This window comes from Beta vulgaris, chromosome 5, assembly GCF_026745355.1.
Source record: "Beta vulgaris subsp. vulgaris cultivar EL10 chromosome 5, EL10.2, whole genome shotgun sequence".
NCBI lineage: Eukaryota > Viridiplantae > Streptophyta > Magnoliopsida > Caryophyllales > Amaranthaceae > Beta > Beta vulgaris.
In genome coordinates this window covers 64,412,418-64,473,365 of record NC_079206.1, presented here as the reverse complement: position 1 = coordinate 64,473,365, position 60,948 = coordinate 64,412,418, and the positions used below count along the sequence as shown (strand labels likewise).

The following is a 60,948-nucleotide window of genomic DNA, read 5'->3' as shown; positions in this document are numbered from 1 at the left end:
GCTCCTCTAGAAAGACGAGAAACCAAAGCAAGACAATCTGTTTCAAAAATGACACGTGAGTGGAGGTGGGCATTGGCCAACCTGATAGCATAACACAGAGCCTTCCCTTCTGCAATTTCAGGCGACCACCAAGCTCGGATTCTCTTCGTCGCCGCCCACAGAACCCCGCCACCAGAATCTCGTGCCACCACCCCTAAACCAATCCATCCATCTCCTACAGCAGCCTCGGCATTAACTTTAACCACACCCTCCGGAGGGGCCTCCCATACTACTCCCCCAGCACCCGAATGTCTATTGTTACTGCTTGGAGTAGTCACACTACTACTGTAATTCCAATAGTCACTGCATAACTTATTCGCCCGCTCCACCAGGACTTGGTTAGGGATGCTTTTGTTCTCAAACACGCATTGGTTACGCCGAAACCAAAGAGACCAAGCAAGCACCGCCCAGCCTGCCACCCTCTCAGCATTCACATCACCCCACCCCTCCAAAAGCTGCAGAACCGAGTTGACCCCCTCGCTTGGAATCATCTCCATAAAACCCCCCAACTCCAAAGCTTCCTTAGCCATCTCACATTCAAACAGCAAATGACACACTGATTCCGAACTCAGCTTACACAGCGGGCAAATATCGTCTTCAAGCAGGTGGCGGTATTTAAGGAGAGCACGAACTGGAAGGGTACCCGAGCAAACTCTCCACAGGAAGTGACGAACTTTCAGGGATACATTGAGACTCCATATTCGAACCCAAGCTTGCTGGAACTCATCAAAATTGCATGACTTCCCCACCATGTATGCGGTTTTAACCGAGTAAAAACCGTTCTTCGAGAAAGCCCACGTTAAAGAGTCACTAGGTAACCTCTCGCTGAGGGGTAACGAGAGAATGGCCCGCGCCTCAGCCTCCGAAAAGGCCACTGAAATTTGATCCAAACGCCAGCAGGCTCGGTCTGGATCAATGAGCTCACTAACGTTTTCCAGACCTTCCACCCGAGGCCCATTCAAAAACCGGTGACCCTCAATGCAGACCCACGGATCCTCCCATATTTTTATGCTCTTTCCATCCCCAACTCTCCATAGCAAGCCCTCTTTCAATAGAGATTTTGAACCCCAAATACTCTTCCAAGAGAAGCTATTGACAAAACCCAAAGAAGAATCCAGAAAAGAAGATCGTGGGTAGTATTTGGCCTTCACAACGCGCCCCATTAATGAACCCGGAACTTGAACCAACCTCCACGCTTGTCTCCCTAGGAGAGCTTCATTAAAGACACCTAGGTCCCGAAATCCCAGACCTCCTATACACTTCGGGTTACAGAGAGCTTCCCAGCTCTTCCAGTGAATTTTCCGCTCCGAACCCCTCTGCCCCCACCAAAATCTAGCCATAGCAGAGTGGATAGATTGAATAACAGACACCGGTATCTTGTAGACACTCATCAGGTACGTGGGAATAGCTTGTATAACCGCCTTCAAGAGAACTTCTTTACCAGCTCGAGAAAGAAGCTTCTCTTTCCACCCTTGAAGTTTTTTCCATATCCTACCTTTTATCTCATTAAAGACTTCCTTCTTTGACCGCCCCACTAAAGTGGGAACACCTAAATATTTCGAATGCCTCTCAACTTGCTTCATAGCCAGAAGTTCTGTCAACTCTTGTCTCCGTTCAGTACCAACGCCTTTACTAAAGGTAATCTCCGACTTTTCCGTATCAATTTTTTGTCCAGATGCAGCTTCGTATTTGTTGAGAATGTCAACTATAGCAATGCATTCCTGTCGGTTAGCTTTAGCAAACAGCAAACTGTCATCAGCAAACAAAAGATGAGAAACCTCCGGGCCACTACGGCTGGCTTTAACTCCATGTACCTGTTTCTCAATCACGGCTCTAGATAACATAGCAGAAAGAGCATCAGCAACCAATATAAAGAGATAGGGAGAGATGGGATCACCCTGTCTGAGACCCCTAGAAGGGGTGACCAGTCCGCACACAGAGCCGTTAACCACAAAAGAATACCTCACTGAAGAAATACAATCAATGATCACCTTCACCCAACTCGCATCAAACCCCAGTTTCAACAGCAGATTCCTAAGAAAATTCCACTCCACCCTGTCGTAAGCCTTGCTCATATCCAACTTCATCGCAATCGAACCCCTTCTACTCCGAGATCGAGATTTCATAGAATGGAAAATCTCGAGAGCAATAAGAGCGTTGTCAGTGATGAGACGACCAGGGACGAACGCACTCTGGTTTTCCGAAACAATATCTGGTAAAATTACTTTGAGCCTATTCGCTAAGACTTTCGAGGCAAGCTTATAGATAACATTACACAGACTGATTGGCCGAAACTCAGACACCAGCGTGGGAGTTTTCACCTTAGGAATCAGGGCCACATTAGTGGCGTTAAAATCATCAGGAGGGCGGGTACCATGAATAATACCGGAAACCGCATGGGTCACATCATCACCAACATAGTGCCAGAATTTCTGATAAAAAATGGCATGCATGCCATCAGGCCCCGGAGCCTTACTAGGGTGCATTTGTGACAGCGCCTCTAGTATTTCTTCCTTAGAACATGTACGCAGAAGCATCTCATTCATTTCCGTAGTAACCACAGAGCTCACAGAGGATAAAACATAATCAATATCAGACGAACTCGGAGAGCTCGAAGTGAAAAGGGAAGAATAATACTCACATATGATTTTTTCCACTCTGTCAATATCTTCACACCACTCCCCGTTTGTATCAACAAGTCCCTTTATATAGTTCCGCTTCTTCCGTTGTGAAGCTTTATGGTGAAAGTATTGGGTGTTTTTATCACCATCTCTGAGTTCAGCTACTCTAGAACGAAGGTGCCAGTACGCCTCTTGTCTATCAAGTAACCCATCAAGCTCGTCTTGTAGCTGTTTCGCTGTCACACTATCAAGTAAAGTATGCCCAATCTGGGCAGCAGCTAAACGTTGCTCCACTTTTTTAATATTCTTCCCCAAATTCCCATGCTTCTCCCGACCCAACTCGCCAAACTCGCTGCAACAGCCTTCACCCGATCACTCAGCCCCTTTTCTCCAGCCATGCTCCACGCCTCGCCAACCTTCTTGTCACAATCCGGGTCCAAAAGCCAGGCGGTTTCAAATCGGATAGGACGTTTCCGCTGCTGGCGAGTAATGGGATAACCCCCCATCCGCAACAAGATGGGCGTATGGTCTGATTTGAACCGCGCCAAGTGAACCACATTCGCCCGCTCAAAGCTGCGACACCAATAAGGATTGGCAACAAATCTGTCCAGCCTTTCTCTCTTTCGAGTTCGAGGGTCACTCCCCCGCTCCCAAGTGTACCATGATCCCGTAAAGCCCAAATCCCTCAGCAAAAGATCATCCATAACTGCACGAAAACCCAGCATGGCCTCCCTCTCAACATCCACAACTCCCTCCAGTTCACTCGAGGACAACACTTCATTAAAATCACCCCCAAAAATACAAGGGCCATTATCATTATTCACAGAGCGCATCAACTCCCACGTCTTCGATTTTTGAGAAGCTTCGGCCCACCCGTAAACCCCCACAAACTTCCACACTAACCCCGAAGCGAAAGTCACATTGCCACATATATGATGTTTACAGAAGGAAACTAAATCAAAGCACACCTTTTCCCCCTTCCAGAAAACACATAAACCACCAGAATTCCCCTCACTATCCACACCAATAGCACAGTTAAAACCCAACTTAGTTTTTAAATTTTCCGCAACAAAAGCACTAATCATCGTTTCCGAAACAAAAAGCAAATCCAGGCTATATACATGGCTCCAATGACGGAGCATTCGAACTGCCCGGGGGTTGCCCAAACCCCGACAGTTCCAGCACAATATATTCATAATGCCGGGCGGGGTTGGATCTCGCCAACCACCGCCTCGACAGTAACCAAATCACTGCCATTCTCCAAGATCTCGATCATTTTCAGCTTCTTCTGAACTCCCTCACCTTCGTCCACCACGTCATCAGTGAGCATGTATTCAGGGAGCTTTCGTTTCTCATTAAACTCCGAACTAAGTTTAGGAGTTTGGGACTTATCATTTTTTACCCCAACTTTACTCACAATTTTCTTCTTCACCCTCCCTCTGCTATGATGTTTAATACCACCATCATGAATACCCAGCGAAAAAGTGAGATTTGGACTATCACTAACCTGAGAAAATTGTTCCACAGGAACCACGTGTGCATGGGCCTCCGTAGATGGGGATAGCGTTGACTTGTGGACCGCATGTTCCATATTGACATGAATACTTTGGGGTGCCATAACCACTTTCCTCCCAGCCAACTCCCCTCGAGCCGACGCTTCCCTCTCTGCCTGACCCCTGCCTTGACTATCCCCAAAATCCAATTTCTTCGGAGCAGCTAGAAACTTTTTTGCTTCCTCTTCCAGCTTCAAGCGGCCCTTACGTGGAGATGCCTTCAACCAAGATCCCCACTGCTTCTCTTCCTCACGATCATCCTCCGAAACCTCAGAACAGTCTCTTTCCATGTGCCCTATGTGACCACATGCGTAGCAAAATATTGGAAGTCTCTCGTACTTTATATCTACAGCCACTACCTTTCCCTCTGAATTTTTAATTTTCTGAATCCTCCGCAGAGGTTTTGTCACGTCCAAGAGGACGCGCAATCTTGCCGACTTATCCCACAGAACTCCCGTCGACTCCACCTCCAGCACCTTACCAAGACTGCTCCCAATCGCACCGACATGCCGCTGCGTACGACTATCTAGGGGAAGGTTATAAAGTCGGATCCAAAACGGGCAATGAGATAGGCCTATTTCTGAAGGTTGAACCCCTCCCTCCACTTTTTGCAGCATCACAAGGTGTTGATCGAACGTCCAGGGGCACCCATCCAACACCCGCATCTTGTCCCTACTAGACGCGAATTGAACCACAAACAGCCCGTTCTCAATAGGTCGGAACAAAGCATGCTTCGAAATAGCCCAGATTTGGTTCATGGTATTCTTAAACGCCTCGAAATTAAAAGGACGAACAGTCATGACTTTCCCAACCAACGACAAATCGAGGGGAGAATCATCGTTCGTAATAGACAAGTGGTCAAAGTTCACAACTTCATCTTCCGCCGCCGTAATTTTCAAATTCGAGTACCTTAAAGCGATATCATCTGCCATAATTGATTGGGGTTGATCCTACTAGAGGATCCGCTCGCCAATCGAGACCACAGACTCCCTAATCGAGACAACTCTTGCCCCCCAAGACTGGAACACTCAACCCTAGAGAGAAAACCCTAGCGAGAGACTATTGGCTCGATCAAGATTATCCCATGTAGGTTAGGTCGGCACGAATGAGGTATTAATGACATTTTGTTAAATGACATGAAGTCAAAGTTACTGGCCAATAGCAAAATTGAAAACTGGATCATTTTTATTGTTAATTTCTCAAGTAATCTAATATTCTATTAATATAGATATGTACTCTTAAGTAATCTAATATTCTATTAATATAGTATATTTTGGTGGACATTGATCTAATATAAGTTTCCTGGCTTTTCACCTCAAAGACATACAATGTAAAATTGAATCTACTTATTTTATTTTGTCATATTTATGAGAAGTAAGATTGTAATTTTATTATATTTCGAAAAAAGATAATAGAGAATATGGAAGAGAGGGATAATATTAAAGTAGTGAAAACCTAAATGTCGCCCTAATTTTTTCAATCATTACATTGACTAGGACAAATTGAAATTACTCACCCCTCGATCAGTACTCGCTCCTCATTAGAGATGGCAATGGATCTTGGACCCGTCCCAGATCCGTGGATCCAGATGCGTTTTGAAGGATTTGGATCTTAGCATTTTTGGACCCTGCGGATCTAGGCCGGATCCAGATCCCACACAAAAGAAACGGATCTGGATCTTATGGAGAGGATCCAGATCCGACCCGTAGATTCATTTATAGTTTGAATATTTTAATTCTTAATTAGTAACTTAAGGCTACTGTTTATTTCATTCTCATACAAGATTGAATATTTTTAATGTTGGGATGTTGCTATATTGTAGTTTGGTGAATGTTATAATAATTATATCATTTAGCGATAAAATATTGGCAATTGTTTGTACAACTTTTTGGGGAAACAGTCAGATTCAGGTCCAAATCCATAGAACCGTGGATCTAGTGGATTCGGACCTGGGTATTGCCTTTTGAGATCCGGAGGATCTGGTCCGAATCTGGGTCTAGGCTCAAAAAACGGATCCGGATCTGGCACCACTAAGAACCGGTCCAGATCCGGCCCGTTGCCATCCCTACTCCTCATACTCCACAACCACTCTTCTAACTCTCTTTTTTAGGGACTCTTCTAACTCTGTTAATTTACTCTTTCTCTTTGCAAAGTTATTTAGCCTCATTCAATTGCCGAAATTTGTTCACCAAAAAGTCGAGGACAGGATATGGACCACGGTGACCAATTTTTTTATCCATATGAATCACAGGAGCATAAAAATAAGGAAAGGGGATTCAAATATGTGATATATCGTTCACATTACCTCAAGTTTAACCAGTAGGCCAAGACATCAGTTGTTCCATAGTGACCAATTAAGGTCGTATTCTAATTTTATATTACAGGATATGTACTATAGACATCCAAGAAAAGCCACAACGAAGGCGTCTGGCTAGTAAAAATGTCCAAATCATGGCCAAATTTCTCTAGTGGATGTCCTAACCATGGTATGGACACACCCCTTAGTCTTGGCCGTGGCTGGGATGTCTACATGGTCGAGATACTTCCTTCTTTTCAAAAAGATTGCACACTTCTTTTCTTTTTACCATTTTCAATGTGAATTTTCTTAGTGTTGAATTAGTTGGGTTAGGAGGTGTGTGATTATAAGGAAGAGGACTACTTGTACTTTTATTAAGTAAGGTGCATACATGTGAAAATAAAGAGGGAGGGGACTAGCTTAAAGTTAATTATTGTTAGTTGTTAATAGACGGGTTTCATTTTTATAAGTAAGGATAGTTTGGTAAATTGAGACCTTTAAAGTTACCAGATAAGGAAAAAAAGTGTAGTAAATAATGTAAAACATTTATATATAAGAAGTGTAACGAGTAATTTAAAACGAAGGAGATATGTTTCCTAGGCTTTTTTGTACTAGTGAATAATATATAATTTTGACATGTAAAATTACACTAATTATTGTATGCTCATAAGTCCGATGAGGCAATAACTTAGATGACATTGATCAAATCAAACCATGGAGAGTTAATACAAAAACATTGAGAACAAATGAAGTACTACTACAAGTCTACAACACATACTCACCCATTCTTAGAGAACACATAGCGCACACTAAGAAATTAAACCAGAAACATGGGCACATGGCATATAACACACTATATTGCCATCGCCCTTTATTACATTTCAATGCAAAAAAACCAATAACAACTTAATTTTAACCATGCACGCATGATGGATGCAACTTTGAAGATATTGAAAGCCAAACAATCTAGCATTGATTCTTGACAACAGAAAGTGAGTAAGGAGGTTCGTCTCTTGCAAGCCATTGGTTAATGTTGAACCTTCTTACTGGCGAGGTGGTGCTCTGCATTTGGAGCGTAACGACGGCGACTTCCAAGTACTCGACATACCAGGCAGGGCTAGAACCACCATTGTTGTGGCTCAGTTCTATTCTGCATATTGGGGAAGGGAGACAGTCTCCTGGGATATTAAACCTATCCAATTGACCCCTTTCAAAGTAGTCTTTTGATCCAACACCATATGCTGACAGATTTGTAGCATCTACTGAATGCCCTTGATTGTCATGAAGACGAAGCAAAACCTTAGCATCTGTTCCTGCCTTATTTATGGTCCCAGTTTTCAAACTCACCACATACATACAGTCATACTGCATAGGCAATTAGGCATAAATAGAAAGAATGTCAGTCTCGTTAAGCATTCTCCTGATGAATCGTAACTATCATAAGATCTATTAAAAAGTGGTCAGAGTTATGTATTAATGTTGAGATTAATCTAGTTATCCTAGTTGATATAATATCATATAAGTCTAGTACATGAGATATTGTATTGAAGTTCATAAGATAGAATTAGAAGATGTAGATTATCTACAACTAGGAGTCTAATTGGATATATTTTATAATACAAGGTTAAAAAATCTTATTAAACACTAACTCCTAAAATATATCCAACTAGACTCCTAGATAGATAATATAATCTATATCTCGTAATTTTAACTTATGTTGGAGTTTAGATTTGGTTATTGTTGTTAGTTAGGTTGTTAAGATTCTAATAGTATTGTAGTTAGTTTGTTAGATGTAATTCTAAAATTAGTTTGGTTATCTATTGTAATTAGTATAAAGGGAAATTTCCTCAGGTACCCTTGAGGCTTGGCGTAATTCCCAAATTACCCCCACATTGGAGATTTCCTCAGATACCCCTGAGGTTTGTGTTTGGGCTCAAGATACCCTTACTACGGACATAACCTTAACTCTGTTAGGTTTTTCCTCTCTCTCTCCCCAATTTTCTCTCTCCTCCCATCCCCCCACCCAATGCCAACACCCCTCCCTCAACCAAGGCCAACAGCCGGCGACCACCACCCACTCCAGTGCCGGTGACCTTACCCTCTCCCTTTCCCCCACCCTCGACACCCCCACCCTAGCCCTCCCTTTCCCCTACCCTCAACACCCCACCGTAGCCCTCCCTTTCCCCATTCTCGATTCCCCCACCCCACCCTGACACCACCCCCTTTCCTCCTATCGAAAATGACCCCCTTCCCTGCCTCCCATCGTGAGTCGACCCCCTCCCCTTCCCCACCCAGATATGCCGCCACCAAACCATTAAACCCGCCCTTGAAACCACCACAGTTTGTTGTTCTAGCATGGCGCCAATGCCGAGGGTGAGGGAACCAGGAATAAGGAAGGGAGGGGGTAGGGTTGCCGGTGCCGGAGGGGGGGGGGGTTGGCAGTGGGTGAGGGAATGGGAGGAGAGAGAAAATTGGGGAGAGAGAAAGGGAAAACGTAAAGACGTTAGAGTTCCATCCATAGTAAGGGTATCTTGAGCCCAAACACAAACCTCAAGGGTATCTGAGGAATTCCCAAATGTGGGGGAAATTCGGAAATTACCCCAAACCTCAGGAGTACCTGAGGAAATTTCCCTAGTATAAATAGGTAGGTTGTAATATTCTAATACTTCACTTTTTTACTTCTTACATCAAAATTATATACACATTTCATTTATCTTTCTCTCTACACTCCTCGAGCTCTCTCTAAGCCATCAATGGCTGAGTCCACTCTTTTCTTCCCCCCTAAAACACAAATTCTAACATGCACTAGACCTCTATTAGCACTATAATATCATATATATATATATATTTTATTGACTAGGAATTAGGATAATTCCCCCCTAAAACACAAATTCTAACTACTGAAAAGATGGCAGAAGCATTATTTTGGGTGAGGGAGCTTATACAGCACAAAAAAAAAAATACAAATCCCCCTAAATTTCTAAAAGATTGATGTTTGTGAGTATGCATGTAGACTTGTAGAGTGACAAAAGTAAAAATAAGCAAATTCTAAGCCATGAGCTCGTGAGCAATCAACTTTAATATGGGAAGCCTAATATGTCTAAACTAGAATAATATATTGATTAAGTTCTTCTAGTTTGATTCATGCATAAATTCATACGAAAGAAAAAGAGAAAAGCAATATGAAAAGAAAATTATTTATGTTGTAAAATATTGATGTTCTTACAGAGTGAACAACCAAGGCTAAGGAGAGGAAGACCACGACAAAACTGAAGCAATAAGCTGCACCCTTTGCCATCTCGATTGCTAAGAGATTGATGTTATTTGAGTTTTGTGTTCCTACAAGCTAAGCTAGCAGCACACCGTCTTATTTATAGTAAAGTTGGTCAGTAGCGGCTAATAGGTAGATTGCGCTGTACTCTATTTAAAATTACTTCATCCGTCTCACAATATAGTTCCCGTTTCTTTTTGTACGGTGTTTAACAAACCAGCACGTACATGTCTTTAACTATCAATACTTTTGGTTATATATTAAAAAATTTAAAAAAATAAAAATTACATATTGAGACAAATCTAACAACATCGTACATGAGTATGTTTTTTTAAATCTATCATGAGAATATTTGGTCAAATTAAGGTTTTAGAGTTTAACTATGAAAAATGAAACAAAAACTATATGCCTAAGCTTTGTTGAACAATTTTATACAAAAGATGTGCCGTTGTTGTATAGATGTAGACGTTGTATATCAAAATAATAAGTGTTGTCTATAAAAATTCACCATCTTATAATACAATTGCTTGCAAGCATTAACAACTTTTATGATTCAACAACTTAGAAAATCTGGGTACTCAGTTCCAGATCCAAAACCGGCTAGACATGGTGGGTCCTGAACTGAAATTGGTCCTGCTGGGATCGAGTCTGGGTCAAAATTTGAGGACCTGGTCGTAAGTGGTTCCAATACTGGATCGTAAAATTTTGGACCCGTTATTCAATGGGGACCCAGTAAATCTAGATGCTTGATGAACCAGGGCTCGAACTAAGTACCTAGTGGAATTTTTTATATATGATGAATAATTTAGTCTTAAAACTTATTAGCTTGTTAATAGAAGTTTGGCCGAAATTATATTAAGGGATACTAATACATATATGCTATGGTTCTTATTTTAGTCTTTATTAAGATTAACAATAAAATAATTTAGCTTTTGAATGCCATTGTGTACTGGATACCCAATACTAAAATCAGTTCCTACCAAATCGAAGACCAATTCTAGAAAGTCACCTCTAGTCAAAATCGAAATTACATCACACTTCTAGAGAACCGAGTACACGGTGTTGGAACTGGTCTCAACTGGTTCCAAAATCAATTCTAGAAAATGACTACCTGGTCCAACCAATTTCGATTTCGGTTCCAAATTTTAGGAACCGATTCTGATTGGGTTCGGGTCCATTTCTCGAAACTTTGATCGAATACCCGGTTGTGGTCACCCCTAGATGAGAGGGATAATATTAAAGTAGCGAGCACCTAAATACCACCTTACTTGCTTCAATAATTACCCTAACTAGGACCATTTGAAATTTTCTCTTTCTTTTTGCAAAATTATCCATAAACTTGTGCTGGACCGAGCCTGTTCACGAGCACAGTCTGCGGGCTTGGGCAATGGCAGGATGAGTCGGGCCCGAGCCTGTGAGTGGCGGGTCATGCCAGACCGGGCCTGAAATTTTTAGATTTTGTCCACGAGTCCGCGGGCCGGGCTCGTGCCTCATACGTACCTAGTCCGTGTTTAGTGTTGTTTTTGCTAAATTATTGGCAGTTTTAGACTAAAAAACAAAGAGAAGGAACCTTCGGCCCCTGGGTCGGCCCGCGTGCCATATAGGTGGGCTCGTGTCCGGTCAGGCTTGAAATAAATTCTTTTGATCGTAGCATGCTTACGCCCATGGGTTGGGCTGGGCCTTGAGTGGGCTCGGATCAGGTTGGGCCCAAACCATGCCGGCCCGCATGATGGTATGTCCCATGTCCACCTCTAGTTATCCTTTCTCATTTACTTGTCGAAATTTGTTCACCAAAAAGTCAGGAGATGGGATCGTGTTCTATTTTATTTTACAAGAGATGTACTATAGACATCCAAGTCGTGGCCAAATTTCTGTAGTAGATGTCCTAACCATGGTATGGACACCCCTTAAATGTCTTGGCCGCGACTGGGATGTCTACATGGTGGAGATAACTCCTCTGTTTCAAAAAGCTTATTTTTTTCGATTTCTAATGTAAATTTTCTTAGTGTCGAATTAGTTGGGTTAGGGGTATGTGATTATGGGGGAGGGGACCACTTGCACTTTTATGGAGTAATGTTCATATATAGTAATAAAAAAAAGGGGGTTGGGACCACCTTAAAGTTAATTATTGTTAGTTGTTAACAGGTAGGTTTAATTTTTGTAAGTAATGGTAGTTTAGTAAATTAACACCTTTAAAGTTACTAGATAAGGAAAAAAAGTGTAGCAAATAATGTAAAACATCCATATATAAGAAGTGTAGCGAGTAATTTGGAACAGATAGACTATGTTTCTTGGACGTTCGACAATTATAATAAAAAAAAATCACCAATAGGATGGAGATTGGAGATCATGAGCTTTGTACCAAGAAGGTATCTTTTCCGGACGACATTTTTTTTTACGATGGTAGGTGAGTGGTTCTACTGTGTGCCGCTAGAGTATGTGCGTGTCAATTTATATTATGCATGTTTTCTTATCTATATGAGTCACAAAGGCAGTACAAAGTATAAAAAAGGGGAGGGGATTCGAACTTGTGACTTATCGTTCACAACACATCAATCTTAACTACTAGGCCAAGACAACCTTGATAATTTATTATGCATGTTATTCACCTTAAAGATATACTACTAAGGGTCTGTTCTCTTCGGCATAAAACAGTTGAACTGAACTGAATTGAATTGAACTGAACTGAATGGAACTGAACTGAACTGATCTGAACTGAACTGAAGTGAACTGAACTGAAAAGAATAGTGATATGTGAGAGTAAAAGTATTGTCAAGAGCTGAACTGAACTGAACTGAACTGGTCTGAACTGAACTGAACTGAATTGAAATGAACTGAACTGAACTGAATTGAACTGAACTGAACTGAATTGAACTGAACTGAACTGAAAATAAGCTGGGGAGAACAGGCCCTAAGTTTCAAGTTTGATAAGTTCAGTTAACTAAGTTTGAATAAGTTCGGATTAGTTTAGTTAAGTTCAGATTAGTTTTAACATTTTATAAAATGAACTTCTATATTAATTGGGAAAAATACTAGATAGTTTATTTTATTTTTTTTGAGGAGATACTAGATAGTTTAAGTACATCTAAATAAGTTCTGTTTGAGTTCATGAGAATGCGTGTGAAGAGAATGCACCATATATTAATTGGGGGTGTTTGGTTCATATAGTGGTATGAGTTTGAAATCAAGAATGAGATCAAGTTGGTATAGGTTTGGAGTTTGATACCTAATACCATGTGTTTGTTTTATTTGGGAATAAAGTTTTTTCTTTTATTTAATACCTATAGGTATTGATATGAGCCAAACTCACCTCCCCTTGAGTTTCTAAACCCCATATCTTATGCGTTTGAGGTATGGTTTTTAATTCTATCAAATAATTAAACAAACACTAAGTATGAGTTTTGCTCATTCTAAACCCATACTTGATACTAGAATTATGTGAACCAAACGTTCCTTTAGGCTATGTTTAGTTCACCTGAAATTTTCTGATCTGAACTTATCTGATCTGAACTTATTTTTTCTGATCTGATCTGAACTTATTTTTTCTGATCTGATCTGAACTTATTTTTTCTGATAACAAGATCTTATCTTTTAGTTTTTTTTCAATATATAAGAAAAAATATAGTCATGTGGGGTCTTGTTTGATTCGTCTCAATGAGTACTTTATTAATATTCAATTATTATAATTTTTACTAATATATAATGAAAGATATAATGATTTTTAAATATAAGCCTGATTTGAAGTGAACTTATTTTTTCTGATCTGATCTGATATAAGCAAAAATAAGGTAAACTAAACATAGCCGTAGAGGAATAACAAACAGGAATCCACGAAGGGATGGAGAAGCCTTGAAACGTGCATCCGCACTAATTCCCATATAGATTGTATCCGTGCCGTGACTGCCGTCCTTTTTTTCAGGAGTAAAGTAGAGTATGATACACTAGTCATCTAGTCTCAATGCAAACAATTAATGATATACGTAAATTTTGGCCATAATCACAATCTATTCCCTCCGTTCCATAATATAGTGCTTGTTTCTTTTTTCACGGTCTCCAAAACGTAACTTTGACCTTTAATATCTTCAATTCTTTATTAATAAAAAATATAAAAAGTTGATATTATGAAACTACACATTGAGACGAATCTAACAAGATCCTACATGAATATGTTTTTTTATATATACAAATGAGAATATTCGGTCAAAGATTTTAAAGTTTGACCACCAAAAATGAAATAGGCACTATATTATGGGACGGAGGGAGTATTCCATATTACATGATGATGTAATAGTCAATTCTTGCTGCCTGACAGTTTGGGGGAAGATATATAAATCAAAGAAAATATTTGAGTGATTTTAAGGATTGGCAAAAATGTCAATCTTAAAATTTGTAAGGAGCGAGGAGGCCATTATTAACTATAGGAGCTCTACTTGTGACCTATGTCATACATACAAGTTAAACTTTATTAATATATATATTTCGTTGTTGAAAATATCATTGCAATTTTTTACATAAAATAATTGTAACACAAAATTAATAAGACAAAAGCTAACGGATGTCCCGGGGCGCTAGATAAGAAATATATTGTTCTACTTAGAGTATTTACTCATATTTATAATAATGTATAATTCCAATGTAATGTATTTAAATGATATGAAATTAAATGTTATGAAATTATTAACAAACAGTAAAAATATATCAAAGATAAAAGCTATGAAATATTAAAAAATTATAGATTATGGGCAAAAATTTTGGATTAACATATAAATCTTTGTTCCATCTAAACTCATAAAATCTACTACCTCCGTTTCTTTTTAATTGTTACACTTACACTTTTCACGCATGCCGATGCACTACTTTGAGCCTTTATATCTCTAATTTTGTATTTGTAAAAAAATATAAAAACTACATATTAATAAAATACATACTAATACGAATCTAACAATATCCCACATGACTATGTTTTTATTCACGTATAAATCACAAACGAGGGTCAAAGTGCAATTTGTGAATAGTGTAAAATGTCAAAGTGTAACAATTAAAAAGAAACAGAGATAGTAATAAGTTACGGAAAAAATAAGATTGAGTCCCTTGGAGGCTGTGAATGATCGCTTACTCTGCTGAGTCTGAGAATCTCACGTTGTGCAGGCGAGCATTGTTGTGGTGGTGCAATAAAACTAGGCTGATACGCAATTACCTGAAAATCGCTTCTCCTACACCACAAATTTGTGGGTCTTATACTTTCTTTTACAGGATCATAAAGCAACAATTGAATACGATTCACATCCAACAAAATTTCTCCAGTATGCACAAACCCAAGAAGGTGCAATACCTCTAATTCTTTTGTTATATAATGATGAGAAATCGTGTACAAATTAGTCCATGATTCCACCTTTCCATACTCCTTCATAACCCAAACTTCAAAACTCAATTGTTCTATGTTATGTAGAACAATACCTAGTTGAGTTTGTCTGTTTAAACCCCCTATACCAACCAATTTCTTTCGTTTCGCTTCGAATTCCGGCAATGTCATATATACCATCTTCTCCACTTCGACGTCGAAGTAAATAACTTTTGATTTGTGGGAGATTGAAAAAATAGATGTCTCGATCAACAACCAATGAGGGTTGCCACATACGATTGTTCCTGCTTGATCACTAAAGAACCCGTGCAACCCAGGGAGCTGATATTGTGGACTAGTAAAACGTCCAGTTTTACAACTTATAACAGAAACTACCAATTTAGTAAAACCATAAAAGCTAGTAAAGTTTTTTGGTTCAAAAGCTAGAAATATTATGTATTCATCGCGAGATGCATTGTAACATAATGCAGATAAAATAGCTCTATGATACTTGGTTTGTCTAAATTGAGGAAGGGAATTTTCCCAACATGAATTAAATTGGGTGGATTTTTTGGTTAAAGGATTCCACACGGTGAAGTTATGAGAAGAGTGTTCGTCATGTGTTAGGAGTATCAAACCATTGCAAGAACCCAAAACGTAATTTAATCGTCTTTCGTAAGGAGCTTTCAACTTACAAAATCTTTTCGCATATCCGATGTTGTAAATACTATCGTTCGGGGGCGGTTGGTTCACGAAGGGGAAAGGGAAACCATAATCTGGAACGTGAGTAGGTTGAGATTTGTAAAAAAGGAGTTGATCGTCGAATGTTCCACGTTTATTATGTTCATGTATAAATTTAGGATCGGAGAGTGTAATATTCCATTGTTTGGATGTTAACTTGAAACGTGCTATGGATTTTAAGGGCAATCTAATGATTATTTCTAGGAGGATTTCCTCGGGAATACATGGCAGAGGTAGCTGTCTCATGGTATAGGTGGTGAACGATGATGATTAATAGGTGCGTTATTGTTAGGTTTAGGAGAGGAAGTACAATATATATATATAGAAGACTATACAGAGACTCATATTAGGATAAACTAAAACGGATAAGTTAACTGAAACTAATAAGATAAAGTTGAAACTGATAATAAGGTGCTAGAAGTGATAAGGTAACTGATATCTAAAAAAGATATCTTAATTAACGGTTAGCGAAGCTCAATACGCCAATTATTTATACTCAAGCCCGTTATCATCCACGCACTAGCATGCTCTACATAGCTCCACGGTCCATACACATGTTCCCTACTTCTCTGATACTTATAATTTTGAGGTTAAATAAAATTATGGTTTTTGAAGTTCTTTGATGGTGGAATGTATGTTTTGTGGTAAAAGTTGCTATATTTGGGTTAATTGTTAAGATTATCTAATAGTTAATGTTTTGGAGGTAAACGTCACGATTTTTAGCGGATAGTTAAGGTTCTTTGACGTCAATATGTAGGAGGTCAACAGTTTGATAATAAACTTATTGACAAACAGTCTGACGAGAGACTCACTCAGATAATATTTCTTTAAGATTATAATATATCTTAACATGTTAATATGCTTTTTTTCGGAAGCATTGAGAGCTCCACATAAGATAGCATTCATTAAATTATTGAAAAGAATTTATATTTGAAAAATGATTAAAAAATAAAAACGAAAAGATAATTTGATTAATTGTTTTTTATACTATCATCAGCTTTTTAAAACTTTTAGATAAGATATACGATAAGATTTAGATATGGTAGTATGAGATTGATTTTAGTATCAACTTTTAATAAAAAAATTCCTATCGTTATTCACAATGATTATATCTACGAGACTACGACAATAATATTTGATGAACTAAAAAAGAAGGTTCATTGTATTATTTATTCATTCATATCTTTTTTCAATTTTTTTTTTATACATAGTAACAAAGAAAGTTGCTTCTAATCATAGTATTACACGAAGACGTGCATCTCTTCTACAGTGATTCTGAATCATCCTTCGTCTTCGTATTCTGTCGTATTTATGTTCACTTTACCAACTTCTTACCAACTAAATTTAAATTGGCTGCAATAGCAAAGAAATACAGAAGTTAGCTTAATTACTTTGTAGAGGAGATTAGTACTGAATTACAGAATTAACTATGCTTGCATATATGTAACCTTGTTTTATTAATGGTATTTCTCTATTCTATAAGAGAACACTTGAGGACTTAGATGTCCCCTACAATGCCTAAAATATCCCTCTATAATTAATATTTAAATTGTTAATAAAATGTCATTATTTCAGTGATAAAATTAATTTTTAGAGATAGTTTTCTAACAATTTTTCTTTTGTGATCAATGCATAGATCACGTACATATTAGTCCATATGTGAACACATAGTCACGCATAAGATAAAGAGGCATCCCAATTCCCAACAATATCAGACATGCATAGACACATACACTGAGGCAGAGGTGGTAGCTCATTTGAGAACTATCCCGAATTCGAGAGCAATTGTTGAGGGTTTGAAACCTCATTCCAACAATATGTTGGGCCTTTATTTCTGAGTTGTTTAGCCTTGTACCCAGCTTCTTAGCTGGTGTGACTGTTAGGCTAGTAGCCTAGCAGAAGTTGGTTTTGGGACCAATTATCTTTTTTAGTTAAACAAAAATAAAATTTTATTAATAAAGTAGTATACAAGAACGATAAATGTATGTCATTGTGATAATATTTTTTGAGGCTTCATTGGGGACCCCATAGTAAGATGAAGGATCGTGTCAGATTGCAACCTTTCTCAGGTTAACACGGACTCGGTTCACGAGCAGACATTTTGAGGGTGGGGTAAGGGAAACCTTATCTCAAAGTGCCTCTAATGGAAAGCGAACCCCCAACCTTAAAGTTGAAAGGTTCTTACCTTACTAATATAGGCCAAGCTTAGCTTAATATGTCAATGTGATAATATACCTATAATAAGTTATATATGTTGGGTTTTTGTATACAAGTTTTGTTTTATATAAATATGGATATAAATTGCTATAGAGTGCGTTAGAACCCATGAAAATTAATACAGCCATTAAAAAAACCAAAGGGTATACATGCTTATCATATCCCAATTTATAGTTAAACATACCTTTGAGTTCCACTGCATCACACTCGTCATCACAACTCATCTCACAATGGGTTTCACCTCCATTGCAAGCGTTGCGGCATTGATCGAAACACTTTTTGTATACCTCGGAACCGCCGCCGCTAGGATCACCAGCCTCTGCCACCAAGTTCATGGCAGCGGCCACGACCATACACATCAAAAACATTGCAACAAACTTGTTAGCCGCCATAATATTCCTGTTGTTTGTAAAAATTGTGTATTTTCTTGTGTAAGAGCAATTTGTGATATGGTTGCATGAGAGCCTAAGTTATATATTGGGTGCATGGTGGAGTACTTATTTTTGGACAAACTAAAAGCCTAGGAAAGTGGGATAGTTTGTGGTGCATTATTTAGTGCAATTGAATTTGCTAATTAAAGGCAAGATATGTTATATTTTTAGCCTTATAAATCATAATCTTGTAGAAACTATATATCCTCATGCTATAATGTACCCTCTTTCCAACTCAATTTGCGAGGCTCGTTTCACCCTATTTTTGGGGACACAGTTGTACAAAATGGGAATTAGTGGGCTTTTTGGTGATTGGATAATATATGCATGTTAATATATGTATATATATGTTGCTTGTATGAGCCTTTTGGCAATAAAGATATACCACAATAATGTAGATACTTAAAGAACTAAACATATAGATAAAAGAATTCACTTTTAGACATGTTTAGATATGACCTTAGCACGACACATGACTATATGAATAAGTAGACACGAGTAGTTGAAATGTCGCAACAAATACTAAAAACCTTTAAATTTACTATAGTCAATATAATTAGGGTGTATGATTACCATACTAATATAATTCACTTTAAGGCAAAATTGGCCTCAACATCCTGAATTATAGCTCGGATGCATCCAACACCAATAGTTATGACTAATAGCCTAAACACCACCAACTACGAGTTATGGTGCAGTCTGTACCATCAACTACGGGTTGGGGTGCAGTCTGTACCATAAAAATCCACGTCTTCGGCAAGATTTTAGGCTTTCGGCCTCATTTATGGTACAGAATGCTCCTCACCCCATAGTTGGTGGTGCTTAGGCTACTAGTCGTAGTTGGTGGTGTTGAGTGCACCCGAGCTATAATTTAGGGTGTTTAAACCAATTTTACCTTGTTTTAAATCACTTAATTATCAAGAATCTTTAATTAAAAAAATGACAATATAGAAAGAACTACGCATTAAGGTAATTAGGCGAATTTTCTGAACTATGAAGAGAGGGAGAGTGTCATAATAGACGAATTTTCTGAACTATGAAGAGAGGGAGAGTGTCATAATAGACGAGAACAATTGATTATCATCCACTTACAATGATTGTATTAGGAAAATTGTACTAGTAGCTAGCAAACAAACTCATTAAAGCTTTGAACAAAATACAGCATACAAGGGAGACTTGACCACGATCTTTAATTTGTTACATAACATGAAATGTTACAACTTCAACAGCATGTACATTATGAGAAATGCACAAATAGTAGTAGGTGAAGAGATCATGGATGCACTTGAGACTGATGGTGTCAACACCGGTCGAACCCTAGGAGTCCTCGACGGTGCCTCGACTTCCACTGATGACGGTGACACCACCGGTGGTAGTCCCGTGGCTGTTGGTTCCGATGCTGGTGTAAACGCTGTTGCTTTGGATGCTAGGAACATGTATTTAAGGACAAACACATTCAAGAAAAAAATAAGCATTTAGCTGCAATAGTAGATATCATAAGCTCATATCTTTATTTTCCGTAATATTCCCTAATGTTTCAACTTTCCATGATAAGCTCATATCTTTATTTTCCGTAATATTCCTAATAATTTTGTAGTCTTAGAGATCGTATGCAAAATCAAAGAACATTCTTAACTTATCAATTAGTCACCTTAGGCCTATTATGTGTGCGATTTCAATATTTCATATATATAATTAACTCTTGATGGTCGAGTTTTATATGTACATAATTAGAGATTTTAATGGGTAAATTCTACCGTCGAATTTAATAAGTTATTATACCTTGGGGACTAAGACCCGAGTTAGGTGGTGGTACTGAGGGAGTTGCTCCAATCTGCAGGGGTGCTGTTTAAAAGAAAATATAGAAGTTACAAACTTACAATATACAATGTATGTATAATAAAATTTTGATCAAATTCGAGAAAATTTACAACTCAATTTGCGTCGTAATTAAGAAAATTTTATACTCAAAATCATTTTCCCTTTACTTCTTACATGCATTAAAAGATGATTAGTTTAGAAAAAAGTATACGAGAAAAAAATGCCAAAAAAAAGAATAAAGCAAAGATTTATTAGAGATAAAAGAAAGTAATTAGTAATGATACCTGGAGCTAGTAGAGGACTCCCAGAAGCTGCAATAACATCAAAGACCAAACCAATTCAATCACACATCTTTCAAGGAAGATAAATGCAAAAGCTCCAACCTTATTGTTATTTTTTCACCTTTTAAATGCACATTTTGAGTTTTTAAAAATTTATACAGTAAAATACCTACTAAAATTATTTTTTTAAAAGAAGTTGATATTTTAAAATATATATTGAGAGAAATCTAATTAGATTTTAGTTGATGTTTTTCTTATATATTTGTAAAATTTTATTTTCAGATTTTAACATAGCCATCGATCAAGACGTTCCAACTATATGAAAAACAAAAGAAAACAAAAGGAGTATCAAATAACAAATTTTTTTTAAGGAAAATGATATACATAGCCCTAGGGGCTATGTATAAGGTGTTTAAAATGGAAATAAAATATTGAATAAAGCATTTAGTACCTCAATTGATGTGAAAATGTGTCGTGAATTCTTAAACTGTTTCCATTTAAAGAAATGTATTTAATGATTATATGTAGCCCTAGGGCTACATAACATTACTCTTTAATTAGTCAACATATTAGTCACTGTACAATTATTCAACGTGTGATTTCATAATATCAGCTCAACATGTATTAAAGGAACTTGAAATTTTGAGTTCGAAAGAGCTCGAATGTAAATTTAGTGAGCCAAGTCGAACAACTTTAAGTTTTGGTCCAAGGAAATAAGTACCTTTGGGACTAAATGCCGAGCTAGGTGGGGGTCCGGGGGATTTTGGTCCAAACTGCAGGGGACCTGTGAAGTTCCAATCAAAAGATAAAAAAAATAGAGTTTACAAATATAATGGAGGTATGTTCAATATTTCAGAAACTCAGGCTGTATTTGCATAATAATCAAGAAAAGAAGTTATGATAAGTTATAAACCTGGAGCAGGTAGAGGACTACTAGAAGCTGCAACATAACATAAAAGACTTCATCAATTACAAATCTTTTCAAAATGTAACTTAAAAGCTATGTTGCTCGGACTCAAGGACCCATTCCGACACGGTACGTGTCCAAGTGTCAACTCGGCTATGTTTTAGAACTTTTTCAATTTTTTAGCCCAAAACGCAGTGTCCAAGTATCCCACCCATGTCCGAGTGTCGAGGATCCGACACGGGTACTTGAGGTGAAATGAAGAGTCCAAGCAACATAGCTTAAAAGATTATAAAAATATATAGAAATAAACTTTATACTATTTAAATTATGATGATGAAGTGAAGTTAATCACCTTGACACTGAATTGGGACACCTGAAGTTTTACAAATTCTAGGGAGTCCAAGTGCAAGAGTTCTGTTAACAATTTGAGGCAGGGGAACACTAGCAGTGACCATGAGGCAACCACAGTCCATGCTGCTACTCATCACTGATTTCAAGGCATCACAGCAGTTTGACGACGGAGTCGAATCACCGGCCGAGCTGCCGGTGATGTAGTTCATGCATGGTGTGAAGGTGGCTATCATAGAGGCTGTGCATGGTGTAGTTACCTGCCCATTTGTTTGAGCCTTTACTAAACTACCTACTAATAAAAAGGTTAAGATGGTTAATACTATTCTTAATGAAGAAATTTGTGGGTTTTGCTTAATTTTCTCCATTTACTACTAGTAATTTTTTTGGGTGTTCTTTGTTATGTTGAATTTTTTTGTGGCATAGGATTAATTGAATGATTGAATTATTTATAGAATGACAAAGAATTAAGTGTACTTTGAGTGTTGTTTAGGGGAAAGGCAGGGTATTTCTGTAGTAGGGTTTTTGGAGACCAACTGCCTCTGACTTATGTGGAAGGAAATGACTGGAAGGTTCAGAAAGTTTATTTTCTGATTTGCTAGTAAAGGGAGTTTGGAAAATACTTGGTTGTCAAATTTTGTAAAAGAAGTGATTTTGTGGCTTGTTGTGTTAGGAATGTTAGGTAAAGATTCTAACTTGGAGATTGATTTTTGCAAGTTTACTATAACTCTGATTTCAAGTTTATTTACTGTGATTAATAGATTTGTAGCCACTTGAACATATATCCGTACTAGTCTTACATGCACGCAACGCGCGCGATAACAAATAAAGTAGAAAATAAAATTAATTGCGTAGAAAAATTGTCTTTACATTTTATTTTCTCAAAAAACTGATGTTTAGTTTAAATGTCCTACTCCCCCTCCCCCCCCCCCCTTTTTTTCATTCAAATGAAACAGTTAGTTATCCTCTTTTCTTTTCTTTTTTCCTTTTTCTATTTTTTGGTGTCCCCTATGTGTTGCCTTATATAATAGAGATAGGGCATTATATGTTGGAATTCTTATATCTCCCCCGCCTTATCGTAATTTTACCAACTTTAACTGGTTGATTTTTTTTTTTTTTAAAAAAAGGTCATTTAGACATATATCTACATGAAGTAACTTTTCTCAATTTAATATATATATATATATATATATATATATATATATATATATATATATATATATATAATATATTAATAATATATATATATATATATATATATATATATATATATGTACATCAATATCAAAGTTATAAAACAATAACCCTTGCACTTTTGTCCGAAGCTAGAAACTTTCTCCAAGATAGCAATGTTTTAAATTTAGATTTTTCAATATGTTATTAGTCTTTTTAAAAATTTTTTTTATAAAAATAAGGAAAAAGAAACATAAGAAGACTCTAATCTCCTCTCAAGCGAAATCAATATGCCATTACTTCTTTCTTTTTTAAGGGAAAAAGAAAAATATATTAATCGAGGGACTAAGTGTCCATAAATAATACATATATATCGTGACTTAATTTAAGAGATTGATAAATGTGAGAAATGTTAGTACAATAATAATGGTAAGAGGTTTATGTTTAGTGAAATTATTGGGTCAGACCGTCTGACCCAATGTGTTCGGTCGGACGGGCTGAGCCCAAAAGTTTCACAGAAGAAATTCCGCCGCTTGTTATAGAAGGAACCCGCATTAATGGACAAGGAAACTCAAACCTAACATTATCAATGGATAAAATTGATAAGACGGCTAGAAAGTGGAAGCAGGCTGACATTCTTGTCTTCAATACTAGCGACTGATGAACTCACGGGAAAACTTCGAGAGGGTAGGTATGCTGTATGCAATCATCCTTGAATTGTATAGTTAAAAGCTTGTCAAGTGGGAGTGCAGAACACTGAGTTTTCTTCATATGATAATCATAGGAGTGGGAAGCAACTCTATGGAATTTATGCCCCTGATTGGAGATCCACCGCTTGAACCACCTGCTTAGGGATGGGAGGTGGGTATAATTTGGCGGGTTTCGCACCGCATCCGCCCCAGTTGGGGCGGGTATGGATATGACTTTGGTGGGTAGTAGATGGGTATGGATACGAAAAGTCAAATCCGCCATGGGTGGTGGGTAGGTGGTGGATATGAGGTCACATCCGCCCCAAATCCACCCGCCCCGCCCCAAATCCGCCCGCCCCGCCCCATATCCACCCGCCCCGTATAATATTTACTAATTTACCCTTTATGAAATAAAGAATTATGTTCATAAATCTAAAAAATTGTAAAAAATAATTAAGAAATATGAATACTAAGAATGTGTACTTTTTTTTCTTTGAAATGGGTGTTTCTCATAATTAATTTATATAATAGGTTATATATAGAAAATAAATCAGGTGGCGGGTGGAAAATCCACCTAGGTGATGGGCGGGTATAGGTGGGTAATGGATATCCACTTGGGTGGTGGAGCGAATGTGGGTATAACCTTATACCCGCGTGGGCGGAGGTGGATATGGAAACTTGTACCCGCCATGGTTAGCGGGTAGGTGGTGGGTATGAAAAATTTAGGTGGAGGTGGGTGTGGATTTAGGGGTATCCGCATCCGCCCCGCCCATTTGCCATCCCTACACCTGCTCGCGTCGGAAGTCTACCGTTGCGTCGCCTCGTCGGAACTCCGAGTTTTCTACGTAAATTATTTCATTTGTTTTGTTTCAGTTGGATTTTATTTTGTTTCAGTTGGACTTTGTTTTGTTTCAGTTGGACTTTGTTTTGTTTCAGTTGGACTTTTGTTTTGTTTCAGTTGGACTTTGTTTTGTTTCAGTTGGACTTTGTTTCGTAATATGTATACCAACTGAAACAAATAATGGACCAACTGAAACAAAGAATGGACCAACTGAAAGAAATAATGGGCCAACTGAAAGAAATAATGGACTAACCTGAAAAAAAATGAAGACTACCTGAAAAAAAATGAAGACTACCTGAAACTCAAGTGAAGTGATCCGACGAGAATATTGTGTCGGACGAATCCGACACAATACGAACTCTTATGTTTAATCTTGAAAATATTCTTTACTTATCATTGTGAGATAGGACTATCGAAGATATAGGTATGACACCAATTTCTCAAGAAACATATATACCTTTTGTTGAATCTACTTTGTCACATGCCAAATGATGTCAAACTAAAATATATGCTAGGTAAGAAAAGAGCAACAACGATTTAATTAAGTACATATCAAGTATGCTTACCATTCAAATGATATAATACAACCTTAGCTCAACTAACCTTTTGATCTTATATTGGTTTGGCCACCCAAACTTAACTGCATTATATTGTCCAATTCAAGTTGTTATCCTATAAAAATCACCCTCTTTCCCAAAATAATCATCACACCAAATAATCATTCCTTAATCACAAACAAACTAATTTCTATTTTCCTTCCTCTAAATTTTTCAAATTTCCTCCTTTTTTTTTTGAATGGCTTCAAGAGGATCTCAAGTATGGTTAGTGCTTCTACTCTTAGCAATAGCATTAACATGGGGTGGAGCAAAAGCTCAATCAAGTAGCAATAGTTGCACAAGTGTGCTACTAAGCATGTCTTCATGCCTTAACTTCATAACTGGCAACTCCTCAGCCCCGGCATCTTCATGCTGCTCGGCTCTTTCCAACGTCGTTCAATCACAGCCTCAATGCCTTTGCTCGGCTCTAAGTAGTGGCGCCGCCTCCTCTTTGGGTGTTGCAATCAACCAAACTCGCGCTCTTGGTCTCCCCAATGCTTGCAATGTGCAAACTCCACCTACTAGCCAATGCAATGGTAAGCATTTTTCGACTTACATTCCACTACTTGTTACGTGTGTGCAATCCTAGATGTACACAATCTTAGGCCTCGTTTGGTTCACATGGGAACATGGGAATTTACATTTCATGGGAAATTATTTCCCTTGTTAATTTCCTATGAATTAGACAAAATTGTTTGGTTGACACCATAGGAAATTACTTTTCCTAGGAAATTACTCACCAAGGGGAGGCTTGGTGAGTGATTTCCCATGTTTCATGGGAAATTCTATTTCCCTTGGAATTTGTATTTCCTATGCTTCTCCCATTTCCCTCCAACCAAACACAACACCCATAATGTATTTCCTAGGAATTTCTATTTCCAAGCGAAATAGCTTCCAACCAAACAACACCTTATTCCTAGTGCAAATTTTTGTATCAAAACTGTCTTGACTCAATCAAACCACTATTGTACAAAAAGTTGGTGAGATAGTTTTGAACTTTTGACAAAAGACCGGTGGCCGGGGATAGATGAGGGTGTGCAAGGAGCCCAACAGCACATGGCCCCAAAATTATAAAGGCCTAAAATATATTATTTTTAAAAAAATTATGTTATATTTGAGGAAATCATCTTAATAATTTTTTCAATGATCAATTTTCAAATTTTTAATATTTCATCTTTAATATTTAACCTTCCATCTTTATTTTTTATAATTTGAGGCCTAATTTTCATGTTAGAACTAGGCTTCCAAAACTTTAAGACGGTCCTATCGGCTGCCTAACTAATGACTCAAAACGAGTAAAGAAATTCCAATAATTTGTCGAAATCATATTAAATCGCGCTTTTTTTTAACAATCAATGAGCAGGATCAGGTGGACCTTCAACTTCAGGTGCAGCTCCATCAGATTCTCCAGCAGGTGTACCAGATGATGAACCTCAAGGTCCAGCAGCTGATTTTCCTTCAGGTACATTAATTACATATATACTTCTCTCGTCTGAAATAAGTGAAACACCTCTTAAAACGGTCTCACATCAAAGAGAGAAGTGTTTACTTATTTTAGAGCGGAGAAAGTATGAGTTATTTTTCTTTTTTGTTACGAAAAATCCGAAAAGTGAGGAAAAAAAACATTGATGCAAACTTTTCATGTGGTGCAGGATCTGGGTCCAAGACAGTACCATCAACTGATGAGTCAAATGGAAGCACCATGAAATCTTCTTTTCATATGCTGGCTTTTATTTTCTCAGTTGTCTCCTGTACTTCAGCTTTGGCAATATTTTGAGCCATTTTGTAGCGTTATTTAGCTGCTTGTAGGGATATTAATATATTTGAGTGTAATCTATCTGTCCAATAATTTTTCATGATTATTGTTCAATGAGTTAGGGGATATATTGGTCTCCCTTGTTATTTTTGAGGTGTTTGTGTTATAGATTTCTTGATTGAGATATATGTTTCTACAACTTTTGTGTTTCAAAACTCATAGTGTCTTCATCAATTCCTTTATTATCATTATTTACAAGTTTTTTTTGGGAATGAAATAGATAAATACACACTAGATTATTGTACAACTTCAAATTAATGAATTAATTTTACTTTTATAAAAAGGTTTAGCACCATTATCTTAAAGTAATACGTAATTGTTCCAAGGCTCTATTAGTTTTGGAGGAAAAGATTTTCCCGTTTTTCGTTGTTTGGTAGGACAAGAGATTCAAAAAAGAAAACTATGGTGGAAAAAAGAGTTTTTCATCCGCTTGTGAACAGTTCCCTCAAAATTTTGAAGGACATTCATTTTCCTCCACTATCTCATTTCCAACATCTCCATTTATCCCCTTCTTAACTTAATAGTTTTTCATCAAACCAAACAAAAAAAAACTAATATAGATTTGCATTATTCACGGGAAAATATTTTTCATGAAAAACAATTTTTCATCGAACCAAATAGACCTTAAGTGAAAGCCTAAAAGATTGGGTCTTTCAAGCCTAACTTATTGCACGACCCACATTCCAGAAAGATGTGTCTAAGCCAAAAAAAAAAAAAAAAATCAGGCGGGTAAGCCCAAAAAAGTCAGACGGGTAAGCCCAAAACCAAGATTGGACTAGCGCCCTCCGCCCCCTATGTTGTAATCAATCGGGCCGTAAAATATGTGACCCTAAAACTAGCCTGAAACGGGATGGGCCGAAGTTTGCCCACGAAAACTTGGAAGAAATTCATAGCTGATGTTGGACTTGACTAAAGCCGACTAGAAAAATGTTCTTGTAGAAGAGAGAAATATACAGCAAAAAGTTAGATCATTCTGTACTTGGTTTAAAATTCTAATCATGACGAGCAAAATGTGAAAAGCTGAAGAACTAATTAACTTCTGGGTGGTACTCAAAACGTGGGATCGAATAGGAATAAGGAAGCTCAAGCCCAAACTCCAGAACAAATACTTTTGGATATGAATAGATTCAATTTTGGATCATTTCAGGAAGCTGTAATTGACATAGGAAAAACTAGGTCGTTACTAGCCTCCTAAAATCAAACAAAACCTAACTAAATCACTAAACTAGGTAAAGTGATAAGTAAGGGTCGAAATCCACAGGGACTAAGGAACACCAAAATGTATTGATGAAACAATAAGCTAGGCCGGAATCAAGTCGGAAATTGTCAATAACCAACTAAGAACTACGAAAAAGCTAAATATCAAAGATAACTAAAGTTAGGAGATGGGATTAAACACCAATAACTAATCATGAAATAGGCATAAGAATATCAAACATAGAGATAATACATGAACACTACTTGAATTAGCTATTGACCCAACACACAACTGCCCTCCTACTCTCATAGGCGGAGAAATCCTCAAAGACATCAAATAAGGACTCTCATCCATTACTAACATATCCCGAGGTTCAAAGTAACCCAAGTCAATAATAGAAATCAATAGGTCACACTCTCATGCCAACCTAAATCAATCAACTCCATCTAATACGACATTCAAGTGATCAAAGAGAATGCAACATAGATTAGAAGAGCTAAACAAGCAATAATTTAATCACACAAATCTCTAAATCCAATCTCAAATGCCCAATTCAATCATGGTTGGGTTTTCACCCAAACCCTAACCAACAAACTACTCCATAATACAAAAATGAGGATTTAGAGAAATTAAACTTTAATAACATGATGATAATCATTAATCTAACATTAAACTAAATAAAATAAATCATAAATAATTAAACTAATCATGAACAACTATCTAAGAAAAACAATGAAAATAAAACAATAAAAGAGGAGAAAGAGTAAGAAATGCTCATTGATTAATGGTTGAAAGTTCGATACAAATGTCACCCTTGAATCTACAATCTTCCATCTTTCTTTGAGTTTTCTCCCTTTTCTTCCTAAACTAATCTATGGAGGCTAAACCTCCTTAAAACCCTAAAAAGTCTAAAACTAAGAGTGGTGAAAAAATAAAACTTGGCTAATAAAAACTCCCTAAAAAATATGATAAAATGGGTATTTATACTACTCCTAATAGAAGGAAAGAAAATATAAAAAGTGAAGATAAAAAAATAAGGGAAAAAGGAAAGTAAAAGATGAAAGGAAATGTATGTAAAAAAAAACGTGAAGCACAGGCTGTACAGCCAAACCAAAATGAGAGAAAAAAGATTAAAAGAAGGGAAGAAAAAGAAAAGGAAAAAGAAAGTTGAAATAGAAAATTGAGAAAAAACCGAAACTAAAACCCCCAGACCCCTTTCTTCCTTCTCTCTTCTTCGCTGGGATTGAGTGCGCCGCATCATCACCATCAATGTCCATCATCATCATCGACGCCCATCATCAGCAAAATCGTGGCCTTTAATTCGCTGCAACATCATCATCTTCATCCTTAGCGAAAATCGCAGCCATTGATTTTCATGGCTTTGATTCCATTTTTTCTGATGTTTGATACTCGCCATTGATTTTCTTCAATGAATCACGATCGTCGATTCATTTAATGAGTATTGAGCACGTTTTTCTTTGAGCGCCCGCTCCGTGGTCGCTCCATGGTCGCTCATAACATTCTGGAACTTTTCTGTTTTCATTGAGTTTGAACGGAGCGCCCGCTCCGTTGTACAGAGGAGCGCCCGCTCCATTTTGGCTTGGGCAGATTGTACAGGTGGAGTTTGCGGTGCTGCAGGACATAATGATGGTGGTGCTGTGGTGTTTGGGGTAGGGAAGATGGTGGTGGATTGGTGTTATGGGTTAGGAAGATGGTGGGTGTTGTATTGTGGTATAGCAAAGGTTTAGTGTGGTGTATGATATGAAATAGTGTGGTGTAGGTTAAGGATAAGAGTGTGGTGGAGGATAAGTCTTGTATTGTAATTTTAAATCTCACACCATAGCTCCAAAATGCTCACCTACAAGAGGGGAGATACGAGACATAAAAAATAAAAAATAAGAACTAAAAACTAGTAAAAATAACTAATTAATCTAATTAAGCCATAAAATGGAAAAATAAGAATTAAAGGCTTAAAAAGTTAAAATAAATGAAAATAAACTACAAAAATACATTAAAAACTACTCCTAGAAGTGACATAAATGTCACTTATCAAACTCCCCCAAGCTAAGCTTTTGCTCGTCCTCGAGCAAAACAAGATGAAACACAAGGGAAGAGGATGAAATTCAAGGAAAACAAAAAGGAAAAGAGATGAGAATATGCACTAACTCACTTTCGTAGGAATCACGGTTGCATTTAGCATATGCAACAAGCTCTTTAAACCCCTAAATCGCTCTAGAGGGCGAGTGAGATCTCGCGAGGGTTTCCCAAGAGTTTAAACCCACAACTCTTATCTTTTCATCAATCATTTATTCAACAAACTCAAGATTTATGCCCAAGTCAACTATCAATGAAATGGTTCACAAGCAATGATAAAGAGCAACTTTCAAGACAACTAATTTTCAAATGTACTCATAGGTTATGGGTAGAGAAAGAGACTAATCAAGATTGCAATAGGACACCTAATTAGACTTTTTACTCGCTCATTAGAGAACTCCTAGCTATCCAAAAGACTTATGGCTCTTCAAGTGTAATAGAAGCTTAAACAACTAGTCCACCATCCCTAGACACACAAATAAGCCTTAGACTTCACTCTACTCAAAACTTAAGAAAATAGAACTAAGTGTGGGAGGCATCCACAAATTGACCTCTTTTATTGAAATTTTCTATTCTTTTTCGTTTTCTTCACTTTTTCTCATTTTTCACGCCTTTTTTGACTTTTTTTGGCTTTTTCTTTTTCCCTTATTACGGAATCTTTGATTACAAGGAAGAGGTAACTACTCACTAAAGAGAAACATAAAGCTTGTGGCTTTTGTGCCACTTATTTCAAACGAAAAGAACTATAAACTAAGCTTCTTGTAGAGCTTTGCTTGGGACATGATGAGCATATCTAGGGACACAAGGACCGCAAATTTGAAGCTAAAATTATCCAAGCATGAGCAACATAGTCAAGATTCAAGACTAGACATCAATTGAGCATTCATTAGTTTCATTTTGGTAGACTCTAATGCAATCAAGATTAATCACCTTCAAAACATCACAACCCAAGCTCACACTCTTCAAAAGGAGCTCTAAACATTTACTCAAAATCAAAGCAAGGAATCCACATATATCATCAACTAGCATCTTCCTTGGGCATGAAATGTTTGTACTTTTCTTATTACTCATTTTTTTTTCATTTTGCCAAACATCCTTTTTTTCATTTTTTTTTTCAATTTTTTTTTCTTTATTAAGAAGAACTCAAAACTTGAAGGAAAAAGAAAGAAAGAAAAATATTTTTTAAATTTTGAAATTTTTGAAAATAGAAAAGTAAAGAAATAAAGTATATACACCTCCCCCAAGCTAGCGAATAGCTACTCCCCCAAGCTAGAATAAAGCATTGTCCTCAATGCTTGAACAAGACGATCAAAGGGAGGGAGGGAGGGAACAAACATCCAAACCAACAAGCATATGTTCCAAAATCATAAACATGAAAAAAAAAAAGGAATGAAGCTACCGGATAGATGTGGGTGTAATACCCGCAAATGACCCATTTCTCCACTTATAATCAACTTTTCACATCATGATTTGTTTTCCACGTGCTCTTGAGAATGAGTGTTATTCCATTATGTACTCTAAAAAAAAGGATAGAAAATTAATAAAAGAAAGGCTAAAAGAAAGAAAATGAAAGCAATAAACCACGGGTTACTTCCCGAGAAAGGCTTATTTAAGGTCCTAAGCTTGACCTTTCTAGTAAATAGCAATTCAAAGATCGCAAGAGTTTGTCAAATGCACTAGCACACATTTCCATTAACATAGCATATGCAATAGTTAAATAAAAAGCATGCACAAGATATAGTGCAACTTGATGCAAAAGAGGAAAAGTATGCCAAAAACAAGAAGGATCAAAAGGAAAACAAAGAAATAAGAAAAAGAAGAATCAAAATAAAAGAAGAATAAAATGGCGAACTCTCCTCAACAAAATCTTTTTTGGTGGCAAGCTCACTCTTTCCTCAATAATGAATGGATTGGGAATTGAAGGTCAAAAGAGGCAAGAAGCTCATCTAGATTTGGAGTTTTGATACATGTGAATGGATATAAAATGGGACTAGAGGGAATAATGTCAATCCTTCTTGCAAATGGAATATGAGGAGAAGGGATAGAAACAAGGTTTTACAAACCACTTCACTCACATCACAAGACTTAAGAGGGGAAACTTCTTCCATTAATGAGTTGTCCTCAAGAATATCTCCATTATTCATCAAAACTTCAAAATCATCTTCAAGCTCTATGCTACTCTTTCCCAATTGATTTTCGTTTTCAACATCCCTCGAATCAACATAATCAAACTTAAGAATGTCATCGTTACATCCCCATTTTTCCCTAAGCAATTTCAAATCAATTTCTAATTGCAAAAGGGGATCAACAATGGTTAGGGGAGCATTTTGAGAATCAAATTGGGGAAGGGGTTCATAGTCAAGCATATGAGATTCATCATGGGGAGCATAGGATTGATCATAAGAATTTATGCAAGGGTTTGAAGACAATTCATAGGATGCATGGGCAACATTAGCAAATTCATCCAAATGAAAGGAAGATGGGGGAGAAATACAAGTCTCGGGTTCATAACTAGAGAAATTTTCAAGATTTTGATTAGCATTCATTGACATTTCCCATTCATATGTATCTCTAGCCAACCATTCAAATAGACTCCAAGCCTCATCCAAAGATTGAGCATGGAAATCACCATTAGACATAGACTCAACCATCTTTCTAGTTTCTTCATTTAGACCCTCAAACATCACATCACATATTTCCCATTTTTCAAAACAATGGTCACAACCAAGAGAATCTCCAAGCCTCCAATAGTACCTCCAAAATACTTCATATTCATATTGGGGAAGGGAAAAGATTGCCATTTTTTTGAAAATTTTTTTTTAAGAAAAGAAAATGAAATCAAATAGAACAAATAAAAGAGAAATATTCACATATAGCCTAGACTCATCTAATCAACACAAATCAATGTTAGCCGAAGTCCCGGCAACGGCGCCATTTTGACATAGGAAAAACTAGGTCGTTACTAGCCTCCTAAAATCAAACAAAACCTAACTAAATCACTAAACTAGGTAAAGTGATAAGTAAGGGTCGAAATCCACAGGGACTAAGGAACACCAAAATGTATTGATGAAACAATAAGCTAGGCCGGAATCAAGTCGGAAATTGTCAATAACCAACTAAGAACTACGAAAAAGCTAAATATCAAAGATAACTAAAGTTAGGAGATGGGATTAAACACCAACTAATCATGAAATAGGCATAAGAATATCAAACATAGAGATAATACATGAACACTACTTGAATTAGCTATTGACCCAACACACAACTCCCATCTACTCTCATAGGCGGAGAAATCCTCAAAGACATCAAATAAGGACTCTCATCCATTACTAACATATCCCGAGGTTCAAAGTAACCCAAGTCAATAATAGAAATCAATAGGTCACACTCTCATGCCAACCTAAATCAATCAACTCCATCTAATACGACATTCAAGTGATCAAAGAGAATGCAACATAGATTAGAAGAGCTAAACAAGCAATAATTTAATCAACAAATCTCTAAATCCAATCTCAAATGCCCAATTCAATCATGGTTGGGTTTTCACCCAAACCCTAACCAACAAACTACTCCATAGATACAAAAATGAGGATTTAGAGAAATTAAACTTTAATAACATGATATAATCATTAATCTAACATTAAACTAAATAAAATAAATCATAAATAATTAAACTAATCATGAACAACTAATCTAAGAAAAACAATGAAAATAAAACAATAAAAGAGGAGAAAGAGTAAGAAATGCTCATTGATTAATGGTTGAAAGTTCGATACAAATGTCACCCTTGAATCTACAATCTTCCATCTTTCTTTGAGTTTTCTCCCTTTTCTTCCTAAACTAATCTATGGAGGCTAAACCTCCTTAAAACCCTAAAAAGTCTAAAACTAAGAGTGGTGAAAAAATAAAACTTGGCTAATAAAAACTCCCTAAAAAATATGATAAAATGGGTATTTATACTACTCCTAATAGAAGGAAAGAAAATATAAAAAGTGAAGATAAAAAAATAAGGGAAAAAGGAAAGTAAAAGATGAAGGAAATGTATGTAAAAAAAAAGTGAAGCACAGGCTGTACAGCCAAACCAAATGAAGAAGAAAAAGATTAAAAAGAAGGGAAGAAAAAGAAAAGGAAAAAGAAAGTTGAAAATAGAAAAATTGAGAAAAAACCGAAACTAAAACCCCCAGACCCCTTTCTTCCTTCTCTCTTCTTCGCTGGGATTGAGTGCGCCGCATCATCACCATCAATGTCCATCATCATCATCGACGCCCATCATCAGCAAAATCGTGGCCTTTAATTCGCTGCAACATCATCATCTTCATCCTTAGCGAAAATCGCAGCCATTGATTTTCATGGCTTTGATTCCATTTTTCTGATGTTTGATACTCGCCATTGATTTTCTTCAATGAATCACGATCGTCGATTCATTTAATGAGTATTGAGCACGTTTTTCTTTGAGCGCCCGCTCCGTGGTCGCTCCATGGTCGCTCATAACATTCTGGAACTTTTCTGTTTTCATTGAGTTTGAACGGAGCGCCCGCTCCGTTGTACAGAGGAGCGCCCGCTCCATTTTGGCTTGGGCAGATTGTACAGGTGGAGTTTGCGGTGCTGCAGGACATAATGATGGTGGTGCTGTGGTGTTTGGGGTAGGGAAGATGGTGGTGGATTGGTGTTATGGGTTAGGAAGATGGTGGTGTTGTATTGTGGTATAGCAAAGGTTTAGTGTGGTGTATGATATGAAATAGTGTGGTGTAGGTTAAGGATAAGAGTGTGGTGGAGGATAAGTCTTGTATTGTAATTTTAAATCTCACACCATAGCTCCAAAATGCTCACTACAAGAGGGGAGATACGAGACATAAAAATAATAAAATAAGAACTAAAACTAGTAAAAAATACTAATTAATCTAATTAAGCCATAAAATGGAAAAAAGAATTAAAGGCTTAAAAAGTTAAAATAAATGAAAATAAACTACAAAAATACATTAAAAACTACTCCTAGAAGTGACATAAATGTCACTTATCAAACTCCCCCAAGCTAAGCTTTTGCTCGTCCTCGAGCAAAACAAGATGAAACACAAGGAAGAGAGATGAAATTCAAAGAAAACAAAAGGAAAAGAGATGAGAATATGCACTAACTCACTTTCGTAGGAATCACGGTTGCATTTAGCATATGCAACAAGCTCTTTAAACCCCTAAATCGCTCTAGAGGGCGAGTGAGATCTCGCGAGGGTTTCCCAAGAGTTTAAACCCACAACTCTTAGCTTTTCATCAATCATTTATTCAACAAACTCAAAATTTATGCCCAAGTCAACTATCAATGAAATGGTTCACAAGCAATGATAAAGAGCAACTTTCAAGACAACTAATTTTCAAATGTACTCATAGGTTATGGGTAGAGAAGGAGACTAATCAAGATTGCAAAAGGACACCTAATTAGACTTTTTACTCGCTCATTAGAGAACACCTAGCTATCCAAAAGACTTATGGCTCTTCAAGTGTTATAGAAGCTTAAACAACTAGTCCACCATCCCTAGACACACAAATAAGCCTTAGACTTCACTCTACTCAAAACTTAAGAAAATAGAACTAAGTGTGGGAGGCATCCACAAATTGACCTCTTTTATTGAAATTTTTCTATTCTTTTTTCGTTTTTCTTCACTTTTTCTCATTTTTCACGCCTTTTTTGACTTTTTTTGGCTTTTTCTTTTTCCCTTATTACGGGAATCTTTGATGTACAAGGAAGAGGTAACTACTCACTAAAGAGAAACATAAGAGCTTGTGGCTTTTTGTGCCACTTATTTCAAACGAAAAGAACTATAAACTAAGCTTCTTGTAGAGCTTTGCTTGGGGACATGATGAGCATATCTAGGGACACAAGGACCGCAAATTTGAAGCTAAAATTATCCAAGCATGAGCAACATAGTCAAGATTCAAGACTAGACATTCAATTGAGCATTCATTAGTTTCATTTTGGTAGACTCTAATGCAATCAAGATTAATCACCTTCTAAAACATCACAACCCAAGCTCACACTCTTCTAAAAGGAGCTCTAAACATTTACTCAAAATCAAAGCAAGGAATCCACATATATCATCAACTAGCATCTTCCTTGGGCATGAAATGATTTGTACTTTTCTTATTACTCATTTTTTTTTATTTTGCCAAACATCCTTTTTTTCATTTTTTTTTTTTTCAATTTTTTTTTTTCTTTATTAAGAAGAACTCAAAACTTGAAGGAAAAAGCAAAGAAAGAAAAATATTTTTTAAAATTTTGAAATTTTTGAAAATGAGAAAAGTAAAGAAATAAAGTATATACACCTCCCCCAAGCTAGAATAAAGCATTGTCCTCAATGCTTGAACAAGACGATCAAAGGGAGGGAGGGAGGGAACAAACATCCAAACCAACAAGCATATGGTCCATAAATCATAAAACATTGAAAAAATACAAAAGGAATGAAGCTACCGGATAGTATGTGGGTGTAATACCCGCAAATGACCCAATTTCTCCACTTATAATCAACTTTTCAACATCATGATTTGTTTTCCACGTGCTCTTGAGAATGAGTGTTATTCCATTTATGTACCTAAATAAAAAAAGGATAGAAAATTAATAAAAATAAGAAAGGCTAAAAGAAAGAAAATGAAAGCAATAAACCACGGGTTACTTCCCGAGAAAGGCTTATTTAAGGTCCTAAGCTTGACCTTTCTAGTAAATAGCAATTCAAAGATCGCAAGAGTTTGTCAAATGCACTAGCACACATTTCCATTAACATAGCATATGCAATAGTTAAATAAAAAGCATGCACAAGATATAGTGCAACTTGATGCAAAAGAGGAAAAGTATGCCAAAAACAAGAAGGATCAAAAGGAAAAACAAAGAAATAAGAAAAAGAAGAATCAAAATAAAAAGAAGAATAAAATGGCGAACTCTCCTCAACAAAATCTTTTTTGGTGGCAAGCTCACTCTTTTCCTCAATAATGAATGGATTGGGAACTTGAAGGTCAAAAGAGGCAAGAAGCTCATCTAGATTTGGAGTTTTGATACATGTGAATGGATATAAAATGGGACTAGAGGGAATAATGTCAATCCTTCTTGCAAATGGAATATGAGGAGAAGGGATAGAAACAAGGTTTTCACAAACCACTTCACTCACATCACAAGACTTAAGAGGGGAAACTTCTTCCATTAATGAGTTGTCCTCAAGAATATCTCCATTATTCATCAAAACTTCAAAATCATCTTCAAGCTCTATGCTACTCTTTCCCAATTGATTTTCGTTTTAACATCCCTCGATCAATCAACATAATCAACTTAAGAATGTCATCGTTACATCCCCATTTTTCCCTAAGCAATTTCAAATCAATTTCTAATTGCAAAAGGGGATCAACAATGGTTAGGGGAGCATTTTGAGAATCAAATTGGGGAAGGGGTTCATAGTCAAGCATATGAGATTCATCATGGGGAGCATAGGATTGATCATAAGAATTTATGCAAGGGTTTGAAGACAATTCATAGGATGCATGGGCAACATTAGCAAATTCATCCAAATGAAAGGAAGATGGGGGAGAAATACAAGTCTCGGGTTCATAACTAGAGAAATTTTCAAGATTTTGATTAGCATTCATTGACATTTCCCATTCATATGTATCTCTAGCCAACCATTCAAATAGACTCCAAGCCTCATCCAAAGATTGAGCATGGAAATCACCATTAGACATAGACTCAACCATCTTTCTAGTTTCTTCATTTAGACCCTCAAACATCACATCACATATTTCCCATTTTTCAAAACATGGTCACAACCAAGAGAATCTCCAAGCCTCCAATAGTACCTCCAAAATACTTCATATTCATATTGGGGAAGGGAAAAGATTGCCATTTTTTGAAAATTTTTTTTTAAGAAAAGAAAATGAAATCAAATAGAACAAATAAAAGAGAAATATTCACATATAGCCTAGACTCATCTAATCAACACAAATCAATGTTAGCCGAAGTCCCCGGCAACGGCGCCATTTTGACATAGGAAAAACTAGGTCGTTACTAGCCTCCTAAAATCAAACAAAACCTAACTAAATCACTAAACTAGGTAAAGTGATAAGTAAGGGTCGAAATCCACAGGGACTAAGGAACACCAAAATGTATTGATGAAACAATAAGCTAGGCCGGAATCAAGTCGGAAATTGTCAATAACCAACTAAGAACTACGAAAAAGCTAAATATCAAAGATAACTAAAGTTAGGAGATGGGATTAAACACCAACTAATCATGAAATAGGCATAAGAATATCAAACATAGAGATAATACATGAACACTACTTGAATTAGCTATTGACCCAACACACAACTCCCATCCTACTCTCATAGGCGGAGAAATCCTCAAAGACATCAAATAAGGACTCTCATCCATTACTAACATATCCCGAGGTTCAAATAACCCAAGTCAATAATAGAAATCAATAGGTCACACTCTCATGCCAACCTAAATCAATCAACTCCATCTAATACGACATTCAAGTGATCAAAGAGAATGCAACATAGATTAGAAGAGCTAAACAAGCAATAATTTAATCACACAAATCTCTAAATCCAATCTCAAATGCCCAATTCAATCATGGTTGGGTTTTCACCCAAACCCTAACCAACAAACTACTCCATAGATACAAAAATGAGGATTTTAGAGAAATTAAACTTTAATAACATGATGATAATCATTAATCTAACATTAAACTAAATAAAATAAATCATAAATAATTAAACTAATCATGAACAACTAATCTAAGAAAAACAATGAAAATAAAACAATAAAAGAGGAGAAAGAGTAAGAAATGCTCATTGATTAATGGTTGAAAGTTCGATACAAATGTCACCCTTGAATCTACAATCTTCCATCTTTCTTTGAGTTTTCTCCCTTTCTTCCTAAACTAAACTATGGAGGTTAAACCTCTTTAAAACCCTAAAAATTACCTAAGAACTAAGAGTGGTGAATAATAAAACTTGGCTAAAAAAAATCCTCCCCTAAAAAGATGATAAAATGGGTATTTATACTACTCCTAATAGAAGGAAAGAAAATATAAAAAGTGAAGATAAAAAAATAAGGGAAAAAGGAAAGTAAAAGATGAAAGGAAATGTATGTAAAAAAAAAACGTGAAGCACAGGCTGTACAGCCAAACCAAAATGAAGAAGAAAAAGATTAAAAAGAAGGGAAGAAAAAGAAAAGGAAAAAGAAAGTTGAAAATAGAAAAATTGAGAAAAAACCGAAACTAAAACCCCCAGACCCCTTTCTTCCTTCTCTCTTCTTCGCTGGGATTGAGTGCGCCGCATCATCACCATCAATGTCCATCATCATCATCGACGCCCATCATCAGCAAAATCGTGGCCTTTAATTCGCTGCAACATCATCATCTTCATCCTTAGCGAAAATCGCAGCCATTGATTTTCATGGCTTTGATTCCATTTTTCTGATGTTTGATACTCGCCATTGATTTTCTTCAATGAATCACGATCGTCGATTCATTTAATGAGTATTGAGCACGTTTTTCTTTGAGCGCCCGCTCCGTGGTCGCTCCATGGTCGCTCATAACATTCTGGAACTTTTCTGTTTTCATTGAGTTTGAACGGAGCGCCCGCTCCGTTGTACAGAGGAGCGCCCGCTCCATTTTGGCTTGGGCAGATTGTACAGGTGGAGTTTGCGGTGCTGCAGGACATAATGATGGTGGTGCTGTGGTGTTTGGGGTAGGGAAGATGGTGGTGGATTGGTGTTATGGGTTAGGAAGATGGTGGTGTTGTATTGTGGTATAGCAAAGGTTTAGTGTGGTGTATGATATGAAATAGTGTGGTGTAGGTTAAGGATAAGAGTGTGGTGGAGGATAAGTCTTGTATTGTAATTTTAAATCTCACACCATAGCTCCAAAATGCTCACCTACAAGAGGGGAGATACGAGACATAAAAATAATAAAATAAGAACTAAAAACTAGTAAAAATAACTAATTAATCTAATTAAGCCATAAAATGGAAAAATAAGAATTAAAGGCTTAAAAAGTTAAAATAAATGAAAATAAACTACAAAAATACATTAAAAACTACTCCTAGAAGTGACATAAATGTCACTTATCAGTAATACCCTTAGGTGTTCATGATCTCACTAGTACATATTGTACTCTTTGAGCCCTAAGAGGGCAAGAAGAGAGTTCGATCCATTTACAAGTCCAAAGGAGGTTCTAGACTATAATCAATTGACAATGAAGTAGTTCCTCTAGCTTATAAGACGGTACTTTATCTCCTCATTCTCTAATATGGAACAACTCACATGTGCACAGCAAACATGGGGTTCAACACTCGCTCACATGTGAGTAACGTTAATATTATAGCATATTAACAAGGTACACAATAATAATCCTCATTGAGAATGAGAGTCCAATAAAAAAATTATCCGATTGCTCAACCAATGCCCACTATAAACGGCCCAACAATATTCATGTTTTTTTTACAATAGCTACAACTAAATCTAGCAATTAAGGAAAACAACGATATAAATTAGCTAAATCATGCCCCTTCTGCACCTGAGATCTTGGCACTTTCCGAAGAGAACAGGAAGCCATAGTAGAGGCTAATACCAATATATTTTGCACTGTCCAATGTAAAGACACGTTAGAAGTCCCTTTGTTTTTTAGAATGTCAATTGTGGAGGAGGAGTCAGCAGGCCCAGCACCAGCAACCAATGTTTTTTTTTATCCCAGGAACCATCATTGCATCAATTGCGGAAGAAGTAGCCACTAAAAGATCATAGTAGGAAATCACATGGGAGATCATAAAGACTAATATAGTGTTCATAAAGACTAAACTTCGTTGCTTGAGAAAGTTTAAGAGCGGCCCATTGAGATAATCTGGAAGCGATTTTGTCCAAGAGAAACGAAAAATGTTGTCTTTTCGAACCTTGTAAATTTATACGAGCCTCAAGATGATGAGGAAATCTATCAACTTCCATATCATTGAAGCAATTGATTATATCTTGCCGAGTCTGATCTGAGATGTTAGGTGATGTAGGCAGATTGGCGGAAAAGTTTGAAAAGGATTTGCAACAAAAAGCCTAAACTGTTTTGCGGAAAATGGGCCGACGGAGTCCGATTGACTATTGTGATACCTTTTCGGAAGCGGAACGGCCCAACGAGTCAAACCCACGGCTATGCCGTGATGTATAGGCTTTTTAGGTCATCCGGGTCCGTTTAAGGCCCGAAATCAGCTTTTTAATTATTTCCTTAATTTCGTTTTAGGGTTTTGTTTAACGTATTTAAACATTATTAGGTCAATGTTTGGAGGCAATTTTTGACTTTTAATACTATCACATAGTTTATACTCTTTTCTGGTGGATTCCGGAGTTTTACAAATTTTATCGCTTGTAAATCTGTGTGTTTTGATTCGAGAATTGCGCTTGCTTTTCTCCATTGATTTCCGACTGCGTCATTAGGAGAGAACTTGATGAATGATTTAGAGCAATTGATAACTTGACTAGAAACTAAGCTAAATCTATTAATTACTTGACGAACATTATGGGCAGCTTGAGCAGAGGCATGAAAAAAAAAAGCATAACATCATCTGCAAAAAACATATGAGAAATAACAGGGCTTTTTCTTGAAAGTCTTATATCCTTGAATTCACTAATATCTTGAGCCAAAGATAATAAACCCCAACTTAAAATGAAGTAAGAAGAAAGAACACCATTAAACAAAACCTTATAAGAAACTGATGTTTTTTTTTTTTTGAGGGGTATAACCGTATAAGAAACTGATGTTGGTTTCCTCTTTTCTTGTTAATACAAGAATTATCATTTTCCCGCTGATTTCCTTAAGCAATATTCCTCTCAATATAATACACCATAGCTTATTAGCTTAAACTACAGTTTAGTACTCCAATCATATAAAAGGAAGTTCCCCCCACGTCATGCGGGCTAATAAGTGAAAACTACAAAATACAAACACACCTAGAACCAAGTTAGTTCACTTACATGCCTAAATTAGAAAAATTAGGTGACCCAAACATTTTTTATTGACTTCTCTTTTGTAACAACTTCCTTATAAAACCCAACTCATTAATTTCATTTAATATTCACTCTTATTCCCTCTAATAAAACAACTAAGGAAAGGTAGAAAACGTTCTTTTTTTGCATTGTTATCATAAAATTCATAACACACAAAAAAAAAAAATGGCTTCACTAGTTGCAATGGTGCTAGTCATGAGTATGTTATCAGGTGGAGCTTTGGCTCAGTCAGGCTGCACTTCTGCTATAGTTGGCTTAGCCCCATGCCTTAACTATATCTCTGGAAGCTCTTCCTCCCCATCTTCTTCATGTTGTGCGCAACTATCGAGCGTGGTTCAATCACAACCTCAGTGTCTTTGTCAAGTTCTCAATGGAGGTGGCTCTTCATTCGGAGTCACCATCAATCAGACCCAGGCTCTAGCCCTCCCTAGCGCCTGTAACGTTCAAACTCCGCCTGTTAGCCGATGTAATGGTAAGCTCCCCCGCCTCCCCACTTCAAACAAACGACTTACTTTAGTTTAGTTGGTAAAGTCTGTAAATAATTATAGACTTATATCAAATTTATCTATACAAATATATTAAGAAATTGCATAGTATAGGGTTTGATCTCGAGACCTCAAGTACATATATTAAAGTTTTAACCACGAGGCTAAGTTGTATTTAGTGTTATTATCATAAAGTATTATATTAATAAATGAACTTTTTTCTTACCCGGGGCATAGCCCGGGCATAATAACTAGTTAAGGGTAACTTTCACTAGTAAAATAGTAACGAAAAAGATATATACTTTCTCAGTTCTGAAATAAATGAAAGGTTTCTCTCAAAAAGTCTCATATATAAGAGATAAGTGTTTTATTTATTTCAGAGCGATGAATGTATCGTGGACTTCGACCATACAAGACTTTGTAAATAATGTAATCCATATGGCACAAAAGAGAGAGAACCATATGATAACATATTTATATGAATGTTACTAAAATTACTATATGGTATGGTGCACTTGCAGCAGGAAACCAACCATCAGGGAGCTCTGGAGGATCTCCTGTTGCTTCCCCAAGTAATACTCCTGCGGATGCTTCGCCACCTGAGGGTTCAGTCACTCCTGACACTCCAACAGTTTCTAGCATTCCTTCAGCTGGTACATATCCTTATCCTATATCATTCTGAACATAATCAATGAAAAATGTGTAGGAACTAGTAACAACTAAAACAAACTTATTGACAAATCACAAATGTATAGGAACTAGTAACAACTAAAATAAACTTATTCTTTCAAAGCAAACTTTGAGTTTCTACTCTAAACTCCAACAAAATGATCCATAATTAATTGATGTATATAATATGATTGCAGGAAGTGGATCTAAATCAACAACTGGGAGCACTTCTAATGGAAATATGACCAAATTTTCGATTCATTTTACTCTTTTTCTTCTCTTCATCACTTCAAGTGTTTCTGCTATCATTGTAATTTGAAGTTAGAAACATACTGCGTAGTTTCTAATTGCTGGAAATAATAATTTATATTTTGATCGGCTTGTCCATCTATAGCATTTATCATTGCTTATGTAGTTATGTATACTTGTAATGTAAAACCTTATATCATAATTCATTTATATATATCAAGACATCCTTTACTAGCTCTTAAGATTTTTCTTTGATTTCTACAAGTTTACTTTTTGTGAGAGTGAGGAGTAGCTCAGTTAAGAACTTTTCTCCCGATTCTAGAGATCGTGGGATTGATTCTCATCACTTGCTTTACATATTTGAGAAATGGGGCAACTTTACATATTTAGAAGTATCATGAAGAGAAAAAGAGGATTACAAGTAACAGAATTCAAAAGATCAGAGGGTAAAGGTTATTAGCTGATAAAAGAAAGAAGGGGAGTATACACGTTTACAAAACCAAATATAGAGTTTTCTTAAAAATTCAATGCGTAGTACTTCCTCCGTTTCTTTTTACTCGCTACACTTTCCATTATGGGAAGTTTCACATTACTTGCTATACTTCTTTTTTGGGCAATAAACTCTCTCTATCTCTCTCCTCCCACATGGGTCCCTTTTCTTTTTACTCTCTACCTCTCTCCTCTCCAAAAATTGCCTAGGAGTCCGTGAAATGAGAAGTGTAGCGAGTAAAAAGAAACGGAGGAAGTATAAACTATAAAGTGTCATGTCTACCGACTACATGATACAAAGGAGAGTTTTGGGAAACAGGATATTGGCTTTAACAAGCATTTTTACATGGTTAGAGTTAGACCGTTACTTACCAGATAAGTATTACCGAGTACTCTGTCCATGACTCCATGACAAAGTAAGTATTCCTTTTTTTAAAAAGTAATTATTCATTTCAAGGTTTTATGCATATATTAGACCTGGGCATGGGCCAGGCCGGGTCGGGCCTGTTCACGGGGCGGGGCGGGTCGGGGTGTTCACGGGCTTGAGAAAATGGCGGGGCGGGCACGAGCCCGTGAGTGGCGGGCCGGGCCGGGTCGGGCCTGAAATTTCCAGATTTTGTCTTGGCTCGTATTTTATGTTGTTTTTTTTGGATTTTTGACAATTTGAGGCTAAAAATCAAAGGAAAGGAGCGTTCGGCCTGCGGGCCGGCCCACGCGGGCTCGTGCCGATGCGGGCTTGAAATAAAATTTCTTGACCGTGACAGTCCCGCGGCCCACGTAGCAGACAACGGGTCGGGCCGGGTCTCGAGCAGGCTCGGGACGGGCCGAAATCATGCCGGATCGGGCCGGCCCGCGTGCTGGCCCGTCCCATGCCCACCTCTATGCATATATATAAAAAAAATAAACAGTAAAGATATTAGACAATGGTTGATAAATTTACACTTATATGTTATCATAATGCATGGGCAAGTTAGTATTGTATGTCGTTACGTAGAGGTGGGCACGGGCCGTGCCGTGCCTAAACGGGCCAAGAAATGCTCGTGTCGTGCCGGGCTCGTGCCAAGTTGTAAAATCTAAGGCTCATGCACGACCCGGCCCACGTGCCGTGCCATCGTGCCTTATACAAATTTTAACCAAAATAAGCGTGCCAACTTGTGGGCCGGTCCGTCGTGCTCGTGTCGGGTTCGTGCCAAACTTTTAGAATGTTGTTCATGCATGGCCCACGCCCACCACTCGTGCCGGCGTGGCATGTCGTGCTCATAGCGGGCTCATGTTGGGCCGGGCTCAAATCGTGTCGTGCCGAGTTGGCCCTTGTGCCGGCCCGGCCTATGCTCAGCTCTATCGTTACGTGTCATCCCACCTCATACGATGATGCGGCATTGCTTTATCTCTAATATGGTAATCATATGCTAACTTGGCATATCCTTGGAAAATGATTAAAAATTTGCGTAAGAGGCCTCAAACTCGGTCATGACCTCTTTGTATTGTCATTACTCATTATCTTACCATTAAAGTATAACTTGTGTCTTGTGCATTTGTGCTTGTAACAAAATGTCAATCCCAAACTATACATCCATTTTATCTTATCATATTACCAAGGGCATCGTTCGGGCCCAACAATTAGTTTAGTGTTATAAAAGGTACTAGTTCACAATTTTTCCACTAACATATTGTGCAAATCTTAAAGCCACATATTTAAGGGAATAGATGGAAGTAAAGATGGCCAATAGTTTGACTCAATCAAGCCTATCCAACTCAGCCCACCTCGTAGACCGTGTGGGTCGAGCCCTCGAAAATCCCAATCCATCCCCCCTCGAACCGTGAAATTGGCGGGTGGATCATGGGCTGGATTTTGTAGCCCAACCCACTAAAGCCCGTTACCAAAATCGCCCAGCCCGGTCCATGAATATGGTCTAGCCCGACCCAGGAATCGGTCCAGCCCAAGTAATTATTCAACCAAATTATATGTGTGTTAATCAAATTGTATACATTTTAATCAAATTGTATACATTTTAATCAAATAGCATATATATATAATTCAATCAAATTCAAAAACAATGAAATTATTCATTAATATTAATAATTATCTATATATTTTAATTAATTTCAAAGGTTTTATGTCACAACAATGAATAATTTCAGTGATCAATAATCAGAAATATAAAAAAAAATTAATATCGGACCGCAATCCGTCTAGCCCACCAGGCACTCGAACCGTCAGAACCGCCACTCGAACCGTGAAAACTGGTAACAGACCGGTGTGGGCCAAGATTTTTTAGCTCGTGAACCAACCCGCACAAAGCGTGAATTTCGTGGTCCGATAATGGGCCGTGAAATCTCAGCTCGGTCCTTGGGGTCCACGGAATAGTCTGTCCAGCCCGTAGCAATAACCATCTCTAAATGGAAGATTAGTTAATAGTGCTCACTATTTAGGTGTCGAAGTTGGTTGGAGGGGGGGGGGGGGTTATGAATAGGGAAGACAAAAGTCCCTGATCGTTTCTAACGCCAAGCCTAGATGGAAAAGCCGGATCGAATTTCTTTTTGTTTCAGCAGTTTATTTATCCTATTTTGTTCGATGACAGGTATTGACTTTTTTTAGGAGGGGGTGGATTTTAGGTGATCTAAAGGGTTTTCTAAAGTTATAACATGTCTTACACTATCGTCGTTCTGAAATAAGTGAAACACTTTTATTTTTAATGTGAGAATTTTTTGAGAGATTTTTTTTCTTATTTCATAACAGAAAAGGTAAAAGGACGACATTAGTATGTGATCAAAAATTCAAGTTTCAAGTCTCCATGTATATTTCTATCGTGTTTCCTCCGTTAAAAGTTAATGTATAGACTATTCGCTAATTATTAATATCTATCTAACTATCCCTAGTTAATAGGTAGATTATTCATTCACTATACTGATAGACAAAGTGTTCTCCCTAAGAGCATTCTTATCAATGAACCCAAATAAATGGTTCATCCTTCTCTCTCCTCTTTTCTCTCTCCTCCACATCATTCTCACAAACCATTTTCAATTTCACTCTTAACCATGAATCCAAAAATAATGGTTCATCACTATTTCTCATTCTTTTTCCTACCCCCACCACATTTTCTCTCTCTTTAAATAATTCTATGAAGTTGTATTATTAATATAAAATGAATAAAAAATATAGCAAAATTGGTGTCTATTTATAGAGAATAAAAAAATATGAATTTTGATATATTTTTTTTTCAAATTGTATTTTTTGAAATATTAACGTTATAAAAATTGTAACATTAAGAAAAAAAAAAGCCAATAAAAACCTGCCATATGGCGTGAGGTAATTGGACTGCAGGAATTCTGACGCGCGTCAGAATTTCTGTAGGCGTCCAAATTTTTTTTGCCTTTCCTGTACCCTTTCTTCCAATCAACTAGTGCCATGTGGCATGTTTTAGTTTTTTTTGCTTTTTTTTTCTCTATCCACATACAACCTGCCGTGATGAATTTAACACACGAACCATTCGGAAAATCGAATAGGTTCGCCTCGATCCAGGCACGAATCATTTACCACGAATCATTTACCAGTTCATGATTAAGCAAAAAAGAAAAAACGTTCATCCTCATGAACCATTTTTTTCTAATATACAAAATTCTTTAATTGTGTTTGTCTCTATCTTCTTTGCTTTCCCATTTGAAATTTCTTTATTGACTTTCTTACACACAAATTAAACACAATTTGTTTTTAGATAGAGGAAACAGTGTTTGGGAAGCATTGAGATAATGTGCGTACGACAAATAGACAAAGTACGATTTTTAAAACATCCTTTTAGGAGAGAAAGGACTTCGTTTCTTCAAACATGCAGCTGAGTAATTCCTATGGTGGACTTTTTCAGAGGATACGTACTTCTACGTAGTTATGGATTTCATTTTAAAATTTTAACTAAAACTATAAGCTCAGATTTGATTGTTGACCCTCTGGAAACGTATAGGCGGTCGTGGTCCATACTCCAGCAGTCTCTTTTTTTTTTTTATTGGGAAATTAAGTCTAAGGGCTAACTCTTACCAAGGCTACTAGTCTTGTAGGAACTACCAGCATATTGGCTGGTAAAGCATGCCTAAGGAAATACCCCAACATAATGTTGGGGGTAAGGATCGAACCCCTGACCTCAAGGATCATAGGGAAGTGCTCTACCACATGAGCTAGCTCCTCATCCTCAGCAGCCTCATTTTACTTGTAAGTTTATGATTATATTCCCATCCCAAAAGAAAACGTTGTGTGAATACTTCCTCCGTTTAGAAATAATTGCACCATTTGTATAGTATTTATTATTCATATCTTGTACTTTGATTGTCTTTGGTAATTTATATTTTAAGAAAAACATATTTATATGAAATCTTGTTAGATTTGTTTCAATGTATATTATTTTATTATTAACTTTTTATAATTTTTGCTTATTGATAATTAGAGATATTAATGTTTGAAATAATGCAGTGACAAGCGTAAAAATATGAAATAGTACCGCTATTTCTAAACGGAGGAAGTAAATCAGATATTAGGAATATAAAGACTAAAAGAGTGTCCACTTCAAAGAATATTGATTTAAAAATCTCCCCCTCAAGTAGTTGTATCGTATTAATCCGTCTTAGAATTTTGATAAATAATCTAGGAAAATTTGTTTGAAATAATCTTTTAAATATAAGTTTTTTGTGAGAAACAACCTTTGAAAAAAAATCTGCTAAAAAAAGACCTTAAAAATATATTTTTTTGCGAGGAACAACCTTGACCCATTTATTAGGCATTGTCCAAGTATTTTGCGACTTTGATTCACTAAAATCAAACATAACAAGGCACGTATGTAATCCATAATTTCTTATGTTTCAACCCCATTTCCCTTCATATACTGAAGAATTCAATGTCGGAAAATATTTAGTCAATGTCGGAAAATGGAGAAAAATTAGATGTGATCATGGGCCGTGCCGAGTTCGGGCCGGTCCGTGGCAAAAAAAAATTGCCCATTGGCCGGGCCGGGCCTAAATTTGGGCCGAAACCCGCTATTTCGGACCTAAATTAGCGGGCTTTTGCGGGACAAAAAATAGACTAAAAAGTCGTTTTTGGCTTGTCCAAAGTCCGCCCAAAGCCAAAAAAAAATAGGTTTGGGCCCGACCGCGGGTCAAAAACCCCGACCAAAAAGGGACTGAGCCAAAATGATCACCTCTAAGAAAAATAGAGTTGAAACATAAGAGATACAGGTCACATGCTCTCCACATGTTTGATTTTAACTAATCAACATTGAAAAATGCTTGGTTAATGCCCAAAAATGGGTCGAAGTTATTTCTTGCAAAATATTTCTTCTTAAGGTCTTATTTTGCCGGATTTTTTTAAAAAGGTTGTTTGTTGCAAAAACTTGTATTTAAAAGGTTGTTTCTAACAAATTTTTCAATAATCTAATATATCACACTTTTTCTTTTTTATAATTTTTACAGCACTTGTAATTTCATGGTCTAAATACACTACATTAATACAATTATTATTTGTACTTCAATTACATTACTCCAAATCTCCTACTTCCTTCGTTATTTTTTTTGGCAACCTCTTTCTTAGTTTGACTTGCACATTTGCTAATACACATTTTTGAATATTAATAAATGTAATTATGTATTAGTAAAGTATTATAAAATTTTGATAATATTAAAATACTCATTAAAATGAATCATATAAGACCTTATATAAATATTTTTTAATATTAGAAAATTTTATGTAATTTTAACTAATATCAAAATTTAAGTAAGAACATATATCAAGAAGGAACGAAGATTGTTTCTGAAACATAATATATCGCATCCATGGATTATGGATAGAAAAATATTCAAATTAAAAACTAATTGCTATATTATTCATGTAATGAGATCATGTTGAGCGAGAGGTGGTAGTTCAGTGGAATACCACCCCAAATTCGAGGGCATTGTTCAGGATTTGAATCCTGATCCCAATAATATGCTGGGCATTTAATTTTGGGCTATGTAGCTTTGTACCCGGCCTTCAAATTGGTGTGTCCAGCAGGCTAGTAGTCTAGTAGGGATCGGTCTTCGGACAATTATCTTTCTTAATAAAAAAAAATATGTAATGAGATCATGGCTTGAAAGAACAACGGTGAAATTTCAATCAGCTGCGACTGGTCATAGAATAACATCAATAAAATGTCATTTATTATTCTGGAGACAAAAAAGAAAGACACGTAACTGAAACTTGAATTTGATTAATCAACACAAAAAGCAACAAAAGTCACAAACAAAATAATAGTCCAACTTCCTTTAACGAAGATTTGTGCAGTTTAATAGGAAAAAAAGTTGGTCACCTAAACAAAACCACTTTAGTTGTTCCTTTCCTTCTAAGCATTCTCTTTATATATATACCCTCATAATTTCATCTACATATAATACAATCATATCATATACATCTTCAAAAATTAATACCCTTTGAACAATACTATTCAAAAATCAAATTATAAGAAAAAATGATGACACCAAAATATGTCATAGTTCTAGTATTAGCCCTAAGCTCAATGTGGGTTATGTCAATGGCTCAAACAGGTGTTAGTGGTGATTGCACCAATGAATTAGTCACCTTATCACCGTGCTTAGACTACATCACCGGCAACTCGTCGACGCCGACGCGAAGCTGCTGCAGCCAGCTAGCCAACGTGGTTAGGTCCTCGCCGCAGTGCTTGTGCCAGCTTCTAAATGGCGGAGCAGCTAGCTTTGCTGCTAGCTTAAACATTAACCAAACTCTGGCCTTGACTCTTCCTAATGCTTGCAATGTTCAAACTCCTCCTCTTAGTACTTGCAATGGTAAGTACATGTGAATTGTGATCATATGAAACTTTCGTTATATTATTTCTTTATTATACTTCTTATATACCTCCTCCGTTTTAAATAATCTTCGTTTTGATTATAAAAAAAAAAAGTATGATTTTAATAATTTATATATAATAATTACACTTGAATGGAGGTGGTGTGAAAAGGATTTGATTGATGTTGTAGGCCATTTTTATTTATTCTATTTTATGAGAAAACAAGTGAATTTTTGGATGGATTTTTAAACATTTGTTGTTGTGAGTATTATTATGTGTTTATAGATTAGACATTTATAACTTGCCCCTCTTGTTGATAAAAAAAAAAAGGTTAGACATTTATTAAATACTATTAAATTGATTTTTTTTTTGTGGTATTTTTGCAGCCGGTTCTCCAGCAGGATCTCCTCTAGGAAGTCCACCAGGTATTATTTGGACACTTGAACTACTTTCTCTATTTTTTTCAAAGTCATGCTTGTTATTTCATAATCTCCAAAATACACCTATTTAAATACGTTTTATTCGCCTTAACTTATCTGAAGTAATTAGTAGCGGTGGAGCCACACTTCAAACATAGAGGTCAACTAAACCTACTTAGAAAATTGATATAAACTCAATAAGGCGAGAAAATAACATAAAAAGGCTTCTTGGCACGGTAGTGAATAATATTTATCAATTAGAATTATAGGTCATGGGCTCAATATTTGATGACCGCATTTTAAAAATTGTGAACCCACTTGAATTAAATTGTAGATCCATCACTGCTTATTATAACTGATTAGTCCTAATATTACCTTATATCTTCACTTAATTGGTCCTAATATTACCTTATATCTTCACTTAATTGCACATTTACACCTAATTATACCTTAAACTTATTTTTTTTCACCTGAAAAAAACATACCCTTAGTCATTACAATCTAGTTGCATCTTAATAAAAATATAAAAAGTTTCATATTTATTAATACACATTGCAACGAATCAAATTCACCTAACAAATAGTCACTTTTTTCTAAAATCTCATGTGTAAAACACATGTTGCATGTGGGGGATCTAAGCCTAAGAAATGGTCCCTATAAGATTTAACAAAAATCATTCATTATAAACAAAAAAAAATATAGTTATCAGGCCCGCGCTATTTTCCGAGTAAGAAAAATTTTCACTTATTAATATTTTACTTTAAAATAATAACACTAATACCCCTTGGTCTAATGATTAAGACTTTAGTATATGAAGTTGAGGTTGAGAGATCAAAGCTTATACTATGCAATTTGTAATTTTTTTTATTGTACATGAATTACATGAAGTAAAAAAACGCCAATAAAAGCGCGACACCGACACATGACGTCGTTCCTTATATAGAAACGCCTTCTAATATATCTGTATAGATGAATTACTTAAATTGTAATGTACCTACTCAACAACACAAGTACTAGTAAATAATGTATATAAATATGTTTGAATTTGCAGGAAGTGGATCTAGATTAACACCAACCGGGGGTGATTCGTCAGATGCAAAAATGTCAAATTCACCAGTTATTACTTGTGTGTTATTAGCCGTGTTATTCGTTACTTCACATGCACTTCCTTCTTTTTAATGCCATCGCTCCACTACTATTGGCTCATGGGTTGGGCCGCGTCTTCTTCACTGTTTTCGTGGGCCTCCTTTCACTTTCATGTCCTCTTTAGACTTTATTACCTTCTTGTACTACACCTATGTAATCATTTTTCATTTATTTTTGGGTTGAATTATTTGCTTTGTATCATATATTGACTTATTATTGAGGGATAGTTTTTTTTTTTTTGAGATTATTTTGATCATTATATTGCAATAAAAAAAAGGTGATTATCATCATTTGATTTGTCTTGGAGCTATTTTGTTGTTGTTCTATAAGCTTCTCATGAGAACCAAAACAAAAAGGAAATCATTGTCTTAATTGAAAGATTGAGTATTTCGCAAGTAATTTGACTAGTCAAGTGAAAAATAGTGTATACTATAATTAAGGAGAAATTACCAAGAAACAAATGAGTATCAATCTATCACGAGTCTTGAAATGATAATTTTTCATTAAAGCAAGATATTTGAATGCCCTAGTTGACTTTAGTACCTAAGCAAATATGTTTTGATTAAAGATGCTTAAAAGTAGATTAATCTTTATGCATTACTTTTTCTATTCACATCATTGTAAGAGCAACTATTTTTAGGTTTAGGGTGAGCTATGTTATTATATGGTTTATGGAGTATGTATTACTATATAGATGATCATTAGTAAGGAATCAATTTTTAAATTTTTTTTATAGATACGTTTTTTAATATAACCATAAGAGCTTCTAATCTTTATATACATAATCTCTAACTAACAAGTTAGGAATATATTCATTGCTCATCTTAGCCGGCCAAAAAAACAAATAAGCATATTGTGGTTTAAAGACCCTAATCCACCTCAAGAAAAGTCAATTTAGCTCGAACTGACGCTTATAATTTTAGATGATTATAACAAAAACTATGATATATGTGATCTTAACAATAAAGAGTGGTTAGAATTTTGAAAAAGTCTATTGGATTAAATTGTGATTTCAAATAATTTCTATGTAATATAATTGTACTATATGAATTTGAAAGCACATGTACGTAAAAATTAGCTCTTACATTTATTCTTGCAAATAAGTTTCAAACTCCATACATATAATATTGTCATACAAAAAATTCAAAATTACTTAACAACGAGATACGAGGTCAACCTTACAAGTGAACTGATATACCAATTTAGATTATGCTAATAGATCAACCTTACATGAAATTTATACTCAACATATTTTCATATATATACTCCACTTCTCCAACCAAACAATTCAAAACTTCTAAAACACATCATTCATCAACTATGAAAATATATCATCTACTATGCTACACACCCTACCATTTAAAGAAAATACCGAACCAATCAAAAATACTTCCTCAGTTATGTTTTAAATGAAACGTTTGCTTTTTTACATAACCCAATGTGTTTCTTTAATCATTAATGCACACGTAAAAAATATAAAAAGTTATAATATGATAGTATGAATCGAGAAGAATCTAACAAGATCCCAGTTACTTATGTTTTTTTTTTAATATAATGACGATAAATTGAAATCAAAATTAATTACTAATTAATGTCATTTGACCTAATATTTCATTTAAAATAGAACGAAGGAAGTATAAATATTCATAACTTGCCTTCCTCAAAACAAAATAAGGTTGCATATACAAATACACAAAGACTAGGTTATGATACAAAGTCCAAACTTACAAAATTCCTTGTAAATATTCCCTAAGCATCCTCATAAATATTCCATCTAGATGCAAAAGCCTTGACAAAAACACCACCCCAACTCTCTTGGGCAAGTTTCCTCTCACATGAAAGAGAAAACCAAAAGAATCTCTTCATAATCCAACGGTTCATACTCAAAACTCACCTTAATCCAACGGTTAAAAAGTGTACACGCTGGCATTAATTTTTATTTTTTATTTAAATTTCTCCAAATTTTAATTTCTTACAATTCTCCGCGTCGAACCCTATAAACCCAAACCCAAAAACTAGAGGCTTTTCTCTGTTCTTTCATTCATCTTTTTTCTCACCCAATAAATATTTTAAATATAATTATAAATTATAACCTTCAAAATAAAAATTACAACTTCAAATATTTCTTTTTTTTCTTTCTCTCGTAAAATCTGCAGAAAATAATCGACATTTTTCGACTGCCTTAAAAAATTTCAGATTTGATAGAAAAAGAGATTCATTTGAAGCTAAATTCTGGGGTTAGTTCTATTTCTTGATCTTTATTATTATCTTAATTATTTTTTGATGAAGATTTTATTTTCATGGTTTATGTAATTAATTTCTTGGAGTATTTTAGTATTGCATTCAATTTTTTTTGGAACTTTGATTTGGGAATTTGGTGGATTAGATTAGGGTTTTGTGAGTATGTTGTTGAAGGATGTTATGCATTTTGTAAATTTTGTTCCATGCATGTTTTTTTATGAATTTTGATAATGTATATGTGATTTTATGATTAGGTTTTTTGTTTTTTATCTTGAATCTGCTAATTTGATGTGTTGGGAATTGGAAATTGGAATTTGGAAGAAGCAAAAATGGGGATTTGAGCTATTTTGATGCTCATTTATGTGTTGATTTGGTATTGAGATCATCAGTTTCAAAGAAGAAATTAATGGAAGTCATTGCACGAGAGGTTTTCAGGATTGTGTACAAATGTTCTTGTATGAACTGTGGATGTGAGAAAGGGGAATCAAGGGTTTGTGGTTCGCCGCACCGATGTTATCCGGGAGTCGAATCATTGTTGTTTAGTAGTATGATATATAGCTGAGCAGAAGCTTGTGCTCTTTTGGTGGATAATTGTAGGAGTGACCAAGAGTCGGTTTTATCTTGATTAGGACTGCTTTTGTGCTTTAGGTCTCTGTGAGGCATTGCATTTGGACATGAGCGAAATTTCAATATATTTAAAACCGTGCATTTCGTTGAGATTCTAAACAATCTTTATTGCGAAACATTGTTCATCCTTTGGGTTGTGGTTCAAATGAACCATATGAGGAGAAGAACCTGTAATCATGGAAAACATTCGCTTTCAGATGTCGTAGATTTGGTAAAGAGATAGCATATATGTATCAAGGGTGTCTCTCATTTTTGCCGTTTGGATGTGTTTAGTTTGAAGCTGAGAAACCAAATATCAAACAATATGGAGTATGTCATGTTCATCTTATGCTATAGTGGGAGGCTTATATAGCAAATTTCGTTGATGGAACATGATAGGTGCAAAATATGGGTTGACATCATGTGTTATTTATTCATGTCCTTGTGTCTCATTTCCTGCTAATTTGACACCTCATCATTTGAAAATAGAATAGTTTAAGTTATTGGTGGATCCATGTCGCATGGCAAAATAAGAGATGTTAGGATATGGGATAGAAGATCTTTACAAATGAAACATCAAGGAAGCTCATTTGAGGGATCATACTTACATCAGTTTTATTTGGATGAGGTAGCTAGTCATAGAATTCCTTTGTTCATTTCTTGCTGCTGTCAATAAAGATGCTTTTGTTGTTATGGGGGTACATTTCTTGGCACTTTGAAATTGTAACTTTGTTGTCGCTGTTGGGTCATGTGTCTCTGTATATTATGTTTTATCAGGCATGCATGAATGTTAGAAGACATGATTTCCATTATAGTTCATTGGTCTAAAATATAAACAGATTGGTTTCCAATTTCCACTGTGTGTCACTATTCGAAATCAGTTTTGGTAGATTATCAAGGAAGGTAAAGATATGAAACCTCAGTTATGTTATCTCCTTGTCATTGTAAACATCTTATTTTTATATGAGAGGTCTTGTTCAGATAGCTTTGAGTGAGGCAATGACTGAGAAGTTCTATGTGTATAATATTACTTGTGATTTTGGAGATTGACAATTAAAGTGGACTTAGCTGATTTCGACACTCTTTCCTTGGGGGAAGAGTGGTCTTTGTCTACTGATCTCCTTGAGGCAAGAGCTGAATTTCTGTGAATTTTGTGACAAATGTTTTTCTGATATCCCATTTATCATGCAATCTCTATTTTCCTTTATCTGGTTTCTTATTATTCAATAAAGTATGCATATTTGTGTGATTGAATTGGCCGAGAAACAGAATGGAATCATAGAGAATGGAGAAAGGTAAATGGAATGGGTTATATTACCCCAGTTGTCAGGTTCTGTGAATGGATTCATACTATGTGAGTATGGCTTTTAAAATGTAAGATTTACAAAGTCATAATAAAGAAACAGAACTCGTTCCCTGTCACAATCCCTCACCTCAAGCTGCCTGCATCATACATCTTTTCTGTTGCTCTCTCTATATCCTTTTCCTGTCCAAGAATATGAGATTCAAGAGATCCACCACTTTATTTGCTTGAATCGTAGGGACGATGTTGCTTGCTGTGTGGCCTAAAATTGAGCCAATCTTTACAAAGAGGGGTTTTGGCCTGATTGTAAGCCAATATAGGTTTTGGTCTCCACCACAATAAAATAAATGAGGAAGAATTAACCGGTGGGACTCTAAGTATAACCATTTAAATGGTGGGTCTGGTTTCATGTCAATCATTGGTGTTTAGAGTGGAGGTGATGGTGTTATTGGCTTGGCTCTTTGTTCTTCCCTTTCTTTAATGTGTGTATGGGGTTGATTTACCATATTTGGCAGCTGGTGCATTAGGTTGCCTCTGCAGTCAAGTGGGTCCAGGAGAAGAGATGGAGAGAGGTAGTCCAGATAAAGTGTGATGGTTTTGGCTTCAATTTCGGTTGCTCTGATTGTGGGGGTATATATAGCTGTGGCCTTAAGGGAGGTAGTGTGATCCATTGTTTTAGTGGTGGTTTAATATTATTTTTGTGGTGCAAAGAAAATGGAATTTGTCTTATGGCATTGCTTGATTTGTAGGAAGCTCCAACTCTAACCAAGTTCCCTGTCAGGTGAATAAGGTTAAGGAATATAAGTTCTTTATTTGCTGGCTGATTAAGTTGGAATTGCTCAATTCATTTTTTAGAGCATTTCTTCCGAAAACTTAGCAAGAATAATGCCCTGGACTCTACACAATGCCATACTCAAAAAATGGTTCTTTCTCTTTCTTCCTCATGCTGCAATTAGAGAGATTGGATGTTGTGAAATTCAAAAATGTTGGAACACAGGTCAATCTTGGGTATGAAATATAGCTTTTATGTTAGAAGTTACTTGTACTTGGTCTAGGACAGTGCATCATGATTTATGTTGTAGATTTCCTCTTAGTTCGAGAGTCTCAAAATCAATGCCTGTCAATTGTTCCAGCCTGTTCTGATTTGCAAACTCTGGAAGAGGTGATGCTGTCTTTATACGATCCATGTTTCGTTCACTGATTGTTCTTGGAGGCATTTTTTTGTATGATCATGGGTGGGTTGAGGTTTATTTATTTCTGCTAAAGGGATTTAGTTGATCTTATAACGCTCAGCAGGGTTGTTAAGTCTTCTTTGTCCTTGTCCTAGTTTGACACAACATCTGCATATGATCTTTATGGATGCTGATGCACGTTTTAGCGAATTGAATTTACTCTTATTGTCGTTTGAACTCTATAGATGTGGTTAAGACTTGAGAGCTTAGTTCTTAAATAGGTATACTGATGTCCCCTTTGTTTATGAGTAAGCTATTAAGAAGGTAGGATATAGTCAATTGGTGCATGGGTATTGAAAGCTTAGATCTTAATTTAGAGTTTGGTCAACCCCAGTGGCCAGTTTTAGAACAGAGGGATTGGACACTGTGATCTCAGAAGTTGCCTATTATGTATCATAGAGCAGATCCGCAAAAGGCAGGCTACTTTTGGATGATAAAGAATCCAATACTTGCTCATGAAGTGTGGTATAAATAATTAGTGTTTGTTTGTATGACAGTAACTACTTAGAAGAAACCAGATGCTCGATGATCAGGGTTGCCATATGATATGAAACTTCACTATGGTACAGTGAATTTTTTTGGGTTTCTAGGGCCAAAGTTGGTGAGGGAGAAAATTGACTTTTGAATTATTGAGTGATGTTATATATTATTGAGATAAGATGCAGGAAAGAGAAGAAGATGAATACAGGGAAAGGTCAAAATGAATGTAGTAATATACTACCCACAACTTTGGAGAGGCTGGTTCTATCCTTACACAAGAGGATTACAAAATGTTCTTTTCTCTCCATTAGCTGCTTACCCCCACCCCTCCCCCCAATGCAGTCTTGCTTTGATTGTAACCAGCTTCTGCTAACATAACTAACTTAATATCTCAATTCTCATTGTTCCTTTTGTGTTGTTATGCCTAGCATATGTTAAATGTTGTCATTGCACTTTAGGCCTCATGTGTTAGGTGAGTTCCTGAATGTTAAATCTTTTATTTAAACGAAGGCCATTCTTTTTTCTATTTCATTTGCAGATAACATGTTTTTTTGCTTCTCTTGTTAATATCTGAAACCATTTTGTTCCTTATATATATATATATCTTTGTATGCTTTTTTCCTTCTTTCTTTTGACCTGTAGACTAGTGGAAAATTGGGGTAATCTATCAGATTTTTATCTCAAACATTCCTTGTTTTTATGGTGATTATTCACATATGTAATGTAGCTTATTCTCTGTGGCGTTAATGATGTGTGGGTACAATTACTATTATTTCAGGTTGTACTGAAGCTTTACTCAGGGTTTGAACCAACGAGAAATTTGTTTAACATGAAGCAGATGTGAGATCTTTAAGTATGTCTGTGTTGATTGAAGGTCTCCCAGATGCTGTTGCCCTAAGGTGTCTTGCTCATGTTCCATTTCACCTTCATCCGAAGTTAGAGCTTGTGAGTCGTACTTGGAGAACTGCTCTCCGCAGTCGTGAGCTTTTTAAGGCTAGGGAAGAGGTTGGTTCATCCGAGGAATTTCTGTGTGTATGTGCATTTGAGCCAGATAATTTATGGCAGCTATATGACCCCGTCCATGACATCTGGTTCACACTCCCTGATTTCCCATCAAAAATTAGGCATCTTGCTCACTTTGGGGCAGTGTCCACCGGCGGAAAGCTATTTGTGCTTGGCGGTGGGAGTGAAGCTGTTGACCCATCGACTGGTGATCAGGATGGGAGCTTTGCAACCAATGAAGTATGGTCATATGATCCTGTTATGAGGAAGTGGGCCCAGTGTGCTCCCATGCTGGTCCCCCGTGCTATGTTTGCATGCTGTGTCTTGGATGGAAAGATCATTGTTGCCGGTGGTTTCACCAGCTGCCGAAAATCCATTGCTCAGGCAGAAGTGTATGATCCTGAAAAGGATACATGGCTTTCGATTCCCGATCTTCCTTACACTCATAACTCAGCATGCTCGGGAGTTGTGATTCAGGATAAAATGCATGTGGTGGACAAGGGGCTCTCAATGGTGCAGGTCCTCGAGAGGCCTTTTGATGGTTGGTTGGTAGAAGACCATGGCTGGCTTCAGGGTCCAATGACACTAGTTAAAGGAGTTCTTTATGTCATGAGCCATGGCCTGATTTACAGACAGGAAAATGGTAAAAGAAAGTTGGTTGTGTCGGCATCAGAGGTAAGTAAGAGAATTGGTTCTGCAATGATTGGATTGGGAGGAGAGATATATGTAGTTGGAGGTGTGATTGGTCCTGATCGATGCAACCGGGATATCAAGCCAACATCTGATGTGGATGTTTTGACTGTAGGGAGTGAGAGACCGATCTGGCGTCGAGCTACTCCTATGTCTAGGTGCCGCGGTACTGTACTTGGATGTACGAAGTTGAGAATTTAGAGATGTTTTTTTAAGGATGTTGTGCTTTGTTGTAAGAATGCAGGGGGACGAGCTCCTTCTCCACCCCCCTTTGAATTGTGTTGTAACTGGTTTTTACATGTCCTTTCGCTTGATCATGAAGATGCTATAAGTTTTATATAGGCAACAGATCAACGTGGAATGTAAAGTTTCTTTTAGCACTGGCCAATTCTTTGCGCAATTGATCGAGTACATGTTGTTTAACCCTTTTGTTGTCTCAAAATGTTGGAATGAAGTTTGATTTTCGGTTAATCCGGAGGAATCCCCTTTAAAGTTAGGTGATATCTGATACTAGTCTAGGTTTATTTTGGACTTCTGATAAGTAATTTTTAATTGTGCCTTTCTTACAAGTTACAACCACTTGTTTCAAAAAGAATGTCATCTTCGTTTTCTTTTGTGTTGGTTTAGTAGGCACCAGGCCGCCAGCCGCCATGCGGTGCTACCTTCGAGTCGTTTCTCCATAAACTTTCATTACCATTCTTGTGGTTGTCTGGTTGAATTAAGCGCTTAAACCTAAATGAAGAATGGTAATAACAAAATAAACACAACTTACTTCATGAAGAACCAAAAACACAAGGGCATGAGAAGAGGG

At 36.4% G+C, this 60,948-nt stretch overlaps 6 protein-coding genes across 8 annotated transcripts; 4 read left to right on the top strand and 2 right to left on the bottom strand.

Moving 5' to 3' along the window:
• Positions 1–7,185: 7,185 nt before the first annotated feature.
• LOC109133542 (PLAT domain-containing protein 1) lies at positions 7,186–9,872 on the bottom strand. Its single transcript, XM_019249384.3, has 2 exons — positions 9,736–9,872; positions 7,186–7,874 (listed from the first exon to the last, which is right to left on the bottom strand). The coding sequence occupies exons 1-2, from the start codon at positions 9,805–9,807 to the stop codon at positions 7,476–7,478; spliced, it is 471 nt and encodes a 156-aa protein (XP_019104929.1). The 5' UTR covers positions 9,808–9,872; the 3' UTR covers positions 7,186–7,475.
• Positions 9,873–19,562: 9,690 nt separating this feature from the next.
• On the bottom strand, positions 19,563–22,307 carry LOC104894520 (non-specific lipid transfer protein GPI-anchored 16). The gene is made up of 6 exons (XM_010680773.4): positions 21,872–22,307; positions 21,526–21,552; positions 21,334–21,396; positions 20,616–20,642; positions 20,293–20,355; positions 19,563–19,936 (listed from the first exon to the last, which is right to left on the bottom strand). Exons 1-6 carry the CDS (start codon positions 22,233–22,235, stop codon positions 19,725–19,727), a joined length of 756 nt encoding a protein of 251 aa, XP_010679075.2. The 5' UTR covers positions 22,236–22,307; the 3' UTR covers positions 19,563–19,724.
• Positions 22,308–25,269: 2,962 nt separating this feature from the next.
• LOC104894519 (non-specific lipid transfer protein GPI-anchored 5) lies at positions 25,270–27,075 on the top strand. Its single transcript, XM_010680772.4, has 3 exons — positions 25,270–25,702; positions 26,530–26,628; positions 26,819–27,075. The coding sequence occupies exons 1-3, from the start codon at positions 25,366–25,368 to the stop codon at positions 26,941–26,943; spliced, it is 561 nt and encodes a 186-aa protein (XP_010679074.2). The 5' UTR covers positions 25,270–25,365; the 3' UTR covers positions 26,944–27,075.
• A 15,133-nt stretch (positions 27,076–42,208) lies between these two features.
• Positions 42,209–43,950, top strand: LOC104894518 (non-specific lipid transfer protein GPI-anchored 5). 2 transcript variants are annotated; one of them, XM_048645711.2, is made up of 3 exons: positions 42,209–42,777; positions 43,315–43,443; positions 43,657–43,950. In XM_048645711.2, exons 1-3 carry the CDS (start codon positions 42,471–42,473, stop codon positions 43,776–43,778), a joined length of 558 nt encoding a protein of 185 aa, XP_048501668.1. In that variant the 5' UTR covers positions 42,209–42,470; the 3' UTR covers positions 43,779–43,950. The 2 variants fall into 2 exon arrangements, with proteins under 2 accessions (XP_048501668.1, XP_048501667.1); XM_048645710.2 differs by having other exon boundaries at positions 42,219–42,777; positions 43,312–43,443.
• A 6,594-nt stretch (positions 43,951–50,544) lies between these two features.
• On the top strand, positions 50,545–52,880 carry LOC104894517 (non-specific lipid transfer protein GPI-anchored 5). The gene is made up of 3 exons (XM_010680769.4): positions 50,545–51,016; positions 51,405–51,443; positions 52,489–52,880. Exons 1-3 carry the CDS (start codon positions 50,683–50,685, stop codon positions 52,614–52,616), a joined length of 501 nt encoding a protein of 166 aa, XP_010679071.2. The 5' UTR covers positions 50,545–50,682; the 3' UTR covers positions 52,617–52,880.
• Positions 52,881–54,379: 1,499 nt separating this feature from the next.
• Positions 54,380–60,608, top strand: LOC104894516 (F-box/kelch-repeat protein SKIP30). Of its 2 annotated transcripts, none has more exons than XM_010680768.4 (2): positions 54,380–54,820; positions 59,224–60,608. In XM_010680768.4, exon 2 carries the CDS (start codon positions 59,301–59,303, stop codon positions 60,336–60,338), a length of 1,038 nt encoding a protein of 345 aa, XP_010679070.1. In that variant the 5' UTR covers positions 54,380–54,820; positions 59,224–59,300; the 3' UTR covers positions 60,339–60,608. The 2 variants fall into 2 exon arrangements, with proteins under 2 accessions (XP_010679070.1, XP_019105312.1); XM_019249767.3 differs by lacking the exon at positions 54,380–54,820 and adding an exon at positions 54,842–56,058.
• The last annotated feature ends 340 nt before the right edge of the window (positions 60,609–60,948 follow it).

Bases quoted from the DNA above. Each gene is read 5' to 3' on its own strand.
- LOC109133542 (XM_019249384.3), bottom strand. From the start codon at position 9,807: ATGGCAAAGGGTGCAGCTTATTGCTTCAGTTTTGTCGTGGTCTTCCTC. The intron at 7,875-9,735 runs GTAAGAACATCA...TTGCCTATGCAG, and splicing joins TAGCCTTGGTTGTTCACTCT to TATGACTGTATGTATGTGGT.
- LOC104894520 (XM_010680773.4), bottom strand. From the start codon at position 22,235: ATGGAGAAAATTAAGCAAAACCCACAAATTTCTTCATTAAGAATAGTA. The intron at 21,553-21,871 runs GTGATTAACTTC...GTTATGTTGCAG, and splicing joins TGTCCCAATTCAGTGTCAAG to CTTCTAGTAGTCCTCTACCT. The intron at 20,356-20,615 runs GTATCATTACTA...TCTTTTAAACAG, and splicing joins GAGTCCTCTACTAGCTCCAG to CACCCCTGCAGATTGGAGCA.
- LOC104894519 (XM_010680772.4), top strand. From the start codon at position 25,366: ATGGCTTCAAGAGGATCTCAAGTATGGTTAGTGCTTCTACTCTTAGCA. The intron at 25,703-26,529 runs GTAAGCATTTTT...ATCAATGAGCAG, and splicing joins ACCTACTAGCCAATGCAATG to GATCAGGTGGACCTTCAACT. The intron at 26,629-26,818 runs GTACATTAATTA...CATGTGGTGCAG, and splicing joins AGCAGCTGATTTTCCTTCAG to GATCTGGGTCCAAGACAGTA.
- LOC104894518 (XM_048645710.2), top strand. From the start codon at position 42,471: ATGGCTTCACTAGTTGCAATGGTGCTAGTCATGAGTATGTTATCAGGT. The intron at 42,778-43,311 runs GTAAGCTCCCCC...GTGCACTTGCAG, and splicing joins GCCTGTTAGCCGATGTAATG to CAGGAAACCAACCATCAGGG. The intron at 43,444-43,656 runs GTACATATCCTT...ATATGATTGCAG, and splicing joins TTCTAGCATTCCTTCAGCTG to GAAGTGGATCTAAATCAACA.
- LOC104894517 (XM_010680769.4), top strand. From the start codon at position 50,683: ATGATGACACCAAAATATGTCATAGTTCTAGTATTAGCCCTAAGCTCA. The intron at 51,017-51,404 runs GTAAGTACATGT...GTATTTTTGCAG, and splicing joins TCCTCTTAGTACTTGCAATG to CCGGTTCTCCAGCAGGATCT. The intron at 51,444-52,488 runs GTATTATTTGGA...TTGAATTTGCAG, and splicing joins TCCTCTAGGAAGTCCACCAG to GAAGTGGATCTAGATTAACA.
- LOC104894516 (XM_010680768.4), top strand. From the start codon at position 59,301: ATGTCTGTGTTGATTGAAGGTCTCCCAGATGCTGTTGCCCTAAGGTGT.